This window comes from Procambarus clarkii, chromosome 10 (genome assembly GCF_040958095.1).
Source record: "Procambarus clarkii isolate CNS0578487 chromosome 10, FALCON_Pclarkii_2.0, whole genome shotgun sequence".
Lineage (NCBI taxonomy): Eukaryota > Metazoa > Arthropoda > Malacostraca > Decapoda > Cambaridae > Procambarus > Procambarus clarkii.
In genome coordinates, this window is record NC_091159.1 from 42050760 (window position 1) to 42122848 (window position 72089).

The window sequence follows — 72089 nt, forward strand, 5'->3', positions numbered from 1 at the left end:
TGGACTTTTTTTTAATTTGTTATTTACAACATTATTTAGTGTGCGTGTGGGTTGGTGTCCAAGTAGATGAAGGTAGTATCGTCAGCAAATAGTATAGGTTTAAGAATGTTAGAGACATTTAGCAGATCATTGATGCATATAAGAACTAGGAGAGGTCCTAGGGCGCTGCCCTGTGGCACTCCTACGATTAATGGTAGAGTAGGGGAGGTTATATCATTGATGGCTACATATTGGTGTCTGTCACTAAGATAGGATCGAATATAGTTCAGAATAAGGCCACGGAAACCATAATGGTGACGTTTAAGTAAGAGGTATTTATGGTTTACAGTATCAAAGGTCTTTCTCAGGTCAATGAAGAGCCCAATTGGGAAATTATTTTGATGTTGTAAATAAATAGCAACTGAACCACTAGGAGCAGAACACAGGACCTTTGTCGACACATTAATGTATGAAGGGAGTGCTTGAATGCTTATTGGCATGTGAGGCGCAGTGTAAGATGAGAGATTGATTTCTTCTTTCGTTGGGGATACTTATGTAGAGGTTCCAGGCATTTCAGCCCCAAGCAGAGTTTCATATGCTTTTATGGTCGAAGATACATTATTGTTGTGCTAGGTATTTCAGCCCCAAGCATTGAGGGGGAAGGAGGTTGTGAGCCAAGAGTTGTGCAACAGCCTGATGCGGATAGTTGGTGAAGCCAGGATATGATACTGGAGAGCTACCGGGTTGTAACATCTTAGTGTTGTATGGTAATGTTATATTATTATTATATATCTTGTATTATGTACCTTTTTTATGTATTAAATGTTTTATATGTTAGCTGGGTTTTGCTCTTGTCCTGGTGAGCTTTCCCAGAAAGCGAGTGAGAGGGAGGGAGGGAGGGTCACTGCTGTGGATAGGGTGACAGTAGACACTAATTCACGAAAAGGGAATTTAGATCATTCCAAACAAGGAGAGAGTGGGGAGTCACGGTGGCTCGAGTAGGGTGTGTACACAAAACAACGAGGCCAGTTATGGAGCCGCACCCCTAAATAGGTGATGATGGATTCCTCTCCAAGATCAAGAGGCATATAGGGTGATCAAGGTAAACCGACAGTAGCGACCGACGATAGTGGGAGTGTGGCTACTTAGGTTGGCTGTTCTGTCTGGGGACACTGTCTGCCTGTCAGCAAGTAACAGTCTAGTGCAACAACCAGAGCTCTCTTTTGGGTTTAAGTTCCCTACCAGCTCACATATAACTGAGAAGAGACCAGTCTGAACTGGTAGGTTGTGTCATAAACACACACTAGTGTTCCCAGCTTTGGTTTTAGTGAGTGAATGATGGCCATATCTGTACTGTACCCATACACACGGTATACATAATTATGATGACATTGTTGAAAGTACTACATGAAACCGTCCTTTATTCATCCATACTCAGCTACAAATGTGTTATTTTACTACCAATTTTAAAGATTATTATGATTTAATAAACTAATTAAAGCAACGTACCGACACATCTGGCAACCTCACGGTGTGAAATAGGTCTTCAGAAGGATGTCCCGCAGACCTCGCCTGGCCGCGGTGAGGTGCACAGCGTCCCGGCCGGCTCCCAGCTTCTTGTGGAGTTAACATTTTACTGTTTAGGTTATTGAGTGATAATATATATCCGGAAGGTGACAAGCGGCGCTGAACTACCGGTGTGACGTGCTGGTATTCCCTATACATATACGTCGGGTATACAGGCCCTGACCTTGTCTACACTGTGGATTAACAATAGAGGCAAGTGGGTACTTGTGCTGTATTATTTATTTGTATAGAAGAAAATACATTGGCTTGAGCGTACATAACATTGGTGTTCTTACATTCTTGCAAAGCCACTAACACGCATAGCGTTTCGGGCAGTCTCGACTAACAATCGGGAATCGCGGGCGGAACCGAAATGGTCAGGCTCTTCGTTTCGCCTAATGCCTATGTTCACCTAGCAGTAAATAGGTACCGGGAGTTACTGTAATTTTGGGTTGGACGATACTCGCCTAGTCATAGGCAGCTCGGGCCACAGAAACCCCCGTCCATAACCGCATCCTCTTTGTCATATATGACATATTTAATGACACTAATGTCCGGTCTCGCTAAATACCATCCTAACTAAGATTTATCCAGCATATTATTTTCCACGTGATGATTGTGTTACTTTATGTAGTTTGACGGACCGTTTAGTGTAAATGGTTACAGGGATGAATGGAATGTGGTGTAGTGAAGGAGAGGGAAGTGGAGAAGGGGAGGGAAAGTGGAGGGGAGGAAGTTTGTAGACTGGGAACTCGGTGATTTTCGGGGTAATGATTATCATTATAGAGATAAAGACAGAATTTAAAGGTGTCAGTGAAGATGGTCGCGTGTTGAGTAGATCATTACAGTGATGGTTGAGTAGTTAAAATGGTTACAGTGGGGAAGATAGTGTGATACATTAATAAATCAGTGTAGCGTTATATATGTGAAAATCATTGGAGCAGAATGGGGATCGAACCCACGTCCTGGGTTATCCCAGACACACGCCATAACCCATTAGACCATGATATGCTATAAGCAAATGTACCCGGGATGCGCCTGAATCCATCAGATACACGGGCACCTTGCTTCCTGACTTTCCCAAACAGATCTAGAGCAGAAGTGGGTTCAGGCCCCAGGTAGTGTGAACTCTGAACCAGTTAATCCTTCCATCGTTACAGTGTCGTGCACAATCTTTGAATGCCAGTTAAATTTATTTATTTATTTATATACATTTATACATATTACCAGAATTGTGTTATTTATGCTGTCAATGAGAACCAGTACTTAATAATAGTAATAATTTGTATTCACAAGTAGGTACAATGGGATTGTGAGATTACATAAGATTGGTATTTTTACATTCATACAAAGCCACTAGCACACACACACACACACACACACACACACACACACACACACACACACACACACACACACACACACACACACACACACACACACACACACACGCACAGCGTTTCGGGCAATTCAATTAAATTTCTTTCTTTATTATGCACCCCATACCCATCCCGTGGGCGGTGGTGGAAAATGTTACAGAGACACATAATCGGTTCGGGAACTAAACCCATAGTTCATTTAGCTAAACAAGCATCAATCTTTTGAAGCTAGTTACACAATTGTTAATGTTACATACACATGTACATATAATACAATATTTACACCAATATATATACATATCAGTAATCTTTTTATATCACACGTAAGTCGACAAGAGTCTCACAAATGACTATACAAGGCAATTTACATCTATGGGCAGGTCCTTAATCTAACATATCAGGCAAGATGAAAAGGTACATTGTAGCAACATTTTATATCAACATATAACTACATTATAAATTAACAGAAGTGATTACACAGGTGAAGATATGTCTTAAGTAATAATATTGGAGAAGTGGATAGTACAAGACAGTGTGAGTTTGAAACACAAGTTAGGAAACTATGGGAATGAAATTAGGTACTTTTTTGTTTTACTTTTGAATAAGGCATGCATTGGACAATTTTTTATTTCATAAGGGAGTGAGTTCCATAGACTGGGTGCTTTTATTTGCATGGAGTGTTTGCACAAGTTTAGTTTGACTCTGGGTATATCAAAGAGATATTTATTTCTGGTGTCATGGGTTGTCATTTTAGGTCATGGGTTTTATTACACCTATTAAGGGGAAATTTTCAGATCAAGATTGGTATTTAGGAACAAAATTTTGTGCATGTAAATAACACACGAGTGTGTGGAGTGAGTGTATGTTTAGCATGTTAAGGGACTTATGACAACAGGGGGCTGTGTGTTATCTGAAGACAGAGTTTGTTAGAGTTCTGATAATAGATTTTACATAGTGATTTTACTTTATCGATACTTAGACTTATTTAGGTCTCCCTAAGTCAACTACTAATGATGACCAAGCTACACACAAGATGATAAAGGGACGACGACGTTTCGGTCCGTCCTGGACCATTGTCAAGACGATTGTGATGGGATTGTGATCAAGTCAACTACTAATCTTCAGTAGGATGCAAACCACAACAATTGCTTAGCTATGAGTGTTACTATGTGTACTGTGTACACTAGTTACACACACTCACTTACACACACTGTACACTGTGCACTACTGTACACTGTGCACTACTGTACACTGTGCACTACTGTACACTGTGCTCTACTGTACACTGTGCACTACTGTACACCGTGCACTACTGTACACCGTGCACTACTGTACACTATGCGTGTTAGCGGCTTTGCAATAATTTAATGTTCAAACACCAATGTTATGTACTCGCAACCCAATGTACCTTCTTATATATATAAATAAATAAAATAAAAGTAGATAAATGACATTAGTATGTTGAATGTACGAGATGTGACATAACTCTTCATTATCCTATGAAAACCACTGATGAACCTCACTACCGCTAACATGAATGAGGCACAATCGTACACAATCGTGAGGCACAAACAAGTGCACAATAAACCAGCACCCTCCGGCAACACAGCGCAAGTCTTGGACCGGAATTGTGTCAAACTTTCTAAGCGCCTCAACCCACATTCTGGGCGGCTCTTTCGAATTGTTGCAGACACCGCTTTCTCCCGCGTCGACTTCCCGCCACCCCGGGCGGTGACTCGCGGGTACCTCATCTCTTATTTATATACAAGACTGTACCATACAACACAATAAATCCTAATCCTAATTTTAATCCTAATTAAAAAATAAGGTCGTGAGAGTACAAAACATTGGTGTTCTTACATTTTTGCAAAGTGTTTTACAGCGTCTTAAACGCATCGCGTTTCGGACAGGTCCCTAATCTAACAGATCAGTATATTAAGATGTACACTGTAGCAATTTTGAGTTTAACATAACTACATATAAATTGATGACAATTATTACACTGGTGAAGTTGGACATCTTGAGCACTAATATTAGGGAAGTGGGAAGTACGAGACACAGTGAGAGTTTGAAGCACAAGGTAGGAAACTGAGGATGAAATCAAACATTTCAAAAATCAAAAATCAAATGTTTATTTAGGTAAGGTACATACATACAAGAGATTTTACAAAGAGTGATGGATTAATAGATAGGGCTAGTATATACAATGCCTAAAGCCACTATTACGCAAAGCGTTTCGGGCATGAAAAACTTAAATGACTAAAGCTTAATACTAATTGAGCATAAAGAATAAAATGAAAACATGGAATGAAAACATAGCTGAAAAAGCAGCACAATTACAATTCTGTCGGCAAACAGAGCTCTTTAAAAAAACAGACATTGGTTGACAATAGAAGGGTAAGGTAGGTTACAGGGAATTTATTAGGTATAGCTTCGTTTTTATCTTAAACTGATTGAGAGAGGTACAGTCTTTAACATGGTTGGGAAGGTCATTCCACAATCTGGGTCCCTTGATTTGTAGAGCATTTCTAGTTTGATTAAGTCGTACTCTAGGAATATCAAAACTGTATTTATTTCTGGTGTGGTGCTCATGGGTTCTGTTACAATCTTCTATGAAGCTTTTGAGGTCAGGATTGGCATTACAGTTTAGCGTTTTATATATGTATAATACACATGAGAGAATGTGCAGTGACTTAATGTCTAACATATTCAGAGATTTGAGTAGGGGTACCGAGTGATGTCTGGGGCCTGAGTTAGATATTGTCCTAATAGCAGCTTTGTGTTGAGTAATTAGAGGACGTAAATGATTTTGAGTAGTAGAACCCCAAGCACAAATACCATAGTTGAGATATGGATAGATGAGGGAGTAATAGAGAGTCACCAGGGCAGGGCGGGGTACATAATATCTGATCTTAGAAAGAATGCCAACAGTTTTTGAAACATTTTTTTTATATATTTAGAATGTGTCCCTGGAAATTCAGCTTGTGGTCAATGAGAATGCCAAGGAATTTGCCATCTAATTTGTTACAAATTTGGGTATTGTTTATTTTGAGATTTATTTGATTAGAGGATTTATTGCCAAACAGAATATAGAAAGTTTTGTCAATGTTAAGGGTGAGTTTGTTGGCAGTTAGCCAAAGATGGACTTTATTTAGCTCAGTATTTACTGTGGCATTTAGAGCAAGGGCAATTCTAGCCCAAGATCAATAATTCTCTAAATGCAAGGGCATTTAGAGCAATTTTGTTCGTAACTCACCGTTGTATGTATGTACTGTTACCTGAATACACATTTGATCTGATTCTCGTGTGGTGCTCATGGGTTCTATTACATCTATTAAGGAAACGTTTCAGATTAGGATTAGAGGCTAACCATAGCCCGTGCTTCTTGCCTCGCTCCCGTGCCAGGTAAGTTACGGGCTCACCATAGCCCGTGCTACTTGGAACTTGTTCCGAGTAGCTGAATCTATAACAACAACAACAACATCAGGATTAGCATTTAGGAACAAGATTTGTACACGTAAATAGCACGAGTGTGGAGTGAGTGTATGTTTAGGGATTTAAACAGAGGGGCTTTGTGTTGCTAGAAGACAAGTTGTTGTCATTCTGAGTGCTGATTTTTGCTGGGTAATGATGGGCATGAGGAAACTTGCAGTGGTTGAACCCCATGGGCAGATACCGTATGTATCTGTGCAAAAAGTTGCCATGCAACCCTATGCACAACAAAATTGTGCATAAACCTGCCAATAAACACCTTCCCCCCCGCCCCAGCCAGGAAACGCCTTGACCTCCTCCCCCGTCAGCTAACTATAGGACTTCCCCCCCCCCACCAGCTTGCTATAATACTCCCCCCTTCCCCCGCCAGATACTGTACTGCTCCTGTGCCAGGTAAGTCCACTACGGGCTCACCATAGCCCGTGCTACTTGCCCCGCTCCTGTGCCAGGTAAGTTACGGGCTCACCATAGCCCGTGCTACTTGGAACTTGTTCCGAGTAGCTGAATCTATAACAACAACAGTAGTAGGGATGAAACGCCAGCGGCGCCTTTTTGTTTTCGGAAAAAGGGTCCGCTGGAGCTTCGGGTTTCCAGTTAATTTAGGGAAGGGTCCGCTGGAGCTTCAGGGTTCCAGGTAAACTCTACGGACAATTTTTGTTTCTTTTCAAAATCGCACATTTTTCAAAGACCATTTTCGGATAAAGTGTTCATAGAAGTTTGTTAAGAGTTCTTATGAGAAAAATTATTTCATAGAAGTTTGTTAAGAGTTCTTATGGGGAAAATAATTTCATAGAAGTTTGTTAAGAGTTCTTATGGGGAAAATAATTTCATAGAAGTTTGTTAAGAGTTCTTATGAGAAAAATAATTTCCGAGATCTTAGAACTTTGTTAAGAATTCTTATGGGGAAAATAATTTCCGAGATCTTAGAAGTTTGTTATAAAAAGTCAGAGCAAAGTTGACTTTCATATTACTGAGAATAATGAAAAAACAGACATCTTAACAGTAAGTTTTAGTTTTTATATGCTTTTATGGCTGTTTCACCTGTAAAGGCCAAAAATTATTCAGAGACCATTTGTGGACCGATTTCTTCAGAGTCCCTTTAAGACAGAGATTATGTATATACAGTCTTAGTGTATTCATTATGTTGGTTATCATTTGTTCTTATTCCCCGCCCTTTAACCTAACCTTTCAGATATAGTTTATTTGTTGAATATAATTATCCTTTTCCTAACCTTTCAGATGTAGTTTTGTTTCTCCTTTTGTATATTTTTACCCAAACCCGCCATCCCACTTAACCTTCATTCCTTCTTTTACTTTGTTTTCACAAATAAGTTCATTCTTTATATTAGTAATGATATAAGTACAGTAGTAAAGAGACAGATCTACTAAGGCTTGAATTTGAGAAAACGAAAAATAAGAGAGTATGGGAGCAAAGGAGAGAGAGAGAATGAGAGAGAGAGTAAGAGCATGGGAGCAAATGAATGAGAGAGAGAGAGAGAGAGGGGGGGGGAGGAAGAGAGATAGAGGGGAAGGGAGAGAGAAGGATGAAGATAGAGAAAAAGGGGGATAGAAGGAGGAAGATAGAGAGAAAAAGGGGGAGAAGGAGTAGGAGCAACTTATGAGCAACTTGATGAACTTTAACAAATAACCCTTGGAATGCATAAATGACCATTGGAGAAAATAATCCTTGAAACGAGTAAACGCCCATTATAAAAAAAATCTTTTGAAATGCTTAAATAACAAATCTTAACAAATAGCATTTGAAATGCATAAATGACCATTTGAAAAATTAACTATTGAAACGAACAAATGAATATGAGACATTGATTGACGAAACACAAAAGACAAGCAGGAATATTTATGTAAGTTAAGTTAGGTTGGGTTAGGTGAGTTGAACTAGGTAAGTTAGGTTATGTCGGTTAGGGTAAGTTAGGTTATGTAAGTTACATTAAGTTAGGTTGGGTTAAGTAAGGTTAGGTTAAGTTAGATTAGATTAGGATAGGTAGGTTAGGTAAGCTAGGTTAGGTAAGTTAGGTTAGGTTAGGTTAAGTTAGGTAATGTTAGGTTATACAAGTTAAGTTAGGTTAGGTAAGTTGGGTTAGGTTAGGTTAAGTTAGGTAAGGTTAGGTTAGTTAAGTTAGGTTAGGTAAGTTAGGTTAGGTTATACAAGTTAAGTTAGGCTAGGTTAGGTTCTGTTAGTTAAGTAAGGATAGGTAAGATAAGTTAGGTTAGGTAAGGTAAGTTAAGATAGGTTAGGTAAGTTAGGTTAGGTTAGGTTAAGTTAGGTTAGGTTACGTAAGTTAGGTAAGGTAAGGTAAGTTAGGTTAGTTAAGTTAGGATAGGTTAGGTAAGTTAGGTTAGGTTAAGTTAGGTTAGGTTATGTAAGCTAGGTTAGGTTTAGGAACGTTATGTTAGGTAAGTAACATTAGGTGGGGAGGATAGGTTAGGTAGGTTTATGCAGTGTTGTCCAGAGAACAGTTTTAAGGTAAAGTGACTAAGAAAATATATTTAACAGAAGTGCAGGTTTGATATGAAAAGCTGAACTAGTTATATTTTGGAGAGAAATTTTATGACTGAAGATGTCTTAGAGAATGACATTGATGTCTTAAAGAATAACTTGATGGAAGAAGGAGAGTTTCTTTGATGAACAAAGGTGTCTTAGAGAACAACTTTTGATGAACGAAGGTGAGTTTCTTTGATGAACAAAGGTGTCTTAGAGAACAACTTTTGATGAACGAAGGTGAGTTTCTTTGATGAACGAAGGTGTCTTAGAGAACAACTTTTGATGAACGAAGGTGAGTTAGAGATTACCTTTGATTACTCTGAAAATAACTTTGATGAACGAAGATATCTTATAGAACAACTTTGATAGCTCTGAGATTAACTTTGATGTCTTAGAGAACAACATTGATGTCTTAGAGAACTACTTTGATTAGCGAAGATGTCTTAGAAAGCTTCTCTGTTGAATGAAAGGTTACTTAGAGAATAACATTTGATGACTGAGATTAACTTTTTGATGACTGAGATTAATTTTTAAAGTCTCTGGGAATAACTTTTATGACTTAGAGAATAACTTTGATGACTTAGAGATTAACTTTGAGGATATGAGAGTACCTTTTGATGACTCTGAGAATGACTTTGATGTCTTAGAGAACAACTTTGATGACTTAGAGAATAACTTTAATGAACGAAGTGAGTTAGAGATTACCTTTTGATGTCTCTGAGAATATCTTTGATGACTTTGAGAATGACTTTTGAGAACATGAGTAGTATTTGATAGCTCAGAGGACAACTTTTGATGACATAGAGAATAACTTTGATGAGCGAAACTGTTTTGGAAAGTTTCTCTGATGAATGAAAGTGACTTAGAGATTAACTTTGATGACTTTGACAACAAATTTGATGACTTAGAGAATAACTTTGATGACTCTGAGAATAACTTTGACGAGCTAAGATATCTTACAGAACAACGTTGATAGTACTGAGATTAACTTTTGATGTCTTAGAATAACTTTTGATGTTTTAGAGAATACCTTTGATGACTGAGATTAATTTTTAATGTCTCTTGGAATAACTTTGATGACTCTGGGAATACCTTTGATGACTCTGAGAATAACTTTTCGTAGCTCTGAGAATAACTTTGATGACTCTCATGTCTCTGAGAATAACTTTGATGTCTCTGAGAATAACTTTAGATGTCTCTGAGAATAACTTTTATGGACGAAGATGTCTGAGATTAACTTTTGAGGACATGAGTAGTATTGGACAATTTTGAGTGTCTTTGATTGTGTCCTTGATGTATCGAAGAGTGTCTTTTGATTTCTCGAAGAGTAACTTTGGTGTCACTGAGAGTGTCTTTGGCGCCTCCAAGAGCACCTTTGACTATTTTTCTTACTCATTGAGGTATACTGTTAGTTACAAAAGTGTAGAACGATGTCCATTTGACTATTTTTAGTTGAGGAAAGACAAGAAAATATGATGACGGAGACTATTTTTTGTGCTCCCCAAAGTATAATGTCAGTTAAGAACAGCGATGAAAGATATCGTTGGCTATTTTGTCTTACTTGACGAAACATAATGGCTGTTAAGAAATGATGAACAAGACTATTTTAAGTTACTTGACGATGGATAAAGTTAGTTATGAACAGTATTGGAAAGTTTCCTTTGACTATTTTTAGCTAAGAGAAAGGTTATTTTAGTTAAGAACAGTGATGGTAAGAAATATTAAGTTGACTACGAGAATTACTTTGACGTAGTTTTGCAAATAAAACTGGGTGACTGACTACATTTATTGGGGAACTGTATTGCTGTTGATAATATTTGACAAAGAACTAGTTACTGAATGGAAGAAACAATTGGTTTAAAGAAGCAAAGAACATAAAAAATTGAGACTAAGTAAGGGAATGAACACAGTGAACATATGGGGAACACAGAAAACATGTAAGAAAAGCTGAACACAGTGAACATAAGAGGAATATGAACTTACAGAGAACATGAAGACATGATAAGGAACATAGGGAATACAGAGAATGAACACTGAACATGTGAAGAACAAGCTAAGAACATTGAGAACATGAATATTGAGTATAAAAAGTTGTACAGAGAACATATGACGTACATGAAAACATGACAAAGAACATAGTCAACATATGGGGAAAATGGTAGAAAACAGAGAAAAATTGAGAAAACTGATGAAAAAAAATATGAACTGAGCATGCTGTGAACATTTGTTGAACATGGAGTGAACACAGAAAACATGGAAAAGAATGCGAAGAACACAGTGAATATAGAGAAAATATATAAATACAGTAGGATTTTTGAAGCTTTGGATAAGTTGGGGGGGAGGTAAAGGAAGGTAAGGGAGGGAAAGGGTACGGTGGGATTTTTGACCGTGTGATTATTGCTTACTTGGGTAAACAAAAGGTATTGAAGGTAAGGTGTTATATGACCGTGTGAATATTACATAGCTGAGTACAAAAAGGGTATTAAAGGCCATGATGTTTACTTTTGATAGACTGGAGAAGGGCTTGATCTGAAATAATTTTGATAAACATTGAACTAAGGTGGAGGACATGAGCCTCGGTTAATGTCTTGATTTTTTTACTACGTTAGAAATATAGTGATCTTAAATCTCAGGGGTTTTTGGCCTGATAATAAAGAACATCTTTAAATGAGCCAAGCAGGGAACGAGAGTTGAAACTCGGTAACTGCATTAAGTTAATTAGTTTTATTTACTGTGTCTGAAATACAGGGGGTTTAAATTTCAGGAAAATTGATGGGTTATTAACGAAGATACGAGAGAGAGCTAAGGCGAAGGACAGCAGCTGGAGCTTTTTTACTGATTTACTACGTCTGAAAAATGACTGTTTAAAATTTCAGGGGGATTGGACTGTTAGTATTGAATATACGACAGGGGACTAAGGCAGGGACAGGAGCTGGAGCTTGCTTACTGATATGATCCATTTTACTACGTCTGAAATATGACTGTTTAAAATTGGGTTGAAGTTGGACTGTTAGTAGCGAAAATGCGGTCTCTTAACAAATTTCGGTAATGAACTGGACTCTGATTATTTTTGGGTATAAACTGGACTCTGAATATTTTCGGGAACAAAGTGGACTCCGAATAATTTCGGGCACAAAGTGGACTCTGACGAATTTTCGGTATAAACTGGACTCTGAATAATTTAGGTCAACAATTGCACTCTGATTAATTTTGGGCATTAACTAGACTCTGGCTAATTTTCGGTCTTTACTGGACTCTGTCGATTTTGGGCATAAATTGGACTCTGACGAATTTCTGTCGTTAATTGGACTCTGATGAATTTTTGGCACAAACTGGATTCTGATAAATTTTGAGTTTAAAATAATCTCTGTCTTAAAGGGACTCTGAAGAAATCGGTCCACAAATGGTCTCTGAATAACTTTTGGCCTTTACAGGTGAAACAGCCATAAAAGCATATAAAAACTAAAACTTACTGTTAAGATGTCTGTTTCCTTTATTCTCAGTAATATGAAAGTCAACTTTGCTCTGACTTTTTTTAACAAAGTTCTAAGATCTCGGAAATTATTTTTCTCATAAGAACTCTTAACAAACTTCTATGAAATTATTTTCCCCATAAGAACTCTTAACAAACTTCTATGAAATTGTTTTCCTCATAAGAACTCTTAACAAACTTCTATGAACACTTTATCTGAAAATGGTCTTTGAAAAATGTGCGATTTTGAAAACAAACAAAAATTGTCCGTAAAGTTTACCTGGAACCCTGAAGCTCCAGCGGACCCTTCCCTAAATTAACTGGAAACCCGAAGCTCCAGCGGACCCTTTTTCCAAAAATAAAAAGGAGCCGCTTCATCCCTACTACTCACAACAACCCGTCAGATAGCTATAGGCCTTAACTTTCCCCGCCAACTAGCTGTAGGACTCCCCTATACTCTTTGGGGCGTTGTTGTCGTTTAAAACTCAGCTAATGGGAACAAAAAGTTACAAGTAGCACGGGCTATGGTGAGCCCGTGGTAGTGGACTTACCTGGCACAGGAGCGGGGCTGTAACTGCTTCGGCTCGCATTTGACTTTCTATTCTACCCAACTTTCTTGTCTGCCTTCCCCAGAGGGAAGGCATCTACACACGATTAAACCTACTTTTTAGCAATAATATTCAAGTTTACTGTTAACAAAGAAATGCAGAAAGTTGAAAATGAAGCGTGATGAAAATCCCGCCTTTTCTGGGGAAGAGAGAGAGAAAGAGAGAGAGAAAGAGAGAGAGAGAGAGAGAGAGAGAGAGAGAGAGAGAGAGAGAGAGAGAGAGAGAGAGAGAGAGAGAGAGAGAGAGAGAGAGAGACAGACAGAGACACAGACAGACACAGAGAGAGAGAGAGAGAGAGAGAGAGAGAGAGAGAGAGAGAGACAGACAGAGACACAGACAGACACAGAGAGAGAGAGAGGGGGGGGGGGAGTCCTGGTTCATTTCATAAATACTATCTCTCGGGAGAGGCGGAGCTTCCACCCGAACCGGGCCGCTTGAAGCCTGATCACGTACCTCACCTGCCAGAGTTGTCCGGTTACTTTCTCTTGTGCTAAAAACTTTTCCTCCCGCCTATCATACCATCTATGATACATATAAGAGTGCTGCTCTTGCACTAGCCATAGCTCTGCTATTCAACAAATTTCTAGTGTCATACTTTTCCTGATATCCTTAAAAAAAGCAAGAGCGACGCCAGTTCATAAATGAGGCGAGAGAGCTGATATAAATAATTAGACCGATATAAAATCTACCAATACTTTAAAAAAAAATTTAAACAATTATTTACAAACAGCTCTATTCCTACTTTGTAAAACTCAATATATAAAATTCCTGCCAGTGTGGCTTCCGCTCCTAAAAGAGTACCAATGATGCCATTATTAGTCTGTTAGTCTGCTTAATATAATCTACACAGCCCTTCCTTGACAAAAATGAGTACCCAATTGGCCTCTTCATTGACCTGAGAAAGGCCTTTGCTACTGTAATCTAGGCTGTTTGTTGCTCTGTTTCTTATGTCACTAGTTATAAGGACTGCCTTTCCTGGGATCTTTTTCAAATGGTGGTTCAATTCAGTCATGCAACCATTTATTCCCATTCCAAAGATGTGCAGATGTTTGCTGCTATTACAGATTTCTTTAACATTAACACTCCTGCTTGCTTTTGAGGTGGTTGCCTCTTCTGTTTCGTTTTGCAAGTTTTCTCGTGCCTTGTTTTGCCTCCAGCCTGTTCATGTGCCACCTAGGCTTGTATTTCTCAGGTCATCCATGGTGTTATAAAAGCTGGCCAGCCTGCGGTCTACCCTCGTGTCCATAGTGTCTGGAAGCATGTCGCTTTGACGGCTGTGCTCACAATATCGTCTTGGGCCGATATTCGGGCGCGGAAGTTTTGTTGGTTGAACAGGGCCTTGGCGGTCAGGTGTCTCGTGAATGTTCCTGGCCCTCAGCGGCCAGTTGCATGTTGCATTGGGTTGTGGCTCGTAGCCAGATGTCTCTTCTTCGTCCTGATACATGCTGTGCTGCCTCCTCGCTGGTGTGTGCCCCCCCCCCCCCCTTTCCTCCCTTCTCTGTGGGCATTTAACTTAGGGAACCTCAAGGTGATCCCTCCCCCCCCCCAGAAAAAACAACGTTAAATGTAATGAAACTCCAATTTCTGGGTGAGGGCCGGAGGCTCCCGACACCCTCCTATTCCCTGGGAGTCAGCGTTTTCCATCATAAGAACTGAGGGGTAGTATGGGCCGGTTGACCTGATCCGTCTCCCTCCTTCCTCCGGGCATGGGGGAAAGGAAGGAAGGTGTGGGGGCAAACTAGCTCCTCCTAGTTTCACGAAATTTTGGTTTTGTTTTCGTAGTTACAGGGAGTCCTTTTGGCAGTTTTTGAGGTTGTGGTCTTGGTTTTAACCATGTAGTAGTCTGGTTTTTTTCACCGACTTTCAGAGTTCCTTCCCTGGTGGTGGCAAACATGATAAATTTTAAATGTAAAGTGTTCATAGGCCACCACTCCCTGCGCCCCTCTGATGGGTGCCAGGTTTTGGCGCGTGGTCCCCTGTAGACAAATAAGAACTCTCCGAGTGATGGTACTTAGTAGTATGGTAATCTATCAGTGTGATAGCTTCAGGGAGCCTACAGAGCTCGCCGGAAGTTGGCATTTCATTACATTCAATGCTGGTATTTTATGTATTAAAATTCTTGGTATTTCAAGGATATTGAAAGCTACTTACTGTTCTGTATTAGTGATAATAGTACTGTTTTGTAACTTGCACAAGTACTGTATTTACAACTAAAATGTTTTCTGTTTTTTCCAGAGCTGAAATGGAATTAATTTCACTTCTGATAATACTGCTAGCATTATTGCTTTGGTTTCGGGAAAAGGTTATAGAGTTCATTATGTCCTTAATCTGCTCGCCAAACCCATTTGAGAAAAACACGTGTACCGAAGTCAAGGCCAAAGTTACGGATCAAAAGCAACGAGATGCTGTTCTTAAGCAAGGTTAGTATCTGTGTTTATTGTAATGTTATTTCGTTTGTTAATACTGTAGTCATTATAAAATGTTCCTTAATGCTCAGTTTTATGCGTCGGGTGAAAACAAACACTATAGGCGGTATAACTTTTTATTAATTTATAAAATATTTGCAACTGCAAGTTGCATGAAATGTTGTGCAACTGCAGTTGCTAATAATTTGCAACTGAAGCTGTTGGAATTTATTGCAGCTTCACGGTTGCTGGAAAGTTGGCACTGCAGTTGCTAGAAAATTGCAACTGCGAGTTGCAGCCTATGGTGTGCATGTGAAAAGGATACATGTTCAGCGGCCTTAATAACTACACTTGCATACCTATTTTACGTTAATAGGGGCACATGCACCCGAACATACTAGTACGGAACTAAAGTATATAAGGTTAGAGAATTCATTCGAGAAATATATATAGTGCACTTAACAATAATGACGAAGGATGCCAAACGCCTATGCACAAGTAATACTAAATAATTAACTAATTACTTTATAATTACCCAGTCACATATGTGCCTTAAAATTACATTAGTGCAAATGCTGAGACGAGCTACATTCACACAGAAACACAGAGTATGCATGATGAGTATGTATACATGCGTACAAAGATCCAGATTAAACGAAACGTGGCAAGCATATACGAGTTGAAACATTCAATTAAGTTATGCCGGATAATTAGCGAGGGGGGGGGGAGAAAGGACCGGCGAAGCACTCCCCCATGCGCCAGGCCGGCTGGCGCGGAGGCGCAATACCGTTTACTGTAATTATAACCGGTCACCTGGATTTTGAAATATTCCAGATCTGAAAATGTAGGTGGCTTTACTCTGTACTGTACAGGACAAATTTTTTTGAGGTTTCACACCAGAAGTACAAGAATTGCACATTTTGTACATACAAGTATAATGACTTCATAACGTTTATGAATAAAAAGAATGAATATAACGATTATTACTGAAGAAAATGTTTGATATTCTTTCTGCATTGGTATTCCTTTAACTTATTCCTGTACCCTTCATTATATTTGGGGCAGACATTAAGGGATCTTTCTGGGAGGACTCCATGGTGGCTCCCTGTTGCTAGCTGCCTAGTTAACTTCGTGCATTTCTAGTCGCACCAGACTTGTCACAAAGCCTACTGGAGACCACAGGCCAAAACCTGGTTCCCCTCACAAAGGAGCAAAGAACAGAGGCTCCATGATCACCCTATCCAGGAAATAAACCACAATAAAAAGACTCAGACCCTATGGCAGTGAAAGGAAAATCAGGTGCGGTCTCTGGTGGCCTTATGGTGGCATTTGGTTCTCTAGTAATCTCTTCGGCCATTTTGGAGGGGTAGGATGGGGGGGGGGGGGGTAGAGTCCACTCATGAGGCTTCCCAGGATCATTTGGCGAGTCTCCTTTGTCAGGCATGCAGCATGGTTTGCAAGTTTGCGGTGATTTGACATGATCTGCAGATTTATTTATGTATTTGATTATATATATATATATATATATATATATATATATATATATATATATATATATATATATATATATATATATATATATATATATATAACAACGCAACTGGTATGTAAGGCGCAACTGGATTAAGGCGTCTTGTACATACCAGTTGCGTTGCTTCTGGGAGTATGGGTTCGAGTCACTTCTGGGGTGTGAGTTTTCAGTTGCATATTGTCCTGGGGACCATTCAGGCTTGTTTGCATTTGTGTTCCTCACGTGTGCCCCAAAGAATGAGGTGATTTGGTAAAATGCTATGCCCAAGATAACTATCCGAGTGCCGGCGGTGGGGTGGTTCAAATAGCCTCGGCTATCACCTCATTATGTCCGGTCGTGATGGTCAAGTGGATTAAGGCGTCTTGTACATACCAGTTGCGTTGCTTCTGGGAGTATGGGTTCGAGTCACTTCTGGGGTGTGAGTTTTCAGTTATATATATATATATATATATATATATATATATATATATATATATATGTATATATATATATATATATATATATATATATTTATATATTATTTTATATACTCTCTTATATAAATATTAAATAGTTATATTTTATTTTCAGGTTTCAGTCTAGACAAAGTTCCAGAGAATTTGGATGCCATTGTGATAGGGAGTGGGGTTGGGGGACTGTCTGTAGCGGCACTCATGGCAAAGTCTGGAAAAAAAGTTTTAGTTCTGGAACAACATGATCAGGTAAGATTCTGTTATCAGTTGTCTTATAAAGTACGTATAATTCATTAATCAATAAAACATTTTAGCTCTGCTCATCTACAGGTCAGTTTAGGTCATTTATTATGCACCCCATACCCATGTTGTGGGCGGTAGTGGAAAGGGTTACAAAGGAACATAATAGGCTCAGGGACTGAACCCCACAATTCATTTAGCTAAACAAGTTTCAATCTTGATGAGCTAGTTACAAAATTCAATAAGCGTCGTCACATCATCAATGGGCTCGAGACTGACCACAAGTAGTTTCTAAATTAAACAACTGACATGTGGAGAGCTAGTGTCACAATTGATATGTTTGTTCTGCACCCCCCCCCCCCCCCCCCCACCCCTGTCAGGGGGAGAGTTAGGCGCTAACGAGCAGGTGCGCTAGTTGGATGACGTGTTGCTTGTTTCACTGTTTTCTATTGGGGAGTTCTGGGCCTCTACTTAGACGTAGATTGCAATTTTAACCAATTAGTTTTGTATTGGGTGCCTACCTCTTGTAATGGGTGCCTACCTCTTGTAATGGGTGCCTACCTCTTGTAATGGGTACCTACCTCTTGTAATCGGAAGCCTACTTCTCCGGGTGCCCTCCCCGGTCGATGGCAGAAATGACAAACTCTAAATGTAGAGAGCTCGTATGGCTATTGCTCCCTGCGCCTCTCTGAGGGGGCCAGGTTCTGGTTGTGGCCTCCGGCAGACTCTCGAACTCCAAGGACTGATGGCACCAAACTAATATGGCACATGTCAGTTTGATAGCGTCATGGAGCCATCTCTAATATCCTAGGATCTTACCAACAAGCAACATGTTGCTTGCTGTTGCTAAATAACAAGCAAATAAAACTCTTCAAGGATGGTGGAGCTTCAAGGGAGCCGGTCGGCCGAGCGGACAGCACGCTGGACTTGTGATCCTGTGGTCCCGGGTTCGATCCCGGGCGCAGGCGAGAAACAATGGGCAGAGTTTCTTTCACTCTATGCCCCTGTTACCTAGCAGTAAAATAGGTACCTGGGTGTTAGTCAGCTGTCACGGGCTGCTTCCTGGGGGTGGAGGCCTGGTCGAGGACCGGGCCGCGGGGACATTAAAGCCCCGAAATCATCTCAAGATAACCTCAAGAGAAGATGGTTTCACACTTACAAATACACTTGCAACAGACCTTGAAACGGCAACTGAATAGCTTCTTTTCATCAATTAGTGTTAACCTTGCTAGAAAAATCTCAACTCCTTTTACCAGTGAGCCCTACAGACATTATAGCCGTAATTCACTCACTTAAAACCAACCTCTTCGTTCTAAAATATATCCTACCTTTTCTTAATGATTCTTAACTCAATTTTATGCACATTACTTTAACATGAAGTGCCTTTGAAAGCATCACTATATAAAACTTAGTTGACTGTACTGAAAGTGTATATGTAATAAAATGGAAATTGGTATGATGATAATATTGAATTGTTCTAACCTTCTGTCCCAGGCTGGTGGTTGTTGCCACACATATATAGAAAAAGGCTACGAGTTTGATGTTGGCATCCACTATGTTGGCGAGATGGCTACCCAGACCATATGCAAGACATATGTTGATCAGATCACAAATGGTCAACTGGAATGGGCACCAATGCGTAAGTTACAGTTTGTAATATAGTACAGTACTGTATAAATTTTTAAAACTTATTCAATATTGTTTAATAAACATATCTAATTATATGTTGACCCTGCCTTGCTGCGCAATCCATGTCGAAGATCATTACAAAATGCCATGTAATACAATGGGATCTTGCATGCAGCTGCAGCAGCTAAATGTGAGAACTCAGAAAAATATCTGCACCATATTATCCATTCCATGTTAGCAGCTTTTTCAGTTCTTGAGCCAATAAAACCGGTATAAATTCACATTTAAATTCAAATTTTTATTCAAGAGAATGTGTGTGCAAAGAACATAGGAGTAATGCACAGTGTGAGATCAGGAGTTGCACAAACTAATGAAGCCACTATTATGCAAAACGTTTCGGGCAAAACTTTAAATTTTGTCCAATTTATTTTTTTAAATAGTTTTTTTTAAGTGCGAAGAGGGTAAACTCTGTGAAAAGGTGAAACTTATTGATGATAGGCATAGACTATTACATTATGGAGTAGTTCTCGCAACTGTAAAGTAGTTTATTTACATTAATAGCAGAATGGAAATACTAAGGAGTAATTTAGAAAAGACTGGAACATAATATAACTTTGGGTAAGAAAGTAAATTTAAGGCTTAATGAGGCTAACACTTAAAATAAACAAGAATAACAAAAAAACAGCGTTGAATGTAATGAAACGGCAGTTTCTGGTGAGCCCCGATGGCTCCTTGAAGCTATAAATCTGATATAGTGCTATATATAAGTTGGGGTCATCAGCCAGAGTTCTTGTGCCTACCGGGGACCACAAGCCAGAACCTACCCTCCTCTATTAATCTGGCTCTTAATATTTTAAGCACTCGAAAGATGGTTAGATACTTGCAACAGACTTAGATATTGCAACTGAATTCAAAAGCTTCTTTTCATCAATTAGTGCTAACCTTGCCAGAAAAATCCGAGAGACCCAGACACATGTTATTACATGTCTCACAAGCAGCTATCCTAACGTGACTCCTTTTACTAGTCAGCCCAACAGACATTATATCCATAATTCAATCACTTAAAACCAATGCTGGGATTAGCTTTATAAATAATAATATATCATTCTAAATAACACATTTCTCTTTGATATCCTCAGTCAGACTAAATCTGTGCAAACACTCCATGCAAATAAAAGGACCCAGTCTATGGAACTCGCTCCTTGATGAATTAAAAATTGTCCAACCTGTTCAAAAGTTAAACCAAAAAGTACCTAATTTCATCCTCATAGTTTCCTACCTTGTGCTTCAAACTCTCACTGTATCTTGTACTACCCACTTCCCTAATATTAGTACTTAAGACATATATCCTTGCAAGTGTAATCACCTCTGTCAACTTATATTGTAGTTATTTGTTGATATAAAACCTTGCTACAATGTACCTTTTCATCTTACCTGATATGTTAGATTAAGGACCTGCCTGAAATGCTATGCTATCTTATGTATTCTCACCAACCTATTGTACCTTGCAAATAAATTATTATTATTATTATTATTATTATTATTATTATTATTATTATTATTATTATTATTATTATTATTATTATTATTATTATTATTATTATTATTATTATTTAAAGTGTCATACTTGCCATCGACCAGCAAAGGCACCCAGTTAGGTGAAACAAAACAGACCATTGTCTGGTTGAAAATTGTGATCTACGTCCTCAAGAGTGTAAAAGAACTCCCCCGAAAATAAAATAAACGAGCAACACTTCGTCCTACTAGACCCCCGGCGCGACCCCCTCAAGCACGGGGAAACAGGAAGCCGGCCTGGGCGAGCTGGGTTACCCACCCTCCAGTTCTTGAATGATGAAAACTGCCAACCGGAGAGAGGGAGGGTGTCAGGGAGCCTCCGGGGCTCACCCAGAAACTGGTGTTTCATTAAATTCAACGCTGGTTTTCTGTGGGGGAGCCCCTTCGGCTCCCTGAAGCTAACTACCCGGGAAAAACGCCCGGGTTAGGACACCGAGCAAGCAGTACCTGAAATCAAGGCTGAGCCGGCCACCATGAGGCCAGGAGAATCGCCCTCCCTCAGAAGAATTTCAGCAGAGCAAGAACCTAGAACAACAGCTGGACCGGGGGAAAGATGTACAGGAACCCCAACCTCGACCAGTCCTGTCAAAAAGCATCTACCTCAAGAGCCTCGTAGCCGGGGAATGGCACCACATAAGCAGGAAGATGCCGAGACCACGCTGACGTGAAGAGATCCATCTCCAGGCGCCCGTACGTCCGGCAAAGCCAAAGGAAGGAATCGGTATCGACCGTCCACTCTGGGGAAAGGGGAACAAAGTGAGACAGCCCATCTGCCAAGATGTTGGACACTCCCTGAATGTGAACGGTGCGGAGAGTTAAACCCCGAGAACTGGGCAGAAGAGCTACTCGAAGTGACTAGCCCCAAAAAACCACGGACCTAATTTTGCTAAATAATAAAAACAATGGACCAAAGAGCTCTTCAAAGACCCATGGACAGCCGCCAACGTCCTTGGCCGGACTGGTGAGTGCTGGTTACAAAGCCCCAAGCGACAGAAGAGGCATCCATGTAAACATCGAGTGAGGGAGGAGGAAGGTGCCATGGCACCGAACTTCGAAGTTTACCACATGGTAAACATGTGGCATTTGTGATGCTGTTCCACCAGTATTCCTCTTCTGGTGGCACTGGTGGAGCTGCTTCAGCTTGCATTCGGTGTTGATTCTACCTCGGCACCATTTTGCAGCCTGTGTCTCGCTTTGTTTTCAATTAAATTCAATTAAATTCATTTTGTATTCAAAAGAATGTGTCCTAGTAGGACACATTCTTTCTTCACAATTCCTCCACCATGGCATTGTTTTTGGTTTCTCTTGCTTCTGGATATTGGGTTGAGGAGCTTAATGCTCTCGTCCAGAGGCATGGTTTTTGTACTTTTGGCCCTGGTGGGTGTTTTGTTCATTTGCAGCCAGCTCCTTTTCTGACAAAGAAAGAGTTGGTTGGAGGGATCTTTTGGTTATTGATGCATGGTTGGTTCGACTGGGGTTGCATCATGTGTTGTGTCCGGTGGTGGTTCTCCACCGCTGCCTTCATGGCACCGATTCTGCTGTGTTGGTTGTTTTGTGGGTTGAGCCTGTTTCCTTGGTTCCTTGTTCCAAGGCTTATATTTTGCAGATCATCTGCAGTAGTATCAAGTAGTATCAAGACCCATCTATGATCCATCAATATCATAGGTATCAAGTGTAGCATAATAAGAAGTATGCCACTTTTTCGGCTGTTTTTCAAATATGTTCTGGGCTAATATTCAGGTGCGGGGATTTTTGGAAAGTCTAACAGGGTTATGGTGACCCAGTATTTGGTGAATGTTCCCAGGCTTCAGCGCCTTTGTGTGGCCTTGGGTTGAGTGTCTCATCCGTGGTCTCCTTCTCTTGACTCCTGCAATGCTCCCTCCTCACTGGTAAGTTCTCGTGTTTTTTCTTCTCCGTGGGTAGTTAACTTCAGGGACCCACAAAGGGTACCCTCCTTCCCTCAGAAAACCGGCATTGAATGAGGCTCCTTGATCACACTCCCCTCCCCTCATCTCTCTTCCAGATGGGTGTTTACATCAGCTCCAGAACTGACAAGTCAGGTCCTAGTAGGCAGTGAGCACTAGCCCCGCCCCCCCCCCCCCCAACAAGTGGGGAAGGTGGGATGAACTCGCTCTAACTAGTTTCGAGATTATTCGGTCATGTGTTTACATAGGCGAGAGCCTATTAGGCAAGTTTCTCAAGGTTTCGTTCTCTCTTGACTCCATTGGTGATTTCTTTTCACTCGCCGAATTTCTGGTTGTCTTTCCTGGTGAGGTGGCGAAATGTCACCACTTCCTACTTCTCTGAGGGGGACCAGGTTCTGGTGCTGGCCCTTGGTAGGCCTATAAAACTCCATGGCTGATGCGACCTGTTAGATGCAAACCATCTTATTGTACAACTTTAAGAAACCACATAGCACCAAGGAGCCACTATTAAAAACCCTTCACAAAAAACAGCATTCAATGTTATGAAAGATCTCTTTTTGGACGGTCCTTGGTGGCTTCTTGGGATCCCCTCTAACAGCATTCCAGGGCTTCAGTTTTCAATTTTCCTGGGTACGTGACTGAGGATTCAAGTTTTGTGGAATGAGGAAAAAAACGGTGCAGTCCCATGATGGTGGGAAGATAGTACAAATATCATCGGTACTGTGCTACCGGGAGGGTCCAGGTAGTCAGGTTCGTTCTCGACGCCTATTGAGAATTCTGGTTTCGAATCCCAGGCGGGACAGAAATGGTTGGGCACATTTCTTTTCATCTAATGCACCTATTCACTTAGCATTGAGTAGGTAACCAGGAGTCAGCTTGTTGTTGTGGGGTTGCATCCTGGGTGGGGACAGTAATTCGACCTTGGGGGTGGGGTGGGGAACCTCCATAAAAGCCTAACGTGTATGAATACTTTGGCTTCCTGTTCCCTGACACAATGAATTATTATTTTATGAGAATTGCTTCACCACCAAGTGGATAATGAATATCAAAGCTTCGACACTTCCATTTTCTATGCTTTGTGTACTTTGCTGTTGTTTGTACTTCAGCCCCTGCATTGATTCATCCACCTTCCTGGAAGACGTTTCCTTCTTAGGGTGCTCTACGATGTTCTGCTCCTTCTGCCTCTTTACAGAGGCCAAGTATTGTTCTATGGTTATTGGGAGGCTTACATATGATATCTAGGGGCTTGGCATGAATTGAATTTGTTACATTTTGCCAGAAAGAAGCATTTCAATATGTTCAATGCAGTTTTTAATTAGGTGGTTAGGCTCTCTCTACAGAGAGGGCTTGATAAAGCAAACCCAATATTTTGATTCACAAAGAACATTTTTCATTTTCCATTTGCCAATTCTTTCCGGCTCGCCAAATTCAGTGTAATTCACTCAAACAAGGTATTGATATAAATATTACAACTTAGTACAGTAGGAATAATGTAAACTTAATTTCAGTGTAACACATTTAGTGTTCTATTACCAGGTGATGACTATGATGATGTGGTATTTGCTGAGAAAGGTAAAGAGCCACGCAAATATCCAGTGTTCAGTGGCAATGGCAGATGGGAGGAATATCTCAAGAAAACATTCCCAGAAGAAGCGAAAAATATTGACAAGTATGTATGGAGTTCTCTGATGTTATTTTTAGGATTGTTGTATATTTCGCACAAGAGATGATTTTAGTTCATTTGTTATGCACCCGACACCGGCCGCTGGAGCGTCAGCCAATGAGCGTGCGGGTTACGCCTGCAGCCGCCCCGCCATGTTTGTATTGCGTGATGCGCCGGGTAAATGTTTGACAGCGTTCGCCATGCAGCGCGCCTCTCGCTATTATAAATAATAAAATAAATGTTTATTTAGGTAAGGTACATACATACAAGAGATTTTACAAAGTTTGTTGGATTAATAGATAGAGCTAGTACATACAATGCCTAAAGCCACTATTACGCAAAGCGTTTCGGGCAGCCATTGATTCTATGTATTGATCCCTGACACACACGTGATAACCTCACGCCGATACCTGACGCTAGGTTGATATGCATTCTTGTTATGCACCCAATACCCATCCTGTGGGTGGTAGTGGAAAGGTTAAGGAGGCATATAATGGCCTCAGGAACTGAACCCCTAAAACTGAGCTAAGCAAGTTAGTCTTGATAAGCTACTTACAGTTTAATATGTTATTTAATGTACGAGGATGTTTTAAATGGAAAAGTCGATAATTATTTGTAAATATGCATTAAAATGAAAATATTTATGATAAAAAATTGATTTAATAGCCAGCCCTGGTGATAAAACAAAGAATATTGTAATAGTCTTGATAGTTGTACCCAAACTGAGGCCTTGCAAAGCAGTTTACTCGAACGCCACCAATGGTCAGATGACCGTCATTTGATATTTAACATTTAAAAATGTATAACCTTACATGTAGGGTAAAGCAATACACATCACAGCTATCATATCAACAGCATTACAATACAACAGACTGAGGAAGAAAAGGAGATATGAACCATTGAAAGTTGTTCAAAAAGTAGGTGGTAAAAAAAAATTAATTATCAAATGAGCCTTTGACTTAATGGAGATAAGTAGTTATTCAGCTGTACAAATATCCAGTACACTCCCATCTGGACTACTGCCTCCAAGTGTGAAAACTTCGCCTTCAAAAGAATATACTGTATCTGATTTGGAGAAAGATGAACAAAGACTGACAAATTATTCCAAAACAAAGTATTCTCTCATTCCATGAATGGCTGAGGGCTTTAGAACAACACGACATGACAAGTCTGATTATATTAAGACCTATACAGTACCGAACAAAGTAGAATATATTAATCCAAACCTGAGGGCAAATGTAACACATACAAGTAATAACAACCTCGAGCGCAACAAGCCATAAAGTGGGCCAAAATGCAAGTTGTTTTTTTTATCTATTGGGTAATAAACCCATAGAACAGTGTACCTGCAAAACTGTAAATATCAAGGCAATATTTTAGATCAAATTTCAGCTTGAAAAATTCTAGGGAGATTTTTTGACTAGCCGCTGGCTTCTTATTCCCCAGGCACTCCCCTCCCTCCAGACTCCCAGGGCACTTACTTTCTCCCGGGACTCACCGGGCACTCGTACTTCCGGTTGTACCATGATGGGATTGAACTTGCATCTATGGACTTCCAACGCACTTTCAGGCATTTAGCGAGAAGCATTTCCACATTGATGACAAAACTGGAAAAGTGGCTAAGGAGCAGTTCAGTGACGAGTAACCTATCTTGTTATCTTGAGATGATTTCGGGGCTTTTTTAGTGTCCCCGCGGCTCGGTCCGCGACCCCCAGGAAGCAGCCCGTGACAGCTGACTAACTCCCAAGTACCTACTTACTGCTAGGTAACAGGGGCATCAAGGTGAAAGAAACTATGCCCATCGTTTCTCTCCGGCGCCCGAGATCGAACCCAGGACCACAGGATCACGCGTCCAGTGTTCTGTCCGCTCAGCCACCTAAGAGAATATTCTCAGATAGAATCCAGACCTTCGTTGTGAGACAAAGTGTATTAGAAGAAGAGAAAGTGAACTTTCTCTTCTTATGTCGTGTCACTTTCACTCGGGACACCACAAAAACCTCCAATTTTCTATGACAGTGAGTCGTCCCTCTAGCACAACACTCAGGGCTCCTTCCCTGTGTGCCCTTCTTCTGAGGTACTCACTCTAGCGAGTCCACTTTTTCAGCAATTCACAGCCACAGGCAAGAAATATAATTAACTTTCCCCTAAATAGGGAAAGTTAATTATATTTCCATTATTATTATTATATTATATTCCATTACTATATTATTATATTTAATTATATAAATTAAACTTTTAAGTATAATAAAACGATATTATTTTGCCCTATTGTATTTCTTGATCAATTTTGTCAGATTCTTCAAGATGATGGATGAGGTTTATCCAGGAGTTTTAACGTCAGCATTTGTGAAGTTTATTCCACTGTGGGCAGTATGGCTGATGAGAGTTACTGGACTTCTCAAGTGTTTTACCAATTTCTACGAGTGGGAAAACAAGTCGTGCAAGGATGTTATATGGGTATGTAAGCACCATCTGGCGGCACTATTGTGTGTGAACAATTCACGTTGAGAAATATGTGCGAGAAAGTTGTTATTGTTATTGTGTTCATATATGTAATTGTGCCCAACCCTCAGTCTAGCAAGACTATTCTTTCTTAGCTGAACCATATGTATTTATACTTTCCTAAGTTATTTCATGATTATAGTGAGACTCAATGAGAAAGTACTTTTTTACTTTAACCAGGAAAGTACACTTAGTGTTAGAGATTTTGCACTCTTCTGCACACGATGAAAGAATTTAAGCCATTTCTCAGTTGTGCACTTTGTCATCAGTTGCCAGGACTATACCAGGATTCATATCCATGATCTTTACTATAAAGGTGTTGTTTTAGGCAGTATTTAGCTCTTACCACTAACTGAAACAGGCACAGCCATGTCAGATCAACATTTACACCATAGTTCATCAGAGATCTTTCCAAATGTCTCCACGCGATGTGGATTCCAGAAGGTTCATTCATTTTCAATACAATAGAATTAATCTTCCTCTAAACACCACTCAATATCAAGGAAAATGCTAAGTAATGTTCTGCTGACTTCAAGATGGCCTGCATGGCTGCTACCTTCAACTGCTGCTAGATGTCAGACCTAGTACATCTCAAAAGAATAGCATGAACTGCCCAAATTAAATTCATCTTGGTTTTTCCTGTCAGCTGGTGCCCGGCTAGATCAAGACCTCGTTACAATAATCCTTAAATGATATGTTTTGGTCTTAAAACGTTTTATTTTATTGTGAATTGGGCTCGTATTGTTAGGTATAGTTAGTCATTTGCATATTGGACTCTTTTCACTGGCATGTTAGTTATCTGTTCCGTGCTGATTCAATTCAGGGAGGTTAGGTAAGCCTAAAGCAATTCTGGTACGCATAACAATTGCAAATTTTGAAGATAGGAGGATACTCAACAGTGCATATAAACTAAAAGATCTGGAAGATCTTTTAGACCAGACCTCACAGTAAAACAGGAAAAAAAAGAGAGAGTATTAAGAGACAAAGGACTTAAGAAAGACAGAACAGTACAAATATTCAAAGCTAAAGATCAAGAGAGAGCAGGTGATCATGATAGTAGATAGAGGAGGGGACGATAGTGATTATGATAATAATAATGCTGATTGTGTCAATGAAACTTGTTATTTTACCTTTACCTGTAGGGACTGACGAAGAATCAGGAGCTGCGTGATATCCTCTCCTATGGTTTTGGTGACTTTGCTGCGCCCCCGAGCATGACTGGCTTCCCCGTGTTAATGTACCTGTACAAACACTTCTCGGAGGGTAATTATTTTTTTTTAGTGTTGCCAATAATTATGTACACTACATTAATATTGAGTACTTTAATTTTTAAAGTGACAGTGCTGGTTCTATGTGATATTGCACTATATAATTTGGAAGATATGGTGATCATAATTAATAAATTAATTTTGTCAGGAGCAGGAAGCCTCTTCATATATGTGTGTGAGTGTAATTACCTAAGTGCAATTACAGGATGAGTTACTCTCGCGGTGTCCCGTCTTCCCACTACTCTTTGTCATATAACGATTTGAAACTACTGATGGTTTTGGCCTCCACCACCTTCTCACTTAATTTGTTCCAACCATCGACCACTCTGTGAAAGTGAATTTGATTATTTGCGTGTGTGTATATATTTTTGTATGTGTAATTACCTAAGTGTAGTTACAGGATGAGAGCTACGCTCGTGGTGTCCCGTCTTATACAACAGAAGCTCTGTTGTATAATGCTATGAAACTACTGACGGTTTTGGCCTCAAACCACCTCAATTAGCTTGTTCCAACCGTCTACCACTCTGTTTGCAAAAGAAAACTTTCTAATATTTTTTGGCATTTTTGTTTCCTTAGTGTGTGTGTAGTCTGTGTCCTCTTGTGAAGTTGCTGGTTTCAGGAATTACTCTTTGTCGATTTGGTCAATTCCTGTTAATATTTTGTAATATAAGGTATGGGCTTGAAAGCCGTACTCTAGAGTACAACTAACAAACCAGTTCTTACTTTCTTATAAATAATGGTAGGAATATATATATATATATATATATATATATATATATATATATATATATATATATATATATATATATATATATATATATATATATATATATATATATATATATATATACATCACAAAACGCTTGACCGAAAATAAACCTCATTTTACAAAGGACGAGAGATACACCTTGGAGCACAATTTCACAACTAGGTTCTATTGAGCAACACAGGATTATTTTACACTGAATAAATACGGGGCACTCACTCTGTTATATTAGATTGTTGAGATTAAGAGGGATACTTTTCAGCAAACATAAGCCTTAGGGAAGCATTGAATATATTGGATCAATACAAACTGGGACTTAGTCACTACGCTATTCTACACTTCCTTGATGGGCTATAAAGGAAACATGGGTTTAACCATACACAATATCCTGGCCCTTAAACACTTTACAAATAGGGACCATGGTTGATTGGGTATAGACCACGTGTCACAGAAATCTGAGTGAATGAATCAAAATAACACAAAACACCACCTATACACAGAGAAGGAGCACGGATATAGCATGTATGAGAATAATGCACTTATCGTTATTGTAGGAGACTGTCGCCCGTCACACATCAGAACTGCCTTCAGAAACCTGTTTAAGGAACCCTTCAGAACCCTGTATATCACATATGTAAAGCCAAATCCTGGAGTATGCGGCCCCAGCATGGAGCCCGTACCTTGTCAAGCACAAGACGAAGCTGGAAAAGGTTCAGAGGTATGCCACTAGGCTAGTCCTAGAACTAAGAGGCATTAGTTATGAGGAAAGACTGTATGAACTGCACCTCACATAGCTGGAAGACAGAAGAGCTCAGGGAGACATGATCACCACATACAAAATCTTCAGGGAAATTGACAGGGTAGACAAGGATGGATTATTTAACGCGGGTGGTACACGCACAAGGGGACACAGGTGGAAGCCGAGTACCCAAATGAGCCACAGAGACATTAGAAAGAACTTTTTCAGTGCCACAGTAGTTAGTAAATGGAATGCACTAGGAAGTGATGTGGTGGAGGCTGACTCCATACACAGTTTCAAATGTAGATATGATAGAGCTCGAGAAGCTCAGGAATCTGTACACCAGAAGATTGACAGATGAGAGGCGGGACCAGAGAGCCAAAGCTCAGCCCCCGCAAACACAACTAGGGGAGTACAAGACCGGCCTACTCTTCGTCCTGCCCACAACAGCGTCCACGAGTCCGTTAGCGCATCTGTGTCCAACCTTCCGATTCCAATAATGTTACACACTTGTATTCTCCACTAGTTCATTTCTATATCTTATAAATTTCCAGGCTGTTTTTCAACATTTAACACACTGTTGTTTCCATATATTTTCCAGCACTGAATATACGTTTTAACTGTATTTTATTTGTGAGGGTCGTCAGCTCTTTAGCGGTTCGCCCCGTTGATGGAGGGGAGGCTCGCACTGTTTGCTCTCGCCTGGTCCCACGATTCGTGGGCGTTTCGGTTCGTTTCTTCCGGCCTGGGGTGGCGTTGGGTGGCTGCTCCTCCTCCTTCCGGGAGTTCGGGGCTGGCGGGACAGGCCTCTTCCCCTGCGCTCTGTTGGGTCATCGTGGTGTGTTCGCTTGGGGCGTGGTCGAAACGATTGCATCCCACAGGTGGGGTTTCCGTCTGTTTCCAGTTCCAAAACTGGACCCTGCGAACCTCAGGTTCATTCTGGACTTGTCCCATCTGACCCCTTGGGTCTTTTGCCCCTTCTTTCGGATGACCACTCTGTCCCAGGTCCAGCTACTTTTGGAGCCGGGCACTTGGATGGTGTCCCTGGACCTCCGGGATGCGTAGTGCAATATCCCTATTTATCTGGGGTTCAAGGACTGGCTTGGTTTTGTCATGGGGCGGCAGGCTTACCGCTTTCGTTGCTTTCTATTCGGCTTGCCTCTGGCACCTCACGTGTTTACACGCCTTGCAGGCGAGGAGTCACAATAACGTGGCTGAAGTATGTTGCCCAGACCACACCTTACCTGGGTCATGGTGACCTGTTTGCGTCTGTTAGGGGTCTGTTCAGTTCAGGCTTAACTCGATGACTGGCTGGTCTGGGCGCTCAGCCAGTCCGCGTGTCTGCTCGCCAGGGATTTGGTTCTTTCTCAGCTCACCGGGTTCGGGTTCCCTCTCAGGTTCGAACTTGGCTGAATCTTGCATGGGACTCTTGGCCCGCTTTCTTGTCTCCCCCTCCTGCAGCGTTTCTGCAGCTGCAGTTCCGCCAGACACCCGGGTTTTTGGAGGGCACCCGGGTCACTCGTCCGTTGCTCGAGTAGCTGTGCGGGAGTCTGAACATCGCCGCGCTGGTCTACCCGTCGGGTCAGATCTGGCTTCGCCGGCTGTTCTGGTTCCTTCCTACGCCGCTCTCGCGATCGCTGGGTTCAGATCCCGGGGGCCTTGCGTTGGGTGCTTCCTCTTCAGGTTTTCGGGGTTCTGTGCCGTGGCGCCTACCCCAGCCCTCGTTCGATGTGTTTACGAATGCGTCGTCTCTCGGCTGGGGTTTTATGGCCAGTGCTCATCAGGCCGGCCAGGATCGGTGGGGTACGTCCTTCCGTCGGGCTCACAGCATGGTGCAGGAGTTTGCAGCGGAGTGGCATTAGCTTCAGAGGGTGCGCATCGCTTGCGGATCCACGATCCGGCTCCATTCAGACTGCTCCCCAGTGGTTCATTGGTTACACTGGTTCATTGGTTGCTTTAGTAGTACTGAGGCTCTTACAGCCAGGAGGGATGCAGACGATTTTTTTCAAGATGGCATCTGTTTACTGGAGCCCTGAGAAACAGGATGTCAGTCCCATGTACGCGCAGGAGTTTTGAATCATTCACTATACTGTACTGTACCAATAAACGGCGCTATACACACCCTCAATCGAGCACATTAAGGCACTATGCATAGTGCAGGCGTTAATCTTGGAAAGAAAAATTACAAGAAGATTTAACAAAACTAATAACTTATCAAGAGTACAGAACAATATTACTTCTCATAAGACTATGATATTTTGTTTAAATTTGCTGCTATCAATGAATATCTGGTTTCTAATATGTTCCTTTGTATATCTGCTGAATATATTATTATATTAATATTATATATAAAATCCTTTTCAATTAACTTGGTTCTGGGTATTTGTAGGACTGACCTGCACTAGTGTGAACATTACAATGTGCTGGCTTAGTGAATATTTGGGCCACAATATTTACCTGATATTAAATTGGTTTATTTTATCCCCAAATAACCTTAATAACTCGGAATTGTTGTATTCATATTTCAGGTAGTTCATACCCTGTTGGAGGAGCATCAGAAATTCCTTTTAATATTATTCCAGTGATTGAGGCTGCTGGTGGCAAGGTTCTTGTTCGTGCTAGGGTAAGTTGTATACTTGATTCCTTTGTTATATTTCTAAGCTTATTTTTATATGTATTTCTGAATTGGTTTCTGTACAGTATTTCTGAGATCCTAAATGTTAGTACCGCTTGGCTTAGACTCGGCTATTAGTATTTCTGGGAATTTGCATTACCTGCTGATGTAAACTTGACCAAATGTAAACTGTCAGTACAATTATCCACACACCCTCTGTCACTGTCATCCTGGGCGGGGCCAGTAATTCAACCTTGGAGGGAGGGGACGGCGAGGACCTCGATATAAGCATAACGTGTATGAATACTCTGGATTCCTGTCCCCCGGCACAATGAATTATTATTATTAAAGTATTATTAAATGAATTTTGGGGTCGACACCGACTCCTTCAGTTGGCTCTGCTGGATGAACGGGCGCCCATCGGTGGGCGCCCGTTCGCGTTGGCGTGGTCGAGGCATCTTCTGATATATGTGGGGTCTCCCGGTATATGTAGCGACCTTCCTCCGACTTCGAGGCCATCGGGGTTGATGCCTTTCGGCAGGATTGGTCGAGGTAAGGTTACCTGTACCTCTTCCTCCCCAGTCCAGCTTTTGCTTCGGGTTCTGGCTCGGTTAAAGACTTACCAGAGGGAGAGTAGTCATGCTGGCCACTTGGTGGCCGGCCCAGCCTTGGTTTCAGGCGGTGCTTGCTTGGTGTCCAAACCCGGGGTTCTTTCCGCGGCTCTGCCTCTTTCAGCAGATCGGTCCGGTAAGTGGCTGGTTTGAACCTCTCCTCTGATCTTTCTGACACTGGTTTATCACCACTTGTATAGTGATCAGGTGGCTTCGTTGATGGTGTCCCTCCTGCGTGTTTCGTTACGGCGGTAGTATGAGTTTTCCTGGTGGTCCTTTGGTAAATTTTTGTCTCTTCGTAAGTTGTCTTTGATTTCTGATAAGGTTGTTTTGTCCTTTCTCTCCCTTGGCTATTTCAGGACCGTCATCTTATGCCGAATACTGTCGTCTCATATCGCGTGACGCTGGTGGAACCGCTTCTGCTTGCGTTCGGGATGGATGTCGCCTCTGCTCCGTTCCCCACGCTTTCTCGTGTGTTGTTTCACATCCAGCCTGCTCATGCGCCGCCTGAGCCGTCCTGGTTGTTGGACCAGGTGCTCTCTTTTCTCTCTACTCCTCGGTTTGTGGTGACACCCTTCGGTTCAGGATTGTTTTTCTAAGGTTCTTTTCTTATTGGCATTGGCTTCGCATTGGGTCGCAGCCAGTTGTCTAGATTCGTGGTTCCCGATAGACTAAGAACTCCAATCGAACTGACTGATGACACGGTCTAATATATGCATATCAGCCCGGTATGGCTCCGGGGAGCCTCCGGGACTCACCCAGAAAATGGCATTTTCATTCAACACTGTTTTTTTTTCTCAAGCCTGTAATCATGAAGACTGTACTAGATTAAATGTAATTTACAAATGAGATGCACATGGATATTTCGGCAAAATATTTTTCATTTTTTATAGGTAACCAAGATTATTATTGATGGAAAAGGTCAAGCATGTGGAGTAGAGGTGAAGAAAGGGAACCAACTGGTGAATGTGACAGCTCCTTTTATCATCTCTGATGCAGGTGTGTACCCAAAATAAGGTTATTCAGTCTTGTTATTTTATTTATTTATTTATTTATTTATTTATTTATTTATTTATTTATATACAAGAGTCTGAAGTTGGAAAGCGACGCATACGCTCCTCGCACAATGTTTTTTTTGTGTTCCTCTGGTGACAGTATACTATTCAAAATCACCCTTAGATCGCGTTCTTTATTAGATATAAATATATATTCTTTATTATTATATATGACTTCTATTATGGCTGCCCTGCAAGTTCAGACACTGGATGGAGATGTTGCCACATATGGTCCTTTTTTTTTATTATACTAATCTCTAGAAAGAAAGTGATGGACTCTGAATTCTTTTTTTTAATTGGGGAGTGTTATTGGTGGCCTAAGGAAGCAACTGTGAGCCCTATGGATGTGCAAGACTTTTAAATCTTTGACAGTTCCCTAATGCTGTACTTCATATGATGGGAAGAGCAGTCTGTGTGTATTTAGGTACCCATCATGTGATGTGCAGCTGAAGGGTTAATGTGTCACTGTCAATTCTTAATTATGAGCAACATTATATGGCTGATATCAAACAGAAAGGTGCTGGAAAATATGATACATCAGTGCTATAAATAGGTAGATAAATGAACTATTAACAAAATTAATTTGAGATTGTGCATCTTATATATTTCTCTTCCAGGCGTGTACAACACATTCGAGCGGCTCCTCCCACTGGAGGTTGCATCTTCATCTCGTTTCTGGCCAATAGTTCAGACGGCAAAGCATGGTCCTGGGTCCTTGTACGTCTTTGTGGGGATAAACCGTGATGCTGACGAACTTGATATTCTGGAAAATAAGAATGCCTGGATTTTTACTGGTAGTGACATTGATAAGGTAAATAATCATTAACTAATTTTACTGTACAATATATTGTGTCACATAATAGTCTGTGTCACTTGATATAAAATTGCATATAGGCTCGCTTTTTTGTTTATAAATTTATTAATAAATAATAAACAGACAGTGAGGCAAATCAGAATTGCAAACATAAAACTAAATACCTATAAGAAAGAAGTACTGTACACTGTCATCACCACAATTCTATAACATTATATAGTGCTCAAGTACAGTGTGTATATATTTCAATTGACGTACTGTATTGTTAATTACTGCTCAAAAATATTCATGAAATACCAAACAAAATCTTAACATATAAGCAAACAAAAGTTTTATTGGCTTTACAATTTGTATTGATGCAGGTGACTGTGGATTACTGGAATCTTAGCCGGGAAGAAGTTCTTGATGCTGATGTTCCTCATGTGTTCCTCTCCTTCCCCTCAACTAAAGATCCGGAATGGAAAAAGAAATTTCCTGGTATGTAAAATGAATTTGTAACTTTATAAATCTCTGAAGACGATTTGGGATTTTTTTTTTTAAAGAGTTCAAGCAGGATGAACCTAAGTAGGAAATGTGAACCCCATATACAGACGATGAGTCACAATAACGTGGCTGAAGATATAATGACTAAACTAAACATCAGAAGATGAGACGACGACGACGTTTCGGTCCGTCCTGGACCGAAACATTATCAAGTCCATTATCACAATCGATTTGATAATGGTTCAGGATGGACTGAAACGTCGTCATCTCCTCATCTTCTGGTGTGTGGTTTAAGCTCATGTGAAGCTCAACTTATGCCATGAAAGTGTTACTAAAAGAGAGTTTAACCAGGTGAGCAAAATATCCAAGAGCCCTGGTAAATCTATGTTGAATGTTGAATAAACGCTGATATCATTGAATCAATGCCACTCTTGGATATTGGGCCCACTGGGTGGGTAAAGGCAGCCCCTTGATTTTTAAAAACCATTTACTGTATAAAAAAAAACTTTCATATCAAACTTAAACGTATAAGTTTCAGAAATCTACAAATGTACAAATTTTTCCGTCCTTTTCTCAATAAAATACATACTGTACTTTATTTAAACATTAATGTTTAAGAGCTTAATGTTTCAGAGTTTAAGAGCTCTGAATCCTTCTAATCACAAAGAGCACATGAAGTGCTCTATCCATATTGATATTTTTGACCAAATAGTTACTATAAATATTATCATTTCAGGATGATGGGTTGTTTTATTTGCATGGCATTTGCATAGATTTAGTCTGACTCTGGTAATACAGTGCATTCTGACAAAGACAATAATACTCATAACATTTCAGTCAAGTCTTAAAGCTTATCAAAACTTAGTAAATTTTAAGTTACAAGGTGAACAGTCAATATTAAACAAAGAAATAAAACTAAAGACTGAAGTACACGAGAAATTGGAGTAATTTAAGAGAACATAATTTCTATATACAGTATAATATTAATAGTGTGGTGGTGATAATGAAACGTGTATCGAGTTATAGTTCTAAATAGCAAAGTACTAGTTCGTAACACAAGGTTGGGTACAATCGTAAGAATAATAAATACTTTATGTAATAAACTATATTATAAAGTTCCATAGCAGATAATTTCTCTGAATATTGAATTCGAAAATAGTTGTTATTTTACCAAAATAATGTGCTTATATTAGTCATTTATTTTTCAGGCAAGACAACTATGGCCTTAGTTACACTGATTCCATATCATTGGATGGAAGAATGGGAAAATAAACCTGTTATGAAGCGTGGCGATGAATATGAATCTTTGAAGAATACTCTTGGCCACAAGGCTCTTGAAAAAGCCTGTGAGCTGTATCCGTCAATCAGGGTATGCATGTTACATGTTGCATCATAGCATACATAACACACAGTTGGTCCAGCCAAGCCTTAGAGAAATGCACCAGGGGTCTTTGAGACTCGCCCTTGCCAACCGTGAATATAAAGACCAGAATCTGGATCTCTACGAGCTAAAGGCAGCTTGGGGATAAGAGATCAATCCAAAACAGAAAACCCGACCAAAAAAGCATAAGCACGACAAAACAAACCACTACATGAAGAAAGATAGGTACCCTCTGATAACAAATTGATCATTGCTGTGATATAAACACCCTACTTGTGATGCACCAGACTTCCTCCAGGTGGCTACCCAGGTCACTGGGGCCCCAGTCAGCCTTCCTTCTCTTTCTCCCTTGCTTGGTAACAGCCTTGTGAGATACAAAGCTTCACACTGGTGACCCGTTTGCCACTGGTAGCGGTTTGGGTTCTGGCTTACCTTGCCTGTCTGTCTGCCTGTCTTGTCTGTCTTGTCTGTCTTGTCTGTCTTGTCTGTCTTGTCTGTCTTGTCTGTCCTGTCTGTCCTGTCTGTCCTGTCTGTCCTCTCTCTCTCTCTCTCTCTCTCTCTCTCTCTCTCTCTCTCTCTCTCTCTCTCTCTCTCTCTCTCTCTCTCTCTCTCTCTCTCTCTCTCTCTCTCTCTCTCTCTCTCTCTCTCTCTCTCTCTCTCTCTCTCTCTCTCTCTCTCTCTCTCTCTCTCTCTCTCTCTCTCTCTCTCTCTCTCTCTCTCTCTCTCTCTCTCTCTCTCTCTCTCTCTCTCTCTCTCTCTCTCTCTCTCTCTCTCTCTCTCTCTCTCTCTCTCTCTCTCTCTCTCTCTCTCTCTCTCTCTCTCTCTCTCTCTCTCTCTCTCTCTCTCTCTCTCTCTCTCTCTCTCTCTCTCTCTCTCTCTCTCTCTCTCTCTCTCTCTCTCTCTCTCTCTCTCTCTCTCTCTCTCTCTCTCTCTCTCTCTCTCTCTCTCTCTCTCTCTCTCTCTCTCTCTCTCTCTCTCTCTCTCTCTCTCTCTCTCTCTCTCTCTCTCTCTCTCTCTCTCTCTCTCTCTCTCTCTCTCTCTCTCTCTCTCTCTCTCTCTCTCTCTCTCTCTCTCTCTCTCTCTCTCTCTCTCTCTCTCTCTCTCTCTCTCTCTCTCTCTCTCTCTCTCTCTCTCTCTCTCTCTCTCTCTCTCTCTCTCTCTCTCTCTCTCTCTCTCTCTCTCTCTCTCTCTCTCTCTCTCTCTCTCTCTCTCTCTCTCTCTCTCTCTCTCTCTCTCTCTCTCTCTCTCTCTCTCTCTCTCTCTCTCTCTCTCTCTCTCTCTCTCTCTCTCTCTCTCTCTCTCTCTCTCTCTCTCTCTCTCTCTCTCTCTCTCTCTCTCTCTCTCTCTCTCTCTCTCTCTCTCTCTCTCTCTCTCTCTCTCTCTCTCTCTCTCTCTCTCTCTCTCTCTCTCTCTCTCTCTCTCTCTCTCTCTCTCTCTCTCTCTCTCTCTCTCTCTCTCTCTCTCTCTCTCTCTCTCTCTCTCTCTCTCTCTCTCTCTCTCTCTCTCTCTCTCTCTCTCTCTCTCTCTCTCTCTCTCTCTCTCTCTCTCTCTCTCTCTCTCTCTCTCTCTCTCTCTCTCTCTCTCTCTCTCTCTCTCTCTCTCTCTCTCTCTCTCTCTCTCTCTCTCTCTCTCTCTCTCTCTCTCTCTCTCTCTCTCTCTCTCTCTCTCTCTCTCTCTCTCTCTCTCTCTCTCTCTCTCTCTCTCTCTCTCTCTCTCTCTCTCTCTCTCTCTCTCTCTCTCTCTCTCTCTCTCTCTCTCTCTCTCTCTCTCTCTCTCTCTCTCTCTCTCTCTCTCTCTCTCTCTCTCTCTCTCTCTCTCTCTCTCTCTCTCTCTCTCTCTCTCTCTCTCTCTCTCTCTCTCTCTCTCTCTCTCTCTCTCTCTCTCTCTCTCTCTCTCTCTCTCTCTCTCTCTCTCTCTCTCTCTCTCTCTCTTCTCTCTCTCTCTCTCTCTCTCTCTCTCTCTCTCTCTCTCTCTCTCTCTCTCTCTCTCTCTCTCTCTCTCTCTCTCTCTCTCTCTCTCTCTCTCTCTCTCTCTCTCTCTCTCTCTCTCTCTCTCTCTCTCTCTCTCTCTCTCTCTCTCTCTCTCTCTCTCTCTCTCTCTCTCTCTCTCTCTCTCTCTCTCTCTCTCTCTCTCTCTCTCTCTCTCTCTCTCTCTCTCTCTCTCTCTCTCTCTCTCTCTCTCTCTCTCTCTCTCTGCGTTGCTGCAGTCCTGCCTTCAGCTGCTTTTGGATGGCACCCGGGTCATGTGTCGATTGTTCGAGCAAATGTGCAGGAGTCTGAATTTTTCCGTGCTGGTCTAACCGTCGAGTCGGGTCACCATGGGCCATAGCGCCTACTCAAGCCCTCGCTCGATGTGTTCACAGATGCCTCGTCTCTTGGCTGGGGCTTTGTTACCAGTGCTCACCAGGCCGGCCAGGGTCGGTGGGGTCCGTCCTTCCGTCGGGTTCACAGCATGGTGCGGGAGTTCATAGCGGTGTGGTATTAACTTCAGAGGGTTAATCGCTCGCGGATCGACGATCCGGCTCCATTTGGAGTGCTTCCCTGAGGTTCATTGTCTGAACCACAGGGGTTCGATGCGGTCCTTGGCTCTTTGGGGCTGGTCGCTTCAGGTGACTCATCTGCTGAGTTCTCGGGGTTCGGCTCTCCTACTGGTTTATGTCCAGAGAGTGTCCAACTTACTGGCGGACGGCCTGTCCTGTTTCATTTCCCCTGTCCACAGAATGGACGGTCGACACCGACTTGTTCCGCTGGCTCTGCCGGACGTTCGGGCGCCCGGACGTGGACTCTTCACATCAAGCTTGGTCGAGACGTCTTCCGGTATATACAGCGCCCTTCCCCGACTGCGAGGCCGTTGGGGTCAATGCCTTTCACCTGGACTGGTCGATGTGGGGTTACCTGTACCTCTTCCCACTGGTTCGGTTGTTGCTCCAAGTCCTGGCATGCTTGGAGACTTACTAGGGGAGGGTAATCCTGTTGGGCCCTTGGTGGCCGGCCCAGCTCAGGTTTCAGGCGCTGCTTGCTCCGTGTCCGCATCCGAGGGTCTTCCCGCGGCTCCGCCTCTTTCAGCAGATTGACCCAATCCAGTACGTGGCTAGTTCGATCTTCTCTTCCGCTCTTCACATATGGTCCAAGTGGTTGGGCATCATTCCTTACCATCCCCGTCCCATCCCAAATCCTTATCCTGACCTCTTCCCAGTGCAATATAGTCGTAATGGCTTGGCGCTTCCCCCTGATAGTTCCCTTCCCTTCTTTGCATCTGGTCTGTCTTTTTGAGGTGGGTTTATCACCACTTGTATGGTGATCAGGTGGCTTCGTTGATGGTGTCCCACCTGCGAGTTTAGTCTCGGCCGTCATGATTGTTTACTTGTTTACGATTGGGGAGTTCTGCTTGGTAATTCGGCTTTCGGTTGCAATTTTTAACCAGCTGTTGTTTGTTTTGAAATTCCTACCTTTCTGGGTGCCTGACCTAGTAGATGCCAAACAGACTGCTTGCAATCACATGGGTATCTATAGGCCATTGCTCCTCGTGCCTCTCTTGAAGTGTGTGGGGGGGGGGCAGGTTCTGGTTCTGGTCCCCAATAGGCTTAGGACTCCACCGATTGACTGTTGCCACGGTCTAATATATACACATCAGCCCGGTATATCTCTGGGGAGCCTCCGGGTCTCACCTAGAAAATGGCATTTCATTACATTCAACGCTGTTTTTTTACATTGACCACCTAACAGTACAGTGGTATACAGTGTATACAATACAGTATAGTATTTTGCCGCCCATCGGGAAGTGCTGCTGGGAAAGGTCGCTCCTCTCGCCCCCGTCATCGGGAGATACACCACTGCCACCAGTAATGGCACTTCATTATTTTAAATGTCTGATAATTTAAGGACCTTCCAGAAACACTATACTTGTTAGTGGTTTTGCAAAACTTACCACCTAATCACTAATAAATGTACTTCCACAACTCATTGTACCTCCTTCTATATAAATAAATAAAATTACTTTTTTTTCCAGGACCATATTGACTACGTAAACATTGGCACTCCGTTATCCAATCGACATTATTTGGGTTCACCACGTGGCGAGATCTGTGGGCTGGCTCATACTATAGAAAGATTCTCCCTTCGGAATAATGCAATACTCAGACCACAAACTGATATTCCAGGTAAGTTATATGAAACATTCTCTAATGCACATAGTTTGCACTGCACTGATTATATCTACAAGAAACATAATGCATAATACAAGCAGTAATTGTACTGTACAAGTACTCTATGTCTTTTGAGGAGGTACTTCAGATACAATCAAATTTTTATTAATTCATTTCTTTTCTTTGTTGTAGGGCTTTACTTAACAGGACAGGATGTATGTTGCTGTGGTTTTAATGGCGCTGTGTGGGGTGGACTTATTTGTGCTTCTTCCATCCTATTCCGTAATGTCAAGAGTGATCTAGAGAATCTCCATCAGATTATAGAGGATGAGAGAAAAGCAAAGGCCAAATCTAAATAAATTTACCATCAGTACTGAATTTAAACTAATTAGAACTAATATTTGTCAAGTCTATGGATTATGTGGTAAGATTTTGAGGTACTTTTATTGTTTTACTAAACAAATAATTCTTCTAATTAGTCCTCTAATTACTCAACACAAAGCTGCTATTAGAACAATATCAAACTCTGGCCCCAGACAGCACTCGGTACCTTTACTTAAATTTTGAATATGTTAGATATTAAGTCACTGCACATCCCCTCATGTGTACTCTTACATATTTAAAACTCTGAATTGTAATGTCAATCCTGACCTCGAACGTTGTAACAGAACCCATGGGCACCACACCAGAAACAAATGCCTATTTGATATTCCAAGAGTGCACCTTAACCAAACTAGAAATGCTCTACAAATCAAAAGAACCCAGAATGTAGAATGACCTTCCCAATCATGTCAAAGGCTGCACCTCTCTCAACCAGTTTAAGAGAAAAACTAAGTACTACCTAATAAACTCCATGTAACCTACCTTACCCCCTAAATGTCAACCCATGTCTTGCTATTTTCAAACAATACTGTTTGTTGATCAAGTTGTATAATTGCTGATTTCTGCCACGTTCCCCCCCCCCCCACCCACCTTTTTTTCCTTTTTTTCAATACAATTTATACTTTAATCTCAATTAGTATTAACTGAGTTTAAGCAAGGTTTTTTCCACACCTTGCCCGAAACGCTGTGCGTATTAGTGGCTTTAGATATTGTATGTACTGGCTCTATCTGTAAATCCAACATTGTTTGTAACTCATCTTCTATGTATGTAATTTTACCCGAATAAACATTTTTATTTTTATTTTTATTTTTTAAACATTTTGATTTTTTTTTAAATGGTCGGTAGATTGGTAAATACTTTTAATTTAAAAAGAAATGTAAAACCTTGCATGAGGGGGCACAGTACACTTCACAACTACCAAATCAACAGTATTACCTTGCAACAGATTGATGTTAAAAAGGACCTCAGAGTCAGTGACAAAATGAACATCAGGACACCTGCTCCGCCTGGGGGCTGCCGGGTCACGTGATATGATTTTACCCTGTGGGTATTGATACCGCTGTCAGGCATTCCAGATCAGCGGTTTGGATTGTTAGGGCGCCTGGCGCACTTATCGCCTTGGGTCACAGGGAAGTTGATAGATTTATCCTGACTGGTTCTTCAGGCAGGGATATAGTGTCCACCTCCAGCTTGACCAAGAGGTGCCAGGGTTGGGATGGTCTTGGTGGACTTCTGGTGTACCCTCAGGGCTTGGTGGGCGACTGGCTTTTGCTCTGCCAGAAGGCAATGGAATATTATTTTTTCATTTTTGCTCATTTGGGAACTAATTTGAGGGGCTGTATTTTTTTGCCTTGATCACCCAGCGTTTTCTGTGTGGGGTGGGGACCAGTGTTAGCCTCCCCGAGAGGCTCCTGGGGCTCCCCCAATCATCTGCCCATCAGTGTTATTCCCTATGAGGTGCATCAGTCTCTGTAGACGAGCAATGTTTATTTAGCAGTAAGGCTTTCTGTTTTAACCTTAAGGTTACTCCAGGGCACATCCTCAGTTGTCACTGCCCCTAAATCAACCACCACCACCACCACCCACCACCTTGAAGTCAGAATCCAAAAATAACTGAAAGTTGCACAACAAGCGGGAGCTTCGTTTAAAAAAAATCCAACTAAATTATCAGAATAGTCAAACCTTTGACGTCAAAGAAAATAAGTTATTCAACTGTATAAATCTCTGATGTGCCCCCCAGTTGGATTGTTGTATCCAAGTGCCGATTTTACTAGGTCAAGGTTGCAAATGTGTGCAATGTTGCATACAAATGCCTCCACTTAACCAATTTAGAAGTGAGGAAAGCATTAAAGGTTCAGGGTGCACTTTACCAGGTTTTGGGAGATCCTTATTGGTCAGCTGCGCCTCAACCTCAAATTACGTTGGTCGTGGAAGTCTCCCACAGCTAAAAAATGTAATATATGGATCTTTCCTAGGGTCCATCTACATCAAATTTGAGTAGTTCAGCCCCTCCAGCCTAAAGAGTATGGAGCTTAGAGCAGTCACTTGGGACAGTCGTTCAAGCAGATTAGCTTGGCAATGTTCAGTAAAGCATAAACATATACAACAACAATAAAGGTACAAAAATATACATTTATTCAGATAACTTAATTGCTAATAAATTGGAGCAGCTTTACTAATTAGTGGTATGTAAAGCGAATAGTGCATCAGAGTGACTCTTGCCACCTCACTGACCGATCCATTAATGTAACATCACTTGTATGTATGTATGTACCTTACCTGAATAAACATATTTATTTATTTATTTATTTATCATGCAGCAACACTTGTCAAGAACCCTGTCTTAACACTCATTATCACCAATCTCAACACTCGGCTTATCCATGTACAAAATTAAAAGAATAATGAAATATGCATGCAAGCCGATGTGTGGTGCGCATTTCAGCATACATAATCACCCTTCATGGATGATTGACATATGCAGATTAACATTTATCCTCCACCTTTCCCCAGTGCTGAATGAGACAAGCAGGAATTCAATGAATCAACTTTATAGAGTAAAGAGGGGCAAAAGACTCAGGGGTTCAGACGGGACAAGTCCAGAATGAACTGCATGTCATGGGAACAGACGGGGAAACCCACCTGAGGGACGCCGTCGTTTCGACCACGCCCGAGCGTACTCACTCCGAGATGACCCAACAGAGTGCAGGAAAAGAGGCCTGCCTCGCCAGCCCCGAACCCCCGAAGGAGGAGGGGCCACCACAGGCCGTCGGAAACGACCCGAAAGCCTACAAATCGTGAGACCAGGCGTGAGCAAAGAGCGCTAACCTCCCCCCCCCCCATTGTCTCGTCAATGGGGCGAACCGCGAAAGGGCCGACGCCCCTTACTTATGCACTGAACGATCACCGCGCTGACCAGACGAAGACGGGTTCGAAGGCGGTGCCGACTCAGAAATTAGCACCAGTGGTCTACCACGACGAGAGGAACCCCAAGCTCAAGCACGACCTTTCCAGGAGGAGCCCCCCCCCCCCCGGGACTCCCGAAGAACCACAAAGTCCGACATCGAAGACAACTAGAAGAGGCTGCTTGCAGAAACTGCCCACCCCTTGCTGTTTGCAGACTCTGCAAACAGTAAGGGACAATATGGCGACTAAAACTTAAGAGCCAGGGCCTAGGCAGATTCCAACAAGGAAGCGAACACCACTTGCCGGCACGTGAGACCCGAAGCGAAAAACTGTGACACGGCATCCCGCAGGATCGGCGCAAACAGCTGCAGACGACACGTGCCGACGAGACCAAGGCACCAGACCAAGGAAACGGCCCCAAGCGCCTCCACATCCTCCTGACGCCAATCCGAAGACAGCTCCAGGAGAGAAAAAGAATCTCAAGACCAATGCCACTAGCAGGCCACGAGCGCACAAGTCCTCAGCCACCAGTGCAGCCGAAAGCGAGGGAGCCTGTACTTGAAGCTGAACCATGCCAACATCCCACTGAAGGGCAGGGGCAAACAAACACGCAGTGAGGTGTTTGAATTCGCCCCCTTGGTAAACCTGGACCACCATCAACGCCTCACGCCACTCAAGCGTGTGGGTAGGACAGAAAGTACTCCAACCATCCAGCGACAACACAGGGTAGTCCGCTAGCCAGGACGACTCCAGAACTTCACAACGAATCCAGTATGGAGACGAAGACCCAAATCTGAAAGAAGACTGATCCATTATAGAGGCATAATCCGGGTCGCGCATGAAGTAAGCCGCAATGGCCGCCTGCACCTCAATAGGCAAGATGCGGGAGGCCGAAAACCTCCGGAAGGACGGAACCGACAGACCCGAACCCGGGGAGGAGCCGACACCAAATCCAACAAGTACGCAGAGAGAAGAAAAGAAATCCCCCACTCCTTGTAACGGTAACACTCCTTGTTTTCCTACCCCGCTCGGAGGGTAGGAAATCCCAGGCAGGGTCCAATGGGGCCCAAGGCCTACAAGTCAGCTCGTCCTCAACCCCGGGAACTTCCATACCAGGACCCAGGGGCCGAGTCGTCCTCCAAAGCCCCGGCATCACAAAGAGAAAACCGGGGCAGCCAGAAAGGCAAGAAGGAAGGGGGCCCACTAGTCAGACCCTGTCGCCACGGCTGGAGGAACCGACTCAAATGCCTCTGTCCTCCCCCCCCCCACCCCGGTAGGGGTAACCCCCAAAACTGCCCGAGTCTCAGAACCTTCTAAACCCTGCCCCGACCCCAAAGTCCTTAGATGCTTCAGGGCAGGAGGCAGGGGGGAATGACCAGAATGAACCACAGCAGGGGGAAAAAAGAGGGGATGCGGATGGAACCAAGGCCAAAGCAACCAATAATACCCCAAGTCCGGGTCCCTATAACCAAAACGGGGCAGCCTCGGGGCTGTCAGGGTAGCAATCAATCTAGCGCGTTGCAGCAACCTAAATCTAGCATGCAATGCCTGAGCTACCTGCACCCTAATAAAGTCATCAGTGGACTGGGTGAACTGACTCATAAACAAGCAACAAATCTTGCAGGACTCTGGGTCGATGGTGTCACCGACCCAACAGGCAGCATGACGGAGGCAAAAAGAGTGAGTCACCCAGAGACAACCTTACCTTGAGGTTACCTTGAGGTGCTTCCGGGGCTTAGCGTCCCCGCGGCCCCGTCGTCGACCAGGCCTCCTAGTTGCTGGACTGATCAACCAGGCTCTTGGACGCGGCTGACAAGAGGACAGAGCAACCCTCAAACTTGCTCAAGGCAAGAGAAGACCTAGGGATCACATCCATCGGACCTCTTGCGCCCCCACAGGGTTTCCCAGGGCCCTTAGACTGATATCAGTGAGTGTATTTCTAGACAGGGTACTGCGAACCGGCACCCAAAGTCTACCAATCAAACCTAAAAACTGAACCCCCAGGACGTGTCCACTCACGGGGGCCTAACAGGGGGTACCACTCAGAAACACAGATATATAAACAAAAGATATAGACAGCGGGCAAGGATCCAAAGGCAGACCCCCACCAGACAGGAAGGTAAGGTAAGGTAATTATCAAAAGAAGGCACCAAACCGGCACCAGACAGGAAAACAAAAACAAAACAAAAAACATAAGAGGACAACGTACCCAGGCGGAACAGAGCCAGCCGCTATAATAGGTGATAACTAGCTTTGTAGTACCCCCGTGCCTCCTACCAGTGCTAACTACCCCTTACCCTAAGGTAAAGGAGGAGAACCCCCACCCCCCACCCCCAGCACACTCGGGGCAGTCAATCATCGAGCAGCAAAAGACCAACAGAGGTAGACCCAAAGGTGACTTGTGGAAGATAACCCCAAGGACAGTAACTACAGGGCACATAGGGAAGGGAACCCTAAGTGCATGCAGCCCAAGTACCAGAGAAGATTACTCCCAGCTCACGCACCACCCTTAAGACAGCACTAAACACAAGGCACAGCACTGAGACAAGAAACAGGAGCTGGAGTCACACGACCAAGACTCAATCACATCAGCCGAGAACTGAAGGTGTGGGTAGCCGGCATGAGGGGGTCTGGGGGAATGGGGAGTTCTACTGTACCTGAAACTTATCCCTTAAACATCATGCTATTTTCTATTTCCCAATCAAAGATTTTATTAATACCAGCTTGTGGATTTTCAGTGTCTTTTACAGAGGTAATTTTCGTCCTGATTTTTATATAATTTGCAAAGGATGACACAAAGCCATGACATTTGAAGCTTTGGGTCTTGCTAACAAGCTAGCATGACCAGAAGCACTAAAACAGCCTCCGTGGTGTAATGGTAAGACACTCTCCTGGCATTCGGCGAGCGCTTTGTCATGGGTTCGTATCGTGGCCGGGGAGGATTTACTGGGCGCAATTCCTTAACTGTAGCCTCTGTTTAACGCAACAGTAAAATGTGTACTTGGTTGTAACAACGATTCTTCGAGGGGGTCGGATTCCAGGGACCTGCCCGAAACGCTATGCATACTAGTGGCTGTACAAGAATGTAACAACTCTTGTATATATCTCAAAAAATAAAAAAAAAGGTGTGAAGACACATCAGCAGAACTGGGTTGGGGAGCCAGCTATAAGCCAGGACCAGGTCACCTGGTGGTGGTAATCAGTGCTAACGAGTTTCAAGCTTGTTAAGAGTGAATCACTTGTTTTGTGCAACTCATTTGAGAGTCTCAAGGCTTTGATTTCTGTGAACCCTCCAGTTGTGTGTTCAATTACAAAACAGTGTGATAACTTTCTGGAGGCTTTTTCTAGTAATGTGATATTATCTCCTTACTAGAAAAACAAACCCCAAACAGAGCTTCCGCAGTTGATGTGATCTTTTAGTATGAAGCAATCAGTTTCTAGGAAGATAGCTTTCTGGAGGGAGCCGTAAGAAGCTCCCTCCAGAAAAAAATCATAGTGGACTCCCATTTAAACAGAAATCAATGCACCGTAAAGCAAAATGCAACATAAGGATTCTGTTTCAGTAGTACGATAATTATACTAGACTGTTGTAACTGAAAATAATGGTAGTCTTTCAGTGAGTAATGTACATTAACTGAGCTATAATTTTGTGCAAAAAATATAGAAAAATAGTTTTCTGGGGAAAGCCCTGAAAGCTACTTTTTACTGATATAGTACCATCTACTAGGTCACATCAACTGTGGAGTTCTATAGGCTTAATGTGGACCGGCACCAAAACATGGCCCACTCAAAGAGGCGTAGGAAATGGTGACATTTATTTTCACCACCTCACCAGACAAGTTAGCTAGAAGGCCAGCGAGTCAAAACAAACCACTGCTGGCTTCAAAAGAGAATAAAACTGCAAAATCTGCCTAAAGCACAAGCTATAAATCTAGCACAAGCTCATTCGCTCCATCTCTCCCATTCATTTGGAGGGAGGTAGGTCACCACCAGCCAGCCTCGCAGCCCTTAGTTTTAGTGCTGATGTAGTATGTACCAGGTTGCCTCTCTTCCATACTGGCTCTGTTGTTCTGCTTGTTCCACTAAGTAGTAGTGTTTGCCATTAGTGGCACTTCCTATTCAGTGTGTAGTGTGAACCAAGGTTTGAGTGTGTTTGGAGTGGCATGTGCACACGGTTACCTTCCCTGTGTGGTCCATGGTGCTGCCCTTGCATCACCAGGGTTCCCTGGTGTTTGGAGGGCACACCTTAGTCCTCCTCGTTTGTGGTGGTCCTTGTTCAGGGAGTTAGGTGTCTCAAAACTATCCTGTCTTAACTCAAGCCAGGAGCAACTTTGGCTGGCAGGGGGGGGGGGGGGTGCATACTGGTGGTTCATGCACTTTTCTCAGCACATCGAGGTCAGCCTTCACATCCATGTTGCTCTTAAACTAAGTTATAACCGACTCCATAGCCCACTAAGTAAACAAAATTTATTAGGATATTAGAGCAAATTAGGTAAAGAATACAAAAAAGTCTTCCATACAAAGGCACATCCTTCAGCAAAACTTTAATAAATGACCTCTAATAAATGACCTCATTGGAGTAAACTTAAAAAACACAATTTAGCTCTAGCTATGTTGTGTTAATTAAAAAGACAACAATTAATTATCTATTTATTAATTCTTAAAAAAGCAGAACCTTAACATTTTTTGTCTCAGGTACATGATAAGAGAAAAAATTCTTTCAGAAAACAGTGTTGAGAATGCTGGACAAAATACATTTCTAAAATGTTAAGTTTAAATTATTCAGACTTTTAAATGAGATGCTGACAAAATACAGCACTAAACTTACCATTAAACTAATAAAAAGGCCAGTTTTGTTTAGTGGCTGTCCATCTTGTAAGCTTTAATAAATGATGGAGCACAAAAGCCAATATATAATTACAAAGACTAGTGTAAATTATTGCAGCATAAGAAAATAAACAAAAGGAATCTCAGTTTGCACACGGCCCCAACCATTTGACTTCATAAAGTATACATATGTGAACTCTTGCCAAGGTGTGTAAAAACTTTAAATTACATCTTCAGGTAAAAAATAAAAAAATTACATACTGTACAATATTTTAAGTGAAAATATTTGTATTGTAATATCCTTTAAAATAAGTAATATTAGTTTTTGTTAAACAATTGCTGTCATATTATATAATATATATATATATATATATATATATATATATATATATATATATATATATATATATATATATATATATATATATATATACTGTATATATGTATATATGTATATATGTATATATATATATATATATATATATATATATATATATATATATATATATATATATATATATATATATATGTCGTACCTAGTAGCCAGAACTCACTTTTTGGCCTACTATTCAAGGCCCGATTTGCCTAATAAGCCAAGTTTTCATGAATTAATTGTTTTTCGACTACCTAACCTACCTTACCTAACCTAACCTAACTTTTTCGGCTACCTAACCAAACCTAACCTATAAAGATAGGTTAGGTTAGGTTAGGTAGGGTTGGTTAGGTTCGGTCATATATCTACGTTAATTTTAACTCCAATTAAAAAAAATTGACCTCATACATAATGAAATGGGTAGCTTTACCATTTCATAAGAAAAAAATTAGAAAAAATATATTAATTCAGGAAGACTTGGCTTATTAGGCAAATCGGGCCTTGAATAGTAGGCCAAAAAGTGAGTTCTGGCTACTAGGTACGACATATATATATATATATATATATATATATATATATATATATATATATATATATATACTGTATATATATATATATATATATATATATATATATATATATATATATATATATTATATATATATATATATATATATATATATATGTATAATTTATTTATTTATTTTAGTGCTTCAATATATTTTCTAATTATTTATAGGTACAGTATTCTGCTTTACTATATTCATCCGAAATCAAATACTTAAGTCGTAAATTGTTAAAACAGGCTCCTTCACACTTAGTCACAGAACAACTATGAATTATGAAAAATAAAACTGCTATAAAAATTGTATTTTACACAATTTTCCCACTCTTAATGCCCAGTGCTAATGTTCTTCATACTCAAAACATCTAGCATGCCGAGTATCACTTCCAGTTTGAAAGTGAATCATTACCTATTTACATTGCAAATTGTTTTAACATTATATGAACTGTCTTAAAAGGTTTATGGAGGACCCACAAGAGGAAATAGTCAATAAGTGAAGCTATCTTCCAGGGATAATGGAAACAGTAGTATAACTTGAAATACAAATTTATAGATAATACCTTTGCTATATTAACCAAGGTAAATTTTCAAACACTATTCATATTTGGCATTGTGGGATATTACTGTATTACCACTAAAAACTATTTAGTTCCAGTGCCTTACCTTTGACCTAAATTATCACCACTTAAAACAGACAGTATTTTTATTAGTGAAAACTTTTACTAGTGAAATTTTTGTGGGATGCCATATTAAACGTTACTGTCAAATACCCAATTAACTTTGCAGTAGTGTCCCTTTTACCAAATTTCCAAACAACATACATTTGAAAAAGTTTGAGTATGTCTCCACCAAATAGTATATACATAGATAAAGGAAGGTTAATCACACTTATCCCAACACTGGAGGGTGCCACAAAATATTCCAATAGAAATTTTAACCTACAGCATTTGTAACTAATTTTCATCTGTACCAGAAAACTTTGCAATAGAAATTTACATATTCCTAGCTATTTTTTATTTAAATATATATTAAAAAAAATTATATTAGGTCAGGCAAAAGTGCTAAGCCAACATGACAATATAACACATGAAAGGGATATGAGAATAGGATAGGAACTGGGATAAAGGACGGAGTGAGGGTACCCAACCACTAATATTACATAAACATATACCAGTCCCAGTTACTCTGTTATTAGGGTGGGGGACAGGGAGAAAACTTCACTATTTCCATTCGACCCTCTTGAATGCCACTTTCCATGCTTTGCTTACATACAGCATGTTATGTTTCTCGCTTGCTCGATACATCTACCTCATGCTGTTGGCCTTCCTCCTACCTATAAATTTCCTTAAATATGTTTTGCCACTTTCATACCATCAATTAACTCAGCATGACAATGCCACTGTTGTATGCATTCTCTATCTTATGAATACCAGACATTTTCTTCTTTATAAATTTGTATAACATCAATTCTTGACATGTCTATCATTAAACCACACATGCCCCTTATATTATTCATCTCTGCTACCCTAACGCTCGGAGTGCCACACCAGTGGGACCACCTGCATCATTCAGCTCGCTCGATATATCCTTTCTTGTTATTCTGCTCTTCTTCGTCTGGACTTTCATTAAAACATTCACCTTTTCCTTCCACTGATTTTTTCAACTTGCACAAACTCTTAGTTTGTACATCCCACATTCTAGGCATTTAAACTCCAACAGATTCCAATACTAAATACACTTTGATTTCACATGTACACTACATTCACAAAATGTTCAATAATCCTTCATAGATCTCTCATTTCCAGGCAGAACCACCATGTTTACATCATGACTTACAATAATATAAAGTACAGTACAGTACCCTATTATCTTATGCAAAATTCACACACACACCTATCCAACACTCGTCTCAGCCAGAGAGAGTACATTTAAGTTTAAAGGAAAATACGTAATCCCTAAAAGGGCAGTATGGAATATTAATCTTTTAGCAAATCATGGAAAAAACTTACAAAATGTGGGGATAAAAGAACATTCAGAAGAAAAAAAAGGGGAATCTTTTTACTTAAGATAATATTAATGATCTTGTGTAACAAGCCAGCCACTGTGCTTGTCACACTAATGCCTTCATGTGTAATTTAAGCTATCTTCTTCATACGTTACCAAAATCGTGTCTTCACAGGGTAACTAAAGCCAACTAGAAACTCACACGGTATGCTTTTGAACAAACTAATATTTGCTTTCAATTATCTGAAAGATTGTATTTCTCAAAGTTATAGTCAATTCAGTATTCTCTATTGTAGACCAGTATTATGAGAAAAAGATACCTTATATACAAAAATATAATTAAGCTTTGTATACATATGGGTACAGTAAAGGTAACAAACATCCACACATTTTTTTTCAATGTAAGTACTGGACAGTAATTTCAATTAGTGCCACTAATGTATGATTCACATATAATCAGAGTTGGTAATAGAATATAGTCATCAATTACACCAGCAATGCAACATTTACATTGCTTAACCCCTACAGTACAGAATATATAACCTCTACAGTGAGTTTTCAATACCAGATTGTTCTGTAGCAGCAAACAACCATACATATATACTGTGTTATGGACTTGGAGATTTCTGTAAGATGTCCTATGTACAGTGCTCAAGCCCATTGCAGGAGTTCTAAAAAATACATATACCATACAATAAATTTAATACAATACACCCCAACCCCAATCTTCACTTCATCAAGTACTGTATCTTATATATACAGTACAGTACTACAAGTCATTATATTGACTACCGAGTAAACACAAGACTGATGGCCATCACCTGCTGTTTACAAATAATTATATAGCTCTGCACCATAAATCTACTGTAGTGAATAAATGCAAGTTATTGGTGCTCAATACTGCTGTTGAAAAAAGAAAACCAGTACCTCTATTTGTCACTGTCCAACCACACCACAATTCCATACCATGAGTGTAAATACCTAATTTCTTGATGTGCTTATTTGTCATGATTTATTAACATATTTCTTACTCTGTAGAGTATAGTTATTACTGTATACACCACTTTGTCTATGTTTCTCGTCACAAATTATTTTATTTTTTAACCAGTCTCGATTCCTTTCCTTCATTTATTTCCATATCTGTTTTCCATGCATGTCCAGCTCTGGCCTGCAAAATTACTTAGGTACTTGTTCACAAATGGCTGCGCTAGTTACATTTAGAAATTCACTTTATATCAATGGCTAAACACATTTATTTTTACCTAGAATATGATGTAAGTATGCATGTTATAAACATTCTTACTCAAATTTTCTTAAAAAAAAAATTGTTATAAATTTTTGCATCATTGCTCTCGTTATACTCTGCAAGTACAAGTTATACTATGTATATCTTGTATGTTTTCTTAGTGTAAGCCCAACACTATCTTCTCTACCTTAAATCTCATTAACTATGATCATTTGTTACGCAATTTTGTTTTGAAAATATTCATAATAAAATATACAAACATACAAAGTGAGTATAATCCAACATAAAAGTACAGCATATATTTCTTTTGCCATATAGCAGCTACTGTTGTAAAAGTTCTACTTTACACATTATTCACATTTTCTAAAATATAAAACGATTTTAATATGTAGCAATTAAACACTTTAAGAATGCTATTTGTGGATGCATAAAAATGTTTCAAGACTACTGTATCCAAAAGTCATGTTTATTTTGGTACACAATCATTGAGATACTAATAACTATGCTTTAGACAATGTGTGTGCAAAGACCAAGCTATGTATATAATACTTAACAATATGACATACATTACAATAGTTAAACAATGCTTCACTTAAGATTATATTTCCCCAGAGCCCTTACCAATGTTGTATAAAACAAAAGTAATAATGTAGAAATGAAATGACAGCTGATACACAAAAATCAACTCTGAAGTCACACAAATCATGTGTTATTTCCTTGTCATCAAGCAATGCTCAACACTTGAAAATTACCCAAAATAACATTAACCATCTCAACCTAAGATATATACAACTTTATTAAATTCAGTTATTGAGAGATTTGTCACCATCTCCACAAGGTATACAACTGGACACAACTTCTAATTGAAGAAATAATACATAATTCACATGACTTCAAGTTCATTTAAGCTTTCTTCTAGGAGCACAATATACAGTAATTTCTTAATATCTGCACTTATTATTATACCATTATTGATATACTGTACAGTTGAAATTTTGTAAAGGCTTTCTAAACATAACCTTTTACCTTTTAATTTGACAACTTAAGATCATATTGCTCTTAATGAGAAACAAGTTAAATAATACACTACTGTATAGAAAATTGTGCGAATTGTCTTTCTTTCTTTTTGAAAGAAACTGATCATTTATGAATAGATTGCAACATTTTACAAGGCAAACATCTAATCATCATAAAAACATTGGGTTTTGTATCATATGATACCACTACACCATTTGAACTTTCTAATATTTTTATGTACACCTGTAACTGTATCTGTGCAATCAAGTTTGTCATTTTTCCTGATCCTCAAACTTCCCTCTGGTCAAAACAGTTTTCAGCTTTTCCATTTCTAAAGATATTTTGTTTAATATATCTGTTTTTTCTTTCTTCATCTTATGAAGCTCTTCTATTGCAGCATCCTCTTCAACTTTTGATATTTCCATGATTTCCTCAATTTTTCGTTTTACCCTTTCTATGTTTGAAACTGTGTTCTTAATGCCGCCACCACCACCTTGATCTGCACGATCAACAGTATTGTCATATTTCTGGTCAGTTTCAACTTCAGTCTCGCCTTCATCATGAACATGAATTTTTGTCCTAGTAAAACTTTTCAAACTCTTATCTATTTTCTGATCACTGTCAAACTCTTTTTTACATTCACTTGTATGAGTAAATTTTGCATTTTCATCTTCATTTTTGTTTGTTTGTGCATTATTCAGTCTGTCAACATTTGTATGTACAACTTTCCGACTTCCCTCTTCAACAGTTCCTACTAAGGTACTCTTGAACCCACAACCCTTCTCATCTACAACTTTATTGTCTTTAATTATTTTACTTGTCTTTGAATCAAGTTTCACCACATTATTACATTCTGCTATTTTTCTCTCACCTTTCTTTGCATCAGAAGGCTTGTGTTTCAAAACTTCCTTTTGTGTATAATCTTGAAAATCTTCAGATCCACATCTGGTCATATTTGGAGCCTTGTCTATTATTTTCTCTCTGTTCAAAATATTTACTTCCAAGACATCATGACTGTGCAGGGACTCTCCATCATCCTCAACTTTTGAGCCCTCTTTATTGCCTTCTCCATCTTTGACATGTTTTGTGGGTAATGTATCTTGGCAATCTACGGCATCGCCTTGACTTGCACATTTTGTAGTTGATAATTTAACTTCATGCAAAATTTGCTGTCCATCATCACCATTTCTTTTAGGTTGTTTATTTACACCTTTAGTAAATTCAACTTTATGTTCAGAAAGGGCCCTAGGTCCAATGTTGCCCACCTCACTAGACTTTATTTGATTGTTGCTTTTAGTTTTATCAATATCAGCCTCTTTTCTTCTATCATGGCCACCAGACGGACCAGGTAACCTCTGTTTAGAATTTGCATGTTTATTGTGTGCAAAGTCATCATGCAGAGACCTGGTCTTGCTTTCCCCCGATATCAATGAAACCATTTCTACATTCTCATTCTCTGTCACATCATCTTTGACTTCACCTTCAGCCTCATCATCATAATCATCGCACTCCATTCTATCACATTCTTCCTCTGCTGCCATTTCATCAATATTGTCTACTGCAATACTATCCCTACTTTCTGCAGATGCTGTCTCATTCCTTGCTTCTTTGCTATTCAATATGTCATTTCTCGTTCTTCCAGGTTTTACAGCACTATCTTTATTTTCTTCCTCTGCCATGGCAACTCTTCTATCAAATCCTTTTTCCTTTGCATCAACTTCCTTCACCTCATCTGCAATTCCTTTCTTTTCTTTATTTATATCTTGTTTTTCATCTAAAAGATTTTTATTTTCTTTGTCTGATGCATCTTTATGTCTTTCAATTGACACATTTTCCTCTACTTTATTTGCCATATCTACCTTTACTTTACTTTCCATATCTTCCTTTGCTTCTTCTTCTGCAGCCGCCTTTACTTCATCTGCCACATCTTGCTTTGCTTCATCTGTCATGTGTTGCTTTGTTTCACCTGCCACGTCCTGCTTTGCTCCATCTCCTACATCTTGTTTTGCTTTACCAGCCACATCTTGTTTTGCTTTACCAGCCACATCTTGCTTTGCTTCCTCTGCTACATCTTGCTTTGCTTCCTCTGCTACATCTTGCTTTGCTTCCTCTGCTACATTTTGCTTTTCTCCATCTGCTACATCTTGCTTTGCTTTACCAGCCACATCTTGCTTTGCTTCCTCTGCTACATCTTGCTTTACTTTACCAGCCACATCTTGCTTTGCTTCCTCTGCTACATCTTGCTTTGCTTTACCTGCCACATCTTGCTTTGCCCCATCTGATACATCTTGCTTTGCTTTACCTGCCACATCTTGCTTTGCCCCATCTGATACATCTTGCTTTACTTTACCTGTCACATCTTGCTTCGCTCCATCTGATACACATTCCTCTGCCACAGCTTCCGTTTCCTTTCCGGCTAGATCTTGGTTTATTTCATTCGCCGTTACATCCTTCACGTCGCCTACCACAACTTTCCTCACGTCATCTGCCAAAAGTTCTCTTGCATCATCTGCCACAATTTCCCTTATTTCACCTGACACAACCTCATTCTCATTGAATGTCACCTTCTCTTTTTCATCAACTAACACGTTGCCTTCCTTATCACTTGCCATATCTTCCACGATATCAATCATCGCTTTATTTTCTTCACCTGGCATATCATCGTTGTCGTCACCTGCCATATTATCTTCAAATTCTAAACCTTCCATATCATCGTCATTGTCTTCGCCTGCAATATCATAGTCAATGTCTGCACCTGGCATGTTATCTTCATTGTCTTCACCTGTCATATTATCTTCAAATTCTAAACCTACCATATCATCTTCATTGTCTTCGCCTGCAATATCATCGTCAATGTCTGCACCTGGCATATCATCGTCAATGTCTTCACCTGCCATATCATCTTCAATTTCTAAACCTACCATATCATCTTCATTTTCTTCACCTGCAATATCATCTTCATTGTCTTCACCTGTCAAATTATCTTTATCTGCTTTACTTGATGCATATTCCTTATCAATGATTGACACATATTCCTTCTCATCATCTACCAAATAAACTTCTTTTCCTTCACCTGCTAGAGCATCTTCATTTTCTTCATCTGTTACATCGTCTGTATCTTCACCTTCCACATTCTCTTCCGTTTCTTCACAGGCCACTACTTCATCTACTATTTCTTCAACCACTCCACCATCTTCTGTTACTTCACTATCATCATCATCATCATCTGTTTCTTCACCTGCCATCATGTCATCATCTGTTTCTTCATCTGTTTCTTCACCTGTTAGTAAATCATCATCTTTTTTCATTCCTGCCCTGTCTCCACTTTCTCTTTCTTCACATGTCATATCTTCATTTTCTTCATCTGTAATCAAATCATCATCATCTTCAACATCCTCATCCTCCTCCTCCTCTTCCTCCTCCTCCACCTCCTCTTCCTCCTCCTCCTCCTCCTCCTCCTCCTCCTCTTCCTCACCACCACCAGCACTTGCCATTACATCCTTCTCTTTGTGTCTATCCTTCAACTTTATTTCTACACCTATATCATCAAACATTACTTCTCGTGCCTCACAAGTTGTTCCCTTAAGATCTTTTATCACGTCCTCATTTGTATTACAGCTACTTTCCCCTGATGCATAAACACACGTGTCAACAATCATAGCCTTTTTCTTCTCTTGTATGTTCTCACGTTTGATACGCTCTTCATTTTCCTTCTCTGTCCTTCTCACAAATGAATCTATGGATTCATCACTTTCCTCGGTATTTTGCTCCATCATGGCTTCAAAGTAGCCTCCATCATGCTCCTCCTTATCCTTCACTTCAGTTCCTGAATCTTCACTAACATTCATTATTTCACATACAGAGTTCTCATCCTCCTTGTTACTATGGTCAAATTCCAGAGAAGACATTTTTGTACTTCAGGCTACTGACTTCATATAAAAATTCAACATATTCTCTTAGCAGCCACAAAAGTGCGTTCTTATTTCAAAACTTGCCAGGCAGTGATTTTTTTTCCCCAAGACTGCCGATGAAAAGATACAGTATCTGAAACATGAAGATGAAAAATACACAAGCTTGTAAATGTCTTATCTGGAAGTCAAGAATTTTTTTAATTATCCTTACTTCTAACTTAGATAATAAAAAAAACATTAAGACATGAATATATCTGCCAGCTATCATGAATATAATTGATTAAAGATGAGAACTCTAATGACAAAATCCCCGACAATGTATAAATGCAATGGGAACTAAAGAACATTAGCAAACATAATTAACAAAAAAAATGAGAACAGTTAAATGTCCAATACAGCATTTAAAAATTATCAAATTCCAACTATCAAATCAATGAAAGCATTATACTGTACTATGTGAAACAAAATCTATGTTCAGCAAGATGAGGATCTTAAGAATTTTTTACAGTTGGAAACACTTCAATTGTTCAAAAATGAAAACACTGTACTGTACATGTACTATCTTATTACAAAGAGTACAGCAAACATTAAAATTTATTCAATATACAAAAATATCGATTAGTAAAGTATATATTTCTCAGCCCCCTAAAAATTCAGCACTGAATGTAATGAAATGCACTTTTCTGGTGAGCCCCCATAAATGCACTTTTCTGGTGAGCCCCCATTAGTTCTTTGAGCTTAGCTCTGGTTTCACTAAGCCTTACCCCAACACACCCTACTTGTGTAAAGGAGGAAATGTATATGTTTATCTCTCAGAATGTTCGGTAATACGTTTATTGCTTGTGATGTGTGTCTATGTATGTATTAACACGATGGGGTGAGAATAGCTTGAGCTACCTCATCCATTTGTGTGTATTTTACATCAATAAACTTATTTCAATTTCCAACACACCCGGCCTCTGAGACCCCTGTGTTCCCTACTGGGAAAAAGGACCAGAATCTGCCTCACCCAAAAAGGAAAGGGGAACAGGAGAGCAGAAATCAACTACCAAATTGAAGAAAACTTGCCACTGAGCAAAGGTACAACAAAGCTTAAAAGAAATTGCCCATAGGTAAACAAGGCAAATGATCCTTGCCAAGGAGTAAATTCACTGTGATGTACCTGACTGCCACCAGGAGATAATCCAGGTCACCTGAGGTGTCAGCCAGCCCCCTCTCTCACCCAGGAACAGAAGACAATGAGCTACTGGGGCCCACCAGTAAGGGATATTTCATTGCATTCAATGCTTAATTTCTGGGAGGGTCTTTTTCATTAGTTCAAGTGCTTACCCATAACAGAAACTCAACAAACAAAAGTGAAATCAATCACCAGACTATGACACAGGAGACAAGACAAAATGGAATGAAGAGAACCCCCTGGAGCAGATAATGAACCAACAGGGCACAATCTGAATGGAGATGGAGCACGGAACCTGGGGGAATCTGGATTCATCGCAGGACATGCCACCCAGAACTAAGAGGCATGAGTTACGAGGAAAGGCTGCGGGAAATGCACCTTACGACACTGGAAGACAGAAGAGTAAGGGGAGACATGATCACAACCTACAAAATCCTCAGAGGAATCGACCGGGTAAACAAGGATAAACTATTCAACACTGGTGGGACGCGAACAAGGGGACACAGGTGGAAACTGAGTACCCACATGAGCCACAGAGACGTTAGAAGGAACTTTTTCAGTGTCAGAGTAGTTAACGGATGGAATGCATTAGGCAGTGATGTGGTGGAGGCTGACTCCATACACAGTTTTAAATGTAGATATGATAAGAGTCCAGTAGGCTCAGGAATCTGTACACCAGTTGATTGACAGTTAAGAGGCAGGACCAAAGAGCCAAAGCTCAACCCCCGCAAGCACAAATAGGTGAGTACAAATAGGTGAGTACAGTCATATCATGCTGTGCACCCAAGGAAGTGTGACCAACAACCCTGAGTAGCCTGGTAAGCACTGGTCATGAAGCCCCAACTCAGAGCCAAAGTATCCATAAAGACATCAAGTGAAGGAGGAAGAAGGCGCTAAATAGTGGAACCCCAAAAAGAGAGAGGAGAAAGCTACTTATGCAGTAGCTGGCAAAGGGCAATCAGCATCCAAAACCCAACAGTAGTGGCAGCGGTGAAAGGGGCAGAACCGAAGAAACCAGAACAGCCCCCAAAACCATACCCTGCCCAGTGGAAAAACTAGGCAGGCAAAGTTCTGGCTCCTGCACAACAGCTCAAGCAACTGCCGAGTCATCCGGAGCCACCTCAACACCCGCAGGCAGCAGCACTGCAGCCAAAGCAAAGTTGCTGGTTTTATGGAAAGCAAAACTGACTGAAAGTTCCATACAAGACCCAGCCAAGTCTGAACCTGAGACATGACTAATTAGGACTTTGCCAGGTCGCCAGGAACTAAAACCCAATGAGAAAGAACCAAATCGTTGGCTAGCAGATACATAGATTGACTGGAAGCCCACACCAAACAATCATCGAGGTAGGCCAGAATAAGAACTCCCAACAAGCAAAGACAACCACAACCCAAGCTATCCTGGTGAAAGCTCTGGGAGTCAGGTTCAAGCCAGAGGGAAGAACCAGAAAGTGGTAATTACTTTCTCTGTTCACTCAATCACTGCTGGGTGAACAGAGGTATACTGTTAAGGACTGGTGCCTAGTCCAATCCTTCCAGGATACGAACCTAGCCCAAATTGCTCACAAAAGCACAAGGCTAGTGTGTTACCACTGCACCACGGGGACTCTACCCCCAGCCTCACTCAAGCTCTCTGGGCTGCTCCAGACTTTGTCTCAGGTACTAAGACATTTCACTACATTGCCAACAAACTGACTGTTGTAACCAAGTCTATACCAAATAAATATAAAAAACCACTATACTCTGAGTCTTATCAACCAAATACATATACGTAAATATATGTTACAACTGAAATACCCTCCCCACTCAACTAAATGCAAAAGGCCTTCGTCCGAAGAGACAAAACCCAAATTGGGGTCCAAGGGAACCCACTGTCCCCCCATCTGACTCCTCCCAAGCTCTGGAAACTGGGGCAGTTTCCCTGGGGCAGAGCCAGTGTACATGTCCAGTGCCTAGGATACAAAAATGGATTCCGAGGAAGAGGCTTCAGAAGGGGCTGGCTGGAAGGAAAACCCTTAAAACATGGAGAGACCAGCCAACTGAATTGCCTCCGTGCTCAAATTGGAAGAAGCCACCTCTAGAGAACGGCCGAGTCACAATCTGATCTAAACCCTGCCCCAACCCAGAAACCTTTGACTGTTTCGAAGCTAACAATCCTCCAATTTTGCACAAGGTGAAAACAGGCATGGCGGGAATATCCATTGGCCACCCTGAACCTGCAGGGGGGGAAATTCAGTGTGGCAAAATTTAAATAACCAGGATTCTAAAAGCACTAGCAAGAACGAGAAGCAAAATAACAATGTGTTGATGCCAGCACCACATTTAGTTGAAAGCTAAAAAGCCAATGATGGGCCGAAAAGAGGCTATATGTGTTGGATGGATTACACCAGACAGAAGAGTGAGGGGCAGGCTGGGTGTAACCCCAGGTGATATGGGCATTCATATGGTTTTCATATCCTTACATCTTCAGGTTCATCATAATTAGGGTATATAACCAGCATCAACAATCAAAATCTAGTGGTTTTGTGGTTATCTCTGGTTCCATGCTTCCTTCACCCTCATAGATTCTGCCAGACTCTGGTCCTTGCTTCTAGTAAGTAACGAAGGGGTCACAGAGGCCTGGTGTCTTGGGATGAGGCTTGGTGGACCCAGAGCTAGGCTTGGGAAGCTACTAAGGGATCCATTTTGGAAAGCCTATTAGCAGTTATATTTACCCAAATCAGAATCTTCAATATTGCTTAAAACAACATAAAACTACAGCATACAAATGCAGAAAAATCCACTATGTTAACTACACATTAACCTACAAAATTAAGTCATCTTCCCTTATACGGGAAATAGGATTGAAGAAATGGTTAAATACAGGCCTGAGCATAAAACGTGAAAAGGAAAGTGATGTTTTAATAAGTTTTAATAAGAATGGCAGGGGTCAGAAACCCACTGTACAGAGATAAAATTTTCATCTTACTCAAAAATGCATGTATGTCGTACTTAATGGCTAGAACACCACTACTTGGCCTAGTGAGCAACTGTATTTTTTAATATTTATTTCAAAATTAGCTTGCTGCTAATAATATTAATATATTATGCTAACAACATAATTTCTAACTTAAGCCTAGTTTTACCTATGTTAGGAGTACAGTATTGAGCAATAATTAGCATATTTAAGTCAGATCAGGATGTTTAATTAAATTTGACTCAAATTTTTAAAAATCCCCATTACATATTTTATAATAAAAAACTCATTCCATAAGATAAAAATAAAAAAAAAAACAATTAATACTGTAAAGAAAATTTGGCTTGTCAGACAATTTTAGCCATTAGGTACAATATACAGTATATATTACAATATATATAAAATTAAGGAACTGCAGGCAAAAACCGTAGAATTTGTACAGGTCTTGAAATAGCTCACCCTTGATTATTTGGTTGGAGGTGTTTTACATTTAACTTTGGCTTCAAGATATGCAGATCAATGTATGCGGGTAAACTTGCCCCCCTCCTGCCTAGACACGTACATATACTGTACTTCAAAACTGATTCATTCCTGCCTGAAAGCAAACAAAAAATATAATTTTTTTTCTCACACAAACATTGTAATGTACGAGGCAATCATGCCATATGGTCTAAAAAAATATCTTATGCCATATGGCAACACGTCAGTAAAATTGAAAATATTAATATGTTGCTAAATATATGAAGATTAAATAATTAGAACACAAACCTATTCTACAAATACAAGCAAATGCTTGTATGCTTGTATTTCATACAACAATATTTTATGCACATTTTTGTGTATATCAAGCATATTTTATGCTCGTTCATAAAAGAACCTACGCTATGATACAAATTTGCTGCTAACTTCAGATTCAGAACATAAGCAATTAGTAGATGAAAAAAAAGCCAAGTGTTTGTTAAAAAAAAATAGCATAGGAAATACTGTGCTGTCCTGAAGTGACATTTATGGAACAGGTTGTTGGGTAATATAATAGATATGGGGCCATTGGATTGTTTCAAGCATAGGCTAAACATATAGTACTGTATAGTTAACTTCACATACATACATACATACATACATACATACATACATACATACATACATACATACATACATACATAGTGTGTATGTATGTATGTGGGGGCCTGATAGCTGAGTGGAGAGCGCTCTGTGCTCGTAATCCTAGGTGGATTAACACCACAGCCCAACCGAGCTGTGGTGGGTATGTGGGCCTGCAAGCCGCTCCAAACAACAGCCTGGTGGACCAAACTTTCACATGTCAAACCTGGCCTCGGGCCGGGCTTGGGAAGTAGAACAACTCCCAGAACCCCATCAACCAGGTATCAACCAGGTAGGGTCCTGGTTTGATCCCAGTGATGGCAGAAACAAAATGGACAGTTTCTTTCATCCTGATGCCGCTGTTACCTAGCAGTAAATTGTTACCTGGGGATTAGACAACTGTTACGGGCTGCTTCCTAGGAGTGTGTGTGTGGAGAAAAAAAAATTAGTTAGTAGTTAGTGATTGACAGTTGAGAGGCGGGCTGAAAGAGCTGAGCTCAACCCCCTGCAAGCACAACTAGGTGAACAACTAGGTGACCACATACATAAATTCATACATACATTCATACATACATACACATACACACATACACACACACACACACACACACAAAGCGTTATATGACAAAGAGTGCTGGGAAGACGGGACACCACGAGCGAAGCTCTCATCCTGTAACTACACTTAGGTAACTACACTTAGGTAATTACACACACACACACACACACACACACACACACACACACACACACACACACACACACACACACACACACACACACACACACTATAAATTCATAAACAACAAATTGCAGGTAAAGGATTATATTCAGAGGTTGAAAATGGGAAATAGATTCACGGAAGATGAAAAGGAAATGTGTGAAACACTAAACGAAAAGTTCCAAAGTGTGTTTGTACAAAATGAAATCTTTAGGGAACCAGATACAATAAGAATTCCAGAGAACAACATAGAACACATAGAGGTGTCTAGAGACGAAGTGGAAAAAATGCTCAAGGAGCTCGGTAAGAACAAAGCAGCTGGCCCAGATGGCGTTTCACCATGGGTTCTGAGAGAATGTGCATCTGAGCTCAGCATTCCACTTCACCTGATCTTTCAGGCATCCCTGTGTACAGGAATCGTAGCAGACGGGTGGAAACAGGCTAACATAGTTCCAATCTACAAAAGTGGCAGCAGGGAAGACCCCCTCAATTATAGACCTGTATCATTGACAAGTGTAATAGTGAAAGTATTGGAAAAACTAATCAAAACTAAATGGGTAGAACACCTAGAGAGAAATGATATAATATCAGACAGACAGTATGGTTTTCGATCTGGAAGATCCTGTGTATCGAATTTACTCAGTTTCTATGATCGAGCCACAGAGATATTACAGGAAAGAGATGGTTGGGTTGACTGCAACTATCTGGACCTAAAAAAGGCTTTCGACAGAGTTCCACATAAGAGGTTGTTCTGGAAACTGGAAAATATTGGAGGGGTGACAGGTAAGCTTCTATCATGGATGAAAAATTTTCTGACTGATAGAAAAATGAGGGCAGTAATCAGAGGCAATGTATCGGAATGGAGAAATGTCACAAGTGGAGTACCACAGGGTTCAGTTCTTGCACCAGTGATGTTTATTGTCTACATAAATGATCTACCAGTTGGTATACAGAATTATATGAACATGTTTGCTGATGATGCTAAGATAATAGGAAGGATAAGAAATTTAGATGACTGTCATGCCCTTCAAGAAGACCTGGACAAAATAAGTATATGGAGCACCACTTGGCAAATGGAATTTAATGTTAATAAATGTCATGTTATGGAATGTGGAATAGGAGAACATAGACCCCACACAACCTATATATTATGTGAGAAATCTTTAAAGAATTCTGATAAAGAAAGAGATCTAGGAGTGGTTCTAGATAGAAAACTATCACCTGAGGACCACATAAAGAATATTGTGCAAGGAGCCTATGCTATGCTTTCTAACTTCAGAATTGCATTTAAATACATGGATGGCGATATACTAAAGAAATTGTTCATGACTTTTGTTAGGCCAAAGCTAGAATATGCAGCTGTTGTGTGGTGCCCATATCTTAAGAAGCACATCAACAAACTGGAAAAGGTGCAAAGACATGCTACTAAGTGGCTCCCAGAACTGAAGGGCAAGAGCTACGAGGAGAGGTTAGAAGCATTAAATATGCCAAAACTAGAAGACAGAAGAAAAAGAGGTGATATGATCACTACATACAAAATAGTAACAGGAATTGATAAAATCGACAGGGAAGACTTTCTGAGACCTGGAATTTCAAGAACAAGAGGTCATAGATTTAAACTAGCTAAACACAGATGCCGAAGAAATATAAGAAAATTCACCTTCGCAAATAGAGTGGTAGACGGTTGGAACAAGTTAAGTGAGAAGGTGGTGGAGGCCAAGACCGTCAGTAGTTTCAAAGCGTTATATGACAAAGAGTGCTGGGAAGACGGGACACCACGAGCGTAGCTCTCATCCTGTAACTACACTTAGGTAATTACACTTAGGTAATTACACACACACACACACACACACACACACACACACACACACACACACATACACACACACACAAAGATCTTGGGGTAGTTCTTGATAGAAAACTATCACCTGAGGACCACATAAATAACGTTGTGCGAGGAGCCTATGCCACGCTTTCTAACTTCAGAATTGCTTTTAAATACTGTACATGGATGGCGATACTGTATACTAAAGAAATTGTTCACGACTTTTGTTAGACCAAAGCTGGAATATGCAGCGGTTGTATGGTGCCCATATCTTAAGAAGCACATCAACAAATTGGAAAAGGTGCAAAGACATGCTACTAAGTGGCTCCCAGAATTGAAGGACAAGAGCTACAAAGAGAGGTTATAGGCATTAAATATGTCAAAACAAGAAGATAGACGAAAAAGGGGTGATATGATCACTACATACAAAATAGTAGCAGGAATTGATAAAATTGATTTGGAAGATTTCCTGAGACCTGGAACTTCAAGAACAAGAGGTCATAGATTTAAAGTAACTAAACACAGATGCTGAAGATACATACGAAAAATCACTTTCGCAAACAGAGTGGTTGACGGTTGGAACAAGTTAGGCAAGATAATGATGGAGGCCAAGACCGTCAGTAGTTTCAAAGCGTTATATGACAGAGTGCTGGAAGACGGGACACCACGAATGTAGCTCTCATCCTGTAACTACACTAAGGTAATTACATACAGGGGGCCTGATAGCTGAGTGGAAAGTGCTCTGGGTTCGTAATCTTAGGATCCGGGGTTCGATCCCTGGTGATGGCAGAAACCGAAACGCTTTGCGTAATAGTGGCTTTAGACATTGTATGCACTGTATTAGCTCTATCTATAAATCCATCAACTTTTGTATCTCACCTTGTATGTATATACTTTACCTGAATAAATATTTGTATTTGTTGTATTTGTAAACAAAATGGGCAGAGTTTCTTTCACCCAGATGCTCCTGTTCACCTAGCAGTAAATAAGTACCTGGGAGTTAGATAGCTGTTATGGGCTGCTTCCTGGGGGGGGGGGAATTGTTAGTAGTAGTTAGTAACAGTTGATTGATTGACAGTTGAGAGGTAGGCCGAAAGAGCAGAGCTCAACCTCCACGAGCACAACTAGGTGAATGCACGTACATACATATATACATACATACATACATACATACATACATACATACATACATACATACATACATACATACATACATACATACAAAATATAAAAGTTTAAAATGTAAAAATGTACATAAAATTCTAGGCTTTCTTATAAAATTAGAAGAAAAATAATAAAAACTTGCCCCGGTGTTTATAACAAAGCTCAAAAGAATATGCACCCGACTCTTGGTACACAATTTTCTATATTGTGCAGTGTATATCATGAAAATTGTGAATAATTTACAGTAACATGAATCCATAAATAATAGATCAATTTCTAATTTTCTATCTGGGCATCCATTCAATCCCTAACAAACTGAGATACCAACTGAACTAACTCACACTTTTAGATGGTAAAGCACACACACAAATACTGAATATGATCCTTTGGTTTCCTACAATCTTTAAAAGAACTAAAGAGAATATAACTCAGAAGCCAAAATCTCCACTGGAGGAAAGAGAGGATTAATACAATAACATATGCTTTAACAACCCTTAAATACAACAGCAACATAAACTCACTCCTCCCAAACAAGTGAAAGAGTTGAAAAACAAAGCAATGCATCCTCTTTCTGTGTCTTGTTTACTTATTTATGTTTACACACTTTTTCACACCTATTTACCATATCTGAAAAATGTATAGCCTTAGGTTCACAATGAGCTTATATAAACTAGAGCAAATGCAACCCATGGCAAAGATAATTACTGCTGTTGGGGACAGGAAGCCTGTGTATGTACTGTATGTATTTTAGGCTTGAATTGAGATCTCCCCCACCCCCACCTTGGTTGAACTACTGACCTTCCCCAGGATGCAACGCCATAACAGTTGCCTAACTCCCTGGTACCTATTTACCGCTAGGTGAACAGATGCTTTAAATAAAAGGAAACATGCCCAACAATTTCTGTCCAGCTCGGGAATCAAACCCCAGATTCTCAGTTATGAGTCAAGAATGAAGCCAACAGTACTACAGGACCCTACACACTGTACAGGACCCTGTTATGTCAGGTTAGCTTCAGGTTAAATGGACCAAGTTGTCACATGAAATCTGGCTTTAATGTTTAACTATCAAAAGCTGCATACTACAAGAATGATATAAATTGAGCTTTAGTGGCAATGACTAATTTTCAAAGAATGGCTATTGATAATATACATGGATGTATTTATTCACTGCAATTATTTGCCAATTTATAGCACTTGAGAGCAAGGAGAGAGACTGACACCCTTAGTCAATGCAAATTGCAGCACTGTATATTTACTGTAGCTTTCTTCTTGCTTTTATTAACTTACAATTTTTCATCCAAGACACCTGACTAGTTATCATAATGCTTGCATGTATCAACCTCGTGTTCACTCCTACCACATATGTGCTATATACATTCAGAAAAGCTAACCAAATCCTTGAAACAATCAAGCTCACTTTTGATTTTACGGAAAAGAAGGTAATGATTCAGCTGTATAATCTCTGGTGCACTCTCATTTTGATTACTGTATCCAAGTATGAAGACCTCATTTTCAGGACATAGCTGCTCTGGAAAAAGTGCAACACCGGGCAACAAGTCATTCCAGAGCTAAGACATCTTTCATATCAGGAACAGTTGAAGGCCACAGGGCTAACAACACTGCAAACCAGGCAAGACAGGGTGGATCTCACTGAAACTTTGAAAATACTGAACAAATTGGAGGATGTTGATCCAGACAATTTCTTCAAAAAGTCAGATATAATACAAACAAGGAGCAACAATTTTAAGCTCAACAAACCAAAATGTAGGACTGAGAACAGGCAGTGCTTTTTCACCCGCAGGGTTATAAACCCATGGAACTGCCTACCCACCTATGCCATAAATGCCAAAACTGTGTTAAGTTTTAAAATCTATCTGGAAAAGATCAAGGCAAATGGTGGGACCTTTGACAAGCTGCCAACTGTCTGTACTTGTTGAGGCCACTAGGGTTAGTGGCCCCTCGAGTAAATCAGGTAAATAATCTTGAGCTATCAAATAGTTCCAATATTAAGTGTTATTAGATGAAAGCTCTTGGATGAATTTGAAGAAAGTGCAATAGTGCAAACAGGAACTAGCAGATCCATTGTTTATCATAATGAGATGTATCAAACAAAACATGTGTATGGAGCAAGTAACAAAATCAGTAGACTAAAGACGTTGTCACAGCTCGAATACGACTTGGCTACACGTACTGTTTCTCTAGCAGTTCGGCTTGTATAGGAATGCAGATGAAGTCAAGTGTAAAGTGTGTGGACAAAGACTGGGACACACTAAAGCATTACATCTTAGACTGTGACAAAATTTAACCATTTAGAGATACAGTGGAGCCTCGATTAACGAATTTAATCCGTTCCGGCACCGAGCTCGTCTTGAGAAACGTTCGTCTTGCGAAACGAATTTCCCCATTTAAAATAATGGAAATAAAATTAATCCGTTCAACCCCAAAAAAACATCAATATGACATTTTATAATATAATACATGTAATTATTATAAATGTTGTATTTTACAGTTTTCCTTTGAACTTGAAAAATACAATTGAATTTGTCTGAGAATTTGCGAGATCCGCACCACGTGGTTTATCGAGCGGAAACTCGTCAATCGAGACATTGTCCACGAATGACTCGCTCGTCACCTGAAACGTTCATAGATGGAGACGCTCGTCGCTCGAGGTTCCACTGTAAATCTAAACTTAAACAGCATGAAATGTTAAATCATCTTATTACAAATTATAATATACAGTACAGTATCTGAAATCCTTGCACTGTATCTATATTTCATTTCTAGTAGATAAATGGCATGCAGTACAGTATATGAGATTATGAATAGGCTGTGTAATGTGAAGACACAATAAATAGCTCTTCTATGATCCTGTAATATCCCCATCTAAATATTTTATGTACGTATTAGCAAAAGATCTACTATCAATGTATAATACAGTAATTCATGTTGACCAAGCCACACACTAGAAAGTGAAGGGACGACGTTTTGGTCCGTCCTAGACCATTCTCAAGTCGATTGTGAGAGACCATTCCACAATCGACTTGAGAATGGTCCAGAACGGACTGAAACATCGTCATCCCTTCACTTTCTAGTGTGTGGTTTGGTCAACATATTTCAGCCTCGTTATTGTGACTCCTCGTCTGCATATAATAATTCATGTATATACATAGATATTGTAATGATTTTTTGGGTAACTAGCTGATATTATCATTATAAAATATGCAGGTTAGATGAAATTGTTAATGTAAAATCTTCGCTGAGGTCCAATTAAAACCTTTTATGCCTTCTGCAATCCTTTTGTGCTACTGCTCACAGGATGGGTATGGGGTGCACAATAAACTAGCTGCTTCCAATGGCAACAATCAAATCAACAGTTGCCTAATTTTTGGGTACCTATTTTCTGCTAGTTAAACAGAGGCATTAGGTGAAAGGAAATGTGCCCAACAATTTCTGTCCTGCCTGGGATTCAAACCTTGGATTCCCAAGTGTGAGTTGAGAACTAATGCAATTTGTTGCCTGTTCTGATGTCCACACCATGGCTACACTTAGAATAATTTACAAGCAAATAACCTTAACAACACAAAATTACTTGCAAACAAGTAACTTTTTTGTCTTAAGTAAATCACTTATCCAGCTCTCTAATACATATCTAATATCTGATATCTAACATCTAATCATAAGGAAAAGCAGTGAATCTGATTTCAATGAGGTTCAGTCATTTTATACTCCAAAGGTTTGCATTCTGGCAATTTAAGTCCGTAAAGTAAAATTTTAAAACATGCACATTTTATATTTTGTAACTATTGTATTTTATTTACTGGCATTAATTAGTCGGCACTCGGAGTTCCATCGCCACGCACGACGGAGATGTTCGGGAACATTGTCTCTCGCCCTGATGGCTCTGTAAACCTAGCAGTAAATGGGTATGTTGGGAGTTTGTCAAGTGTTGTGGGATGTATCTTGGGACAGGTCAGTGCTTGGCCCCAGGGGAGCACTTCCACACACACACACATGTTCAACATGCTTCCGCTCGACAACACTGGGCTCACCACAGAGTTCTCACATTCATAAAGTACATCACAAGTGTGTTTAGGTTTTAAAATATGTATGCAATGGCTACACAAGGCAGTTGTGTCACATAGTCCTCATGCGTGCCAAGGTCTGGGGTTACACCTGACAATCCGTGTGAATCCTCCTACACACAGACCTTTTGTCCACCCCACTTGTCCATTGTCTAGTTCACACTACAATTCGCACTAAACTTGTCAAACATTTAACAACAGAGGTGTAAGATGATGTAAAGATTACACTAGCAAGGTAATATTACGTGTCTCCAAACCAAGTAGCCAAAATTACACTCACAGTTACACTCACTAAACTCTTAAGGCTGTCTACCAAGGAACAGCTGGACTCAGCGGCCTTTATCGTCTCCAGCACAACACTCAAGCTATTCACTGACACAAAATAAACTCAAGTAATTTCATAGATATCAATTATTGCCACAAATCAAGGTTATGAGACTCTAAGAACAAAGAAAGCTAACATTAACAATAACCATTAAGGAAACCCAAGCGGCGACGACTGTTGGCGTGTTGATATTGGTGTTGGGCCGGCAAACACGTCCAACCAACACCAACACCAGCCAACACCAATACCAGCAAACACTAGAGAACACTTCCAGCGAACACGAATGGCATTTTGTTTTTTTTTACCAAATTTACCTGTGGGCTGTTATCTCTCTAGCGGCCTCGACGGAGACAGGAAGCTTCAAAGTTCCCGCACTGTTCCTGTGGACTTCTTCCAAATGGCTCCTGCGGCTAAGGAGTTATCTGTCGTACATGTAAGCATGGGCCTGACATGCTGAGTAGACAGCGTTCGGGGTTCGTAGTCCTGAAGGTCCGGATTCGATTCCCGGCGGAGGCGGAAAGAAATGGGGAGAGTTTCTTTCACCCCCTGATGTACCTGTTCATCAAACAGTAAATAGGTACCTGGGAGTCAGACAGCTCCTACGGGCTGCTTCCTGGGGATGTGAGTGTTTGTGTGTGTGAAAAAAATTAGGATTAAGGACTTGCCTGAACGCGTTCGTGTGGCTGTACAAGAATGTAAGAACTCTTGTATAT

At 40.5% G+C, this 72089-nt stretch overlaps 2 protein-coding genes across 6 annotated transcripts; one reads left to right on the forward strand and one right to left on the reverse strand.

Moving 5' to 3' along the window:
• Nucleotides 1-15238: 15238 nt before the first annotated feature.
• LOC123773737 (all-trans-retinol 13,14-reductase-like) lies at nt 15239-41922 on the forward strand. The gene is made up of 13 exons (XM_069321922.1): nt 15239-15419; nt 17506-17636; nt 19122-19266; nt 24293-24425; nt 26714-26876; nt 28064-28184; nt 32223-32317; nt 33813-33918; nt 34592-34785; nt 35151-35265; nt 36480-36640; nt 40661-40811; nt 40989-41922. Exons 1-13 carry the CDS (start codon nt 15242-15244, stop codon nt 41153-41155), a joined length of 1860 nt encoding a protein of 619 aa, XP_069178023.1. The 5' UTR covers nt 15239-15241; the 3' UTR covers nt 41156-41922.
• An 8456-nt stretch (nt 41923-50378) lies between these two features.
• On the reverse strand, nt 50379-71836 carry LOC123775256 (myb-like protein X). Of its 5 annotated transcripts, none has more exons than XM_045770267.2 (3): nt 71691-71836; nt 62621-62756; nt 50379-58161 (listed from the first exon to the last, which is right to left on the reverse strand). In XM_045770267.2, exon 3 carries the CDS (start codon nt 58023-58025, stop codon nt 54390-54392), a length of 3636 nt encoding a protein of 1211 aa, XP_045626223.2. In that variant the 5' UTR covers nt 58026-58161; nt 62621-62756; nt 71691-71836; the 3' UTR covers nt 50379-54389. The 5 variants fall into 5 exon arrangements, with proteins under 5 accessions (XP_045626223.2, XP_045626206.2, XP_045626216.2 ...); XM_045770250.2 differs by lacking the exon at nt 71691-71836 and adding an exon at nt 71525-71627; XM_045770260.2 differs by lacking the exon at nt 71691-71836 and adding an exon at nt 71513-71616.
• Nucleotides 71837-72089: the final 253 nt, after the last annotated feature.

Bases quoted from the DNA above. Each gene is read 5' to 3' on its own strand.
- LOC123775256 (XM_045770267.2), bottom strand. From the start codon at position 58,025: ATGTCTTCTCTGGAATTTGACCATAGTAACAAGGAGGATGAGAACTCT.
- LOC123773737 (XM_069321922.1), top strand. From the start codon at position 15,242: ATGGAATTAATTTCACTTCTGATAATACTGCTAGCATTATTGCTTTGG. The intron at 26,877-28,063 runs GTATGTAAGCAC...CTTTACCTGTAG, and splicing joins CGTGCAAGGATGTTATATGG to GGACTGACGAAGAATCAGGA. The intron at 40,812-40,988 runs GTAAGTTATATG...TCTTTGTTGTAG, and splicing joins ACCACAAACTGATATTCCAG to GGCTTTACTTAACAGGACAG.